General features: G+C 38.5%; 3 protein-coding genes across 11 annotated transcripts; 1 reads left to right on the top strand and 2 right to left on the bottom strand.

Annotated features, from left to right (window-relative positions):
• The first annotated feature begins 11,462 nt into the window (after window positions 1-11,462).
• On the top strand, window positions 11,463-22,199 carry ZNF214 (zinc finger protein 214). Of its 5 annotated transcripts, none has more exons than XM_036028941.1 (5): window positions 11,463-11,583; window positions 12,097-12,155; window positions 12,878-12,966; window positions 18,747-18,909; window positions 19,993-22,199. In XM_036028941.1, the coding sequence occupies exons 4-5, from the start codon at window positions 18,771-18,773 to the stop codon at window positions 21,681-21,683; spliced, it is 1,830 nt and encodes a 609-aa protein (XP_035884834.1). In that variant the 5' UTR covers window positions 11,463-11,583; window positions 12,097-12,155; window positions 12,878-12,966; window positions 18,747-18,770; the 3' UTR covers window positions 21,684-22,199. The 5 variants fall into 5 exon arrangements, with proteins under 5 accessions (XP_035884834.1, XP_035884832.1, XP_035884833.1 ...); XM_036028939.1 differs by having other exon boundaries at window positions 11,463-11,623; XM_036028940.1 differs by having other exon boundaries at window positions 11,463-11,718; window positions 12,883-12,966.
• Window positions 22,200-38,813: 16,614 nt separating this feature from the next.
• Window positions 38,814-58,141, bottom strand: ZNF215 (zinc finger protein 215). 5 transcript variants are annotated; one of them, XM_036028942.1, is made up of 6 exons: window positions 57,986-58,141; window positions 52,394-52,980; window positions 47,291-47,379; window positions 45,548-45,680; window positions 45,145-45,255; window positions 38,814-42,634 (listed from the first exon to the last, which is right to left on the bottom strand). In XM_036028942.1, exons 2-6 carry the CDS (start codon window positions 52,791-52,793, stop codon window positions 41,763-41,765), a joined length of 1,605 nt encoding a protein of 534 aa, XP_035884835.1. In that variant the 5' UTR covers window positions 52,794-52,980; window positions 57,986-58,141; the 3' UTR covers window positions 38,814-41,762. The 5 variants fall into 5 exon arrangements, with proteins under 5 accessions (XP_035884835.1, XP_028371725.1, XP_035884836.1 ...); XM_028515924.2 differs by having other exon boundaries at window positions 45,160-45,255; XM_036028943.1 differs by lacking the exons at window positions 45,548-45,680; window positions 52,394-52,980; window positions 57,986-58,141 and having other exon boundaries at window positions 47,291-48,391.
• Window positions 58,142-63,174: 5,033 nt separating this feature from the next.
• On the bottom strand, window positions 63,175-64,205 carry LOC114500512 (olfactory receptor 2D3). The gene is given in 2 exon segments (XM_028517220.2): window positions 63,175-63,363; window positions 63,366-64,205. Coding segments are annotated over 2 exon segments (942 nt in total). The 5' UTR covers window positions 64,191-64,205; the 3' UTR covers window positions 63,175-63,246.
• Window positions 64,206-72,089: the final 7,884 nt, after the last annotated feature.

The raw sequence follows: 72,089 nt of genomic DNA, 5'->3' as shown, positions 1-72,089 counted from the left end.
ACTTAAAGTCAAGAAAAGGGGCTATTTTCATATTTACGTAGCTGTATTTTTATACTATGTTTGATAACATTTTTTCATTATTCTATGTTGTCACCATATATATTTTTTTCCAAAGTGAAGAATTCAGAACATGGGTCTGAGTAGCAATATTGAATTTATAAGATGAGTAGTTGCAAAAATTCAATGCAAGGTAATACCCAATTAATTCAATATTAGAAGTACTAATATACTCGTTGGCAATGTTTTTTACTTAACATGTAGAAAATTTCTTAAAACAAGACAACTTTTAAAGGCAAAAAAAGTAAAATAGTTTTTACTATACAAAATAGGTTGTGTTAAAATATATCATTTTATTGTCAAAAAACTAATATGCATTTGTAACCTATGGTTTTGGGCTTTATGAACAATTAAAATACAATGTATAAATGAAAAAATAATTGCATAATAAACTGGTATATGGAAAAGAAACCACAGCTAAGAAATATAATAAAATGTCACACTGAGTATATTTTAGCCTTAAGAAACTTAGTATGAGTCCATACTGACATACATAAATGACTAAATAAATAAAGCTGTGTCGGTGGGTGGAGACAGATCTCTTCCAGAAGAATTACAAATACTTTAGGTAGCTCCTTCCTCTTCCAGGAGGTAGATCATACCATACCCTGCCAGTTGTAGACAGTGCTTGATGATCTACGGTGTGGGCAAACTTCATAAACACTGCCTTTGCTTGGTGATCAAGGGTAACACTAGTCAGCAGTCATTGTAGACAGTATGCACTATTGATACAATGTGCTGAGGATGTTGCCACTGTGATACTCCTCTCCAAAACTCACAATCCCAGTCTAACCATAAGGAAAGCATCATAAAATCCCAAAATGAGTACCTGACTAGTACTTCTCAAAGCTATCAAGGCCACCAAAAACAATGAAAGAGAGAGAAATGGCCACAACCCAGACTAAGGACAAGAGATGACTAAATGTATTGTAATGTGTTATCCTAGAAAGGATCTATCTAAGCACAGGCATACCTCAGAGATATTGTGGTTTGGTCCCAGACAACCATGATAAGGTGAGTCATAATTTTTTTGCTGGTGGAATCTTGTCTTCAGTTCTTTTTGTTGTTTTTTTTTAATTGTGAAGCTCAATAAAGCTAGGTATACCTGTATAGAAAATGAACTAGGATAAAACAAGTACAATCTGCATTGTGACTTAATAGTTTTAATTGCCTTAGTTGTTACAAATACACTATACTAACAAGGATGTGAGGGGGTATATGAGAACTCTTCCTGTAAATCTAAAACTATTAAAAAGATATAGTTATTATTTTTGTTAATCTTCACCCAAAGATATGTTTATTGATTTTAGAGGGAGAAAGGGAGAAAGGGGGAGGGAGAGAGAAACATTGATCAGTTGCCCTCTGAAATGGATCAAACCAGCAACCTAGATATGTGCCATGACCAGGACCTGAACCCACAACTTTTTGGTGCATGGGACAACACTCCCACCAACTGAGCACCTGGCCAGGGCAAAAATAAATAGTTATTTTTTTACCTAAAGATCTGCATACCCTATGGCCTAGCAATTACACTCCTAAGAATATACCCAACAGAATTGCATATGCAAGTACACCAAGAGAAATACAAGAAGTCACAGCAGCAGTGTTTGTAATTCCTATGCACTGGAAAAGATGCAAGAATTCACCTACAGCAGAGTCAATAAATAAATAGTGGTAAAGTCATATAATGAAGTCCTAGACAGTATTGAAAATATATATTCTGCAGCTACATGCCACTAGAATGTATCTCAAAAACACCATCAGTAAAAGAAGTCAAGCCCAAAAAGAATATATACCATATATAATTCCATTTATTAAAAAGATCACTAAAAATTCAAGAACTAAACTATACTGCTTATGGATGCAAGCACAGGAGTTAAAGCCATATTTTTAAAATGGCCTAGAGGTAAGGCAGTAACTACCACAAAAGTCAGTTTAATGTTACCTCTGCAGGGAAGGAGGCATTTGTGATCAGGGAGGTGCCCCTGGGGCTTTTGGACTCTGGTAACGTTCTGCTCTAGCCTGGTTTACATGGATGATCATTTGGTAATCATTCTCTAATCTGTACATTTATGCTTAATGAACTCTCCTATATGAATTACAGTTTACACTAAAATATGGTTTTAAAAATATTCATATCACTAGAAAGACATAATATACAACTAGATAAGCAAAGCACTAAAAGTAAATTACTACCAATAACCTACCCATAAAGAAAAAAAGGCAAATGGCTAACAAGTATTTCAGAAAAAGTTCAAACTTGAGCAGATATAAAAACCATTACAAACCAGTTGACCACACTTCACAATAATCAAAATGGTAAAAATAAGCTTTAAAAATACCATATGAGGGTGAGAACGGTATGGGGCAGATATAGCTAGTGTGAATGTTAATTGCTACACCTCTGCAAAGCTGCAAGTCCACAGCTGTGGAGAGCTTTAAAACTCTGCCTGACCTTTCAACCAGTAACCTCTCCTTTACAAAATTATCCAATGGAATGTATCCCAAATACAGAAAAGAAAGTTTTGTGCATTGGGGTGTTTATTTAGAAGAGTAAATAACTCAACAAATTAAAATTCAATTATGATTAATGAAGTACATGCATAAAAATATGGCACCCTTGATTTTTTCCATCTCAACGACCTCTCCACGCAACAATATGCAACACAGGCAGGGTTAAAAGCATATGGTAGGAGTAGAAGGATTATAATTATGGAATTAAAACCAAACTTCTCCATTTAAAAAAAGTACTAAGAAAATATGCCAAAATACTAACCAAGGTTGTGTTTGCAGTTTAGGACAATTAGTGACAACTTTCTTTAATGGCAATACATTCCTTAAATAAGTGGAACAATAAAAAGGCAAAAGGCAGGCAATATTAATTTGTCAAATCCCAAAACCACATAGAAATGAATGCCTGCCACTGCACTCAAATTTGGTGGATGGAGCTTAATTAGTAACTTCTGCAGAGAAAGCAATTTAGGCCACTGCTGGGAGAGACTGAGGGTGGTAAAGCCCCACTTTTATGAATAGAGTGTGACTCCATGCAGGGAACAAGCAAGTGCTCTTTCTAAAACTATAGTAGGAAGGAGAGAAACTGCTGGTGTAGTACACAGGGACTGGAAAGTTTTAGGCTGTTTTAGGAGAGCAGCTTGGAGGATGCACAGTGTGGAAGAATCACGGAGGAGCACAGGTGGAGGGAATTTTCTCGCACTGGATGACCAACACCTGCTTTGGGCAGGGATGAGTGAGGCGTGCCCGAATTCAACAGGACTAGTGAAAGTAGGAATAATCGTAACAACTGAATTCAGGACGAACTAGGTCCCCACCCAAAGTGGGCTCCTTCTGCACGTCCTCAACCCAGTCCTGGGCTCACCGCCTCAACAGTTGACCACGGCCTCGCCCAGGGAAAGTGCCCTCTCCTGCCTGGTCTCTGCCTGCGCCCACACCCACTCGCAAACCACCAGAGTTCTTCACCCCGAGGGGTCCTGTAATCTTTTCCCCTTGCGCCTTAGGCCCCAGGTCTGCATCTCTATCTTTGTCTCTCACACATTATGTGGGCTCTCAAAGACTCTCACGGAATCTAACTTCCGATTTGGAAGCGGGCAAAGCACACCTGGAGAAAAGGAGAGTCATTCCATACCTGGGGTCACAAAGGGCGTTGACAACGAGGGTTAATTTCCAGCACTGAAACCCACGAACCAAAAAGGGAAAGGAAAAAAGTGAAAGAGAGGACTCAACTGGCACCTGCTGATTATGCCAAAGGGGAACTTGGCTCTGGGGTCTTACCGCCGGATCTCCCTACTCCGCCGCGGGTAGAGTAAACGCGCAGAGCAAACGTGTTAAGTTCCTTCCGTGGGCCGCCTGCGCTGTAGACCCTCCAGGCCCGCCCAGAGAAGCTCTCTTCTCATTGGCTGGCCTGGCAAGGGGCTGCTCCCTAGCCCTACATCCGGCCCGCGTAGGGGACTCACTCCACCACCCACAGGTTTTGGAAAAAGATACATTGTTCAATATAGGATCCTATCCGTGCAATACAGCTGGGGGTGCACACCCTTTTTCCTTTCCTGACAACCAGTAACATGTGAGGAAGAAGGGGTCTAGGAGTTGGACCCTAGCTTCTGTTGACCTTTCCCAGACTGGCTGATTCTCAATAAACAGCATTCCTTTATTCATCCATCCGTGTAATTATTGAGCACTTCGTGTTTGGCAGTTTTCTGGGCTCTCTCTAACAGTGAAGAAAACATCCAAAGTTTTGCTTCCTGCCTCCGTCACCCACCTCCCATGGAGCTTACATTGTACTGAATGATAGCAGATAATGAGCAATGAACGTCAGCACACCAGATGGTGATCATTGCTGTGAAGAAAAACAGAGTGGGATTAAGGGACCTACTGCAGGGGCTGTGGGCCAAGAGGTGAACTGTGTTTCTCTTCCGGTGGAAAGGGAACACATTTTATGGGAGTAGCATTAGCAGAAAGCGAGGGCATGAGCCATGCAGTGATCTGGGAGATGGACAATTGCAGGAGGAAATAGCAAGTGCAAAGGCCCTCAGGTAAGAGCCTGCTCAGTATATTTGAGGAACATTTGAGTCAAATTAGGCACCATGGTTGCCATGGCTCTGTGTTGCTATATGGGTAGTGCAATTTTATTCAAATGCCACTTGACTAGAACCGCTCCTATGTGAATTTTCGGATCTCAAAGATGGCTTAGCTCCAGCTGCTGCAGGAGTTAGAATTTTCTCTCAGATAAGAGGACTCTAGATCAAATGTGCAAATGTATGTTCTCCTAAGAAGGCTTTCTTTTTCTCAGGGTTATCCATCCCAAAGACTTTTTCCAATTGACATAGCTCCAAGATTTGGGAGATTCTGGAGTTGTCCATAACCTTGTTCAAAGTAGCATTTCTCCAGCTGGAATCTTCATAGAGAGCTTTAAGCCTTATTGGAGAAGTAGGAGCCAGTATTCATTGGCATTAAACAACTAAATCCTTTAGACAACTGATACTAAGGGCTCAGGCATGCTAATTAGCAAGATGGGTCTAGTAATCGCAATCACAGTTGGAAATCAGAACCCTAGATTACCATATTTTTCAGACTATAAAATGCACCCACTCCCAAATTAGGGAGGAATAATGGTTTTAATGCTGCTGTTGAGTTCTGTTTATATTTACATGGATGAAATATTATTTATGTTATTAAATATTTTACCACATTTTTTGCTTCAAATTTTTTTTCCTATTTTCCTCTAAAACCTAGGTGCATCTTATGGTCTGAAAAATATGGGTATAAGATTCATGTAAAAACTAACTCAAAAGAATAACCAATAGCATAGAAGTAAGAGAAAAACAAAGTAAACTCTCTTGGTTTGGGCTCCGGACAACTATTTTAATTGCTTATATAATAGCCATTGAAGTAATGTATTGAATATTATATTCACATTACATACATCTTTGAAAGCTATTAATGTTACAGGTTTGGGTTCTAAAATCATTTCTAACATGCTTATGAAACCATAAATTGGAACATATTTATTTAATAAAAATAAAAACTGAAACTTAATTTTAGAAGCTGAATCCCAAACTGTACCTTAAAAAAGGAATTAAACAGTTTTCATTTTCATTTACATATATTTGACCATATTTAATTTTACATAAACACTTAAATTTTACAATATCATATATTTGAGTGCATTTTTTGGCTTCTTTTCCCTTTTGATTTAGCTCTTCCATGGAAAGCAGCCCTTGTGGGGAGTATCACTTGCTCCTAATTGCATTATTCTTACAGAAAATTCTGTTTTGTCTCTCCTCTATTACTTTTGCTAAAAGTCATTTTTTAGACCTTCTTTTTCTAAAAATGCTAAATAATAAAATGAAAAATGCAAATCTTTTAAATTAACAGTTACTAGCAAAAAGCATCTCAGAAAAATCTTAAATATGTCTCCTCATAAAACTATACTAATATGGTAAAAGCTAATAAGAGCAATTACAAGCACATTCATAAGCTGAGAATGAGGATGACAAAGCCTATAATTAGTTTTTGTTAATTTTCTAGGGATATAAAAATGTGTTCTTTATTCTCAGGATACATGTTTCTATATACCTCTTAAGTCAAGATTTTTAATTATACTCTTTGACTTCTGTATAGCTTTATTTAGTTTTTTTTGTCTCCTAGATGTAATTCTGACACAAATGTATTAAATTTTCTTACAGAACTGTATTTTTAAATCAAGTTCTCAAAGTTATACAATTTTGCCTTGTGCATTTAGCAGGTTTAATACTATTATACTTCATAAATTATATATTTTATCAATGTATAAAGTTTATCTCTCTCTTGGTTCTTGAATTAACTTTCAATTTGTTTCTCAATACTGACATTTCTGCTCTTTTTGTTTTCCTGGTAGCTCTTTGACTAACTGCATAGGTGGTTCTTATAAACAGCATATGGCTGGATTTTGTGCTTGAGCCCACCTCTGCCTTTAGATAAGAAAACTTAATCTAGTCACCTTCAGTGCAATGACTGATACTTTATTGCATTCCTTATATATTACCTTATATGTCTTATTTATTTTGCATCATGACTTCCTCTGTTTCCTTTCTCATGATTTTTCTGAGTTATTTCTGTTTTTAGCTTATTTGCTATTTGTTTAGTCCTTTCTTGTATTGATTCTTTAGATGGGGGAGACCTAAATGATGTAGACTGAATTCTTACAAATCCTCAAATATTTGTTTCACCAGGACAGGTGCCTATATTTTGGCTGATAGATTGCCATCCCTGTATTTTACTAGTCTACAGTTATTATTTAATGATTTTCTAGCTTCCAACATTACAAATGAGAAGTCTATTGTCATTTTTCTTTTTAGCTTTCTTGTGCTTTCTGCCTGAAAGTCAGTTTTCTTTTCATCCTTACTTTGTAGGAATTATATCTGTATATGCCTAGTGTGAATCTCTACTTGATATGGACTTCAGACCATGGGGTCCATGTGTTGTGGTTGCAACAAATTCACACAGACTACAGAAGTCTGTGGAGAAAAATGGACTGCACGGCCACTCTCTCGGTGACAGAGAGGGCCCCAACCCCTGCCTGGACAAGCTTTTATTGCCTTTCTGGGTACTTTACATGGAAGATGGTCCTCATTTACTCTGCACAGGTTCACTGTAGGTGATTATCTTTTATAGATAACAAAGAAAAGAATGTTGCTAATTACTTCAAAGAGAAGGACGTTGCAGATCAAGGGGAGAAGTGGTTGAACCTGTTACACTCCATACTTGAGAAGTTTAGCACAGATTTTAGGAAGTTACTTTAAAGATATGCAGTAAACATTTGCTACCTCAATTCAGGGTGAGGGAGTTTTAGCAAAAGCAAGCCTCAAAGCAATCTAGGTATAATGCAGGCCTGGTTTCCCACGGGAAAGCCAATCTGTGGGTTTGGCTTCCTGTGTGCCAACTCACACCTGTCCATTTTCCGATAGAGCTGGGCGGCATTTGCCACACCAATCAGATTGGTTCCCTATATCTACTCATTAATCTAGACTGAAATATCATGAGTTCTTTAGATCTTCAGATTAAGACCTTTAAAAAAATTTTCCAACTTAGAGAAAGTTCTATTATTTTGTTTTTCATTTATTTCTTCACTTCTACTTTTTTTTTTTTTTTTTTTTTTTTGCCTTCTGGAACTTTTGTGTTTGTATGCATATTAGGTCTCAAAGATCTATCTTTAAATCTGTTATCTTTTTTTCTTCAAGATTTGCATCTGTGTTTTTTTTTTCCTGTGTGCTTTGAGGTATTTCTTTAAATGATCCAGTATTGGGTTGGCCAAAAGTTTTGTTTGTTTTTTTACATACAATGGCTCTAGTAGTGCTTAGTTGCCTTTAACTTCATTCAAAACAATTTTGTTGGATTGTATTGTGGCAGCCATCATATCACTGTGCACTTTTTAAAAAATTATCAAAATTGGTTAATTTTTGCCCAGCTATTTTAATATTGAAGCTGGCAGAAGATACACAACATTTTGGGTATATTATACTTTATTATTTCAAGAAAGGTAGAAACACAACTCAATGCAAAAAAAATGATTTGTGCAGTGTATGGTGAAGGTACTGTGACTGATCGAATGTGTCAAAAGTCATTTGGGAAGTTTCTTGGTACTATTGACATTTTGGCCAAATAATTCTTGCTGTGGGGCTGTCTTATGCATTGGAAGAGGTGTAGCAGCACCCCTGGCCTCTGCCCACTAGAAGTCAATAGTGGGAGAAAACTGACATACTCAAAATATCCAAATCAATAAAGTTACTGGTGAAAATGAAAAATGTGTCTTTTATTTTACCGAAGAAATCATAAAGACATTTTGGGCAACCCAATATTTGGGTCTCAAAGGTGACCATTTCCAATCAATTGCTAAATTGCTTAACTAGAAGATATATATAGATATAAATATAGATATCTTCTAAATTTTAAATTTATTTTTAAAACTATATCTATATATTTAAATTCCAAAAAGTCTTCATGCTATAATGATGCTCTTCTTTGTTATTAATACCTAATCTACTATTCTAGCTGTTATATTCCCTAAATACACATTCTGTTTGTTTCTACTCATCATTCTCCATCTGGTAACTGGATTCCTTAGTTGTTTTGTCTTTGTAAGTTCATTGAGGTTCAGGTCTGCTTAATGGAATATTTTCAGTGGCAGTAGTCCCACAGTTTGGGGAAGACAAAGAGGCAAGAGGGCTTTACCTATGCTGGCTATTGAATAGAAGCATGAAGACTGCCACTTTCCAAATGAGGCACCTAGATAAACCATCTTGCTCCCTGGTCACCTTATAATATCTCAAACCCAGCACAGGGAATAGTCAGCCTACATGTTCATCATCTTCTTGGCCTCTTGAGAGTCAAAGAACCCCAGTAAATTTATATGAGTCTCCTAAGGCAGTAGTCCCCAATCTTTTTGGCACCAGGGACTGGTTTTGTGGAAGGAAATTTTTTCATGGACTGTGGTGGGGAGCAATGATTTCAGGATAATTCAAGAGCATTATGTTCAAGCTCACCTCCTGCCATGCGGCCCTGTTCCTGACAGGCCTGGAACTGTACCCGTCTGCAGCCTGGAGGTTGGGGACCACTGTCCTAAGGGATCCAAAGACCTGAGATCCAGCCTCTTTTCAAGAAAGCATTTCCTGAAGTGACGACTGTCAAGTTCTCACACCTAGGCTCTGATGCTGTTCTCCACGTTTTTATCTAGCCCATAACTATGGATGTGGAGAGGGATGTCCAACATCAAGTCTCTAAACCAGTGCTCCAAGCTCAAGTTTTCCCTCTATAATCCCCAGCTCTATGTTTAGGAGAAGTAGACAACTAGAACAGGAAGTAAAAGGCTCGTTAGGAAGCCCTTTTTGAGAACCTCCACCATGATCCACCAGAGAGCTACTGCCCTATTCAATGAATGATTTTATGAAATGAGAGACCCATTCACTTTCTTTTACATGAAAAGCCCCATGTTCCCCCAGTATATCCCAACCTTGGCATGAAGACATTATTAGTGTGTCTGGGGTGAAAGATCTTAAGGATTAGTGTTTTTAATTAATTAGCAAACAATCAGTTGTTTGCAACAAAACCCTAAGTTCCACAATCAAATTGAAATAAGTTCAGAAAACTCGAAGTCCAGGGGACTCAATTACACCTCTGAGATCCTCTGATACACAATAGTTTAGTCTCAAAGCACACTTTAAAAATGAGACTATAAGATAAGCCCTGGCTGGGGGCTCAGTTGGTTGCATTGTCTTCCTGTAGACCAAAAGGATGCAGGTTTGATCGCCATCAGGACACATACCTTAGGTTGCCAGTTCCATCCCCACTCAGGGCACATACAGGAGGCAGCCAATCAATCTCTCTCTCTCTCTCTCTCTCTTTCTGTCTCTGTCAAGTCAATAACTATATCCTCAGGTGAGGATTAAGAAAATAAATGAAAATGAGACTATAAGGTAAATAATGACATCAACAGCTAACATTTAATGTTTTCATGTGCCAGGAATGCTGATAAAGCAAATTACATAGATTATTTCCCTTATTCTTTAACAATCAGGACTGATATCCTACTGGTTGGAAGCAGCCTGGCAGAGGAGTCCACCTTATTGGTTAATGTCTGTGTATTCAGGATTTTCTCAACTATAACTATTTACAAACATTAAAATCTTCATTTTACAGATGAGAAAACTGAGGGGAAAAGATTAATAATGGATAACAATAATGGGTTTTAAAGTGAGTTTTATTTGACAGCAAAGCCCAAGCTCTTAAATGCTATGCTATATTACCTTGGAATGTTAAAGCCAGGGACTGGTCCGAGCACAATGATTTTCAAATTATACTCTTTATAAGAAATTCAGGGGCTCATTTTGAAGTTGGGACGAGAGGGGTAGGCCCAGGATCACCGACTCCTGCTAAACATTGGACAGTTTTTACATAGTTAACATTTATGGAATGTTTCCTATGTGTGGAAGACTAAAGCATTTGGACTATACTAACTCAGTTCATTCTAACAGCAAGCTTATGAAATGGTTACTGTTATTATTCCTCTTTAATGGTGGGTGGGGACGCTGACACCAAAAGGTCAAGTCATTCAACCAAGGTTACATAGGTCACATCACCAGTAAGTGGTGTAGTCAGATTAGAATCCAAGGAGTCCCTGGCTGTAAAAGACTCCCCTGATAAAGATTCCTTATCTACTAAATCGTTGAATACTATGGATACAGCCCAAATTTCAGGGGCAGTGCTTAAGGAAATGAAAACATTTTCCTAGGATAACACACAACTAGATAACAAGAGCAGATGCTTGGATCTCTGCTGTTCTCAGGTCACGGTGAAAAGACTCCTTCCCACGCATCCACCTGGGTCCCACCTTAGCTTTTTCTGTGTCTGCCTGGAATCACCAGAGGAATCCGGAAGAGGGGAGGCAGGAAACCGTGATCCGACCCCGGAGGGAAGCTGGTCGCCGGCAACCAGAAAGTGGAACCTGGAAAGTCTTTCTCGCGGTTGCGTGACTCTAACCTCGACTCGACTTTAGGGATAGTGCTGTGGCCAGAGCTAATGCGGGGTGCGGGGGGGGGGGGGGGGGGTCCATTACGCAGAAGGTGTGAGACGACGGGAGTTACTACGCTTGGTTCCCAAAGGCAACCTGACAACAAGGGATTCCCCAGGTTCCTGATGGGGGTCCGCACTAGCAGGTTGTGAGGGTCCCACAATTCTCCGTGGCCGGCTGCTCAGTCTCAGAACTTCCAGCCCTGCCCCAGTTCCCAGGGGCCTTAAAAGCACCTAGAAGAGTGCTATTTCTTCAGAATCTGAGGTTGGCTGGGCTGCGCCTCGATTGTTCTGGCCAATCAGGAGCCACGTACTCCTGCGCTCGCCTTCCTGGCCCGCCCCTCCCATCTCCACGGAAACGATCTGGCTGTCTGCTCCAAGGCCTGCGGCTTCGGTGCTGTCTAGCTGGGCTGTGTCCATTGTTTGTAGTTCGGAGTGATTTGGTCGGGCCCCCTGAGAGGCTTCGTAAGTGACTCTCGGGAGCACCGAGCCAGAAGCTGACAGGGTCGGGGAGAGGTGTGACTGAAGAACGAGTAGCAGAAAAGGGAGAGTCAGGCTGAGAGGCGAGTCAGGCTTAGACATCCTGGAGACTGTGTGTAGGTGAGTTCTTTACTGCCGCCCCCGCTCCCACCCCGCAATTGTTGAAACTGAATAAGGGGAAGGAGAGACAAGGCCAAAGCCAGCTTGGGCTCTGCACCCAGGATGTCAGAATGAGGGGTGTTGGGGTGCAGCTCGGGTCAAGGGACTGGACGCGGAACGGAGACTGCGCTGGTCTTGGCTGCAAGAGCAGTGGCCGCACAGATCTTGGCCCTGAGACCCGCAGATCCTGCTCCTTAAGAATCATTTGTCCGTCTGCATCCAGACACTTGGGCAGCCCTTGGCACATTGGGGTGTCCACACTTGTCCCGCTCTTGGGACACCCATGAGAGGTTTTTCTCGAGAAAAAAAGAGAACTCTTAACTTTATCATTTTCCCCAGGGACCTGTGATCAGCAAGGCAGGACTGGGGTGGCGAAGGCTCATGCCTCCATTTTACAGGTGAGGAAAGTGAGGCCTTGGGAGGTCTACAAGTTTGTTCCTTCCCAAAGTTCCACAAGTGGTTGTTGACAAGAGCTGAGACTATGATCAGGATCTGGGATCCTTTTCAAAGACTCTGGGTGCTCTGGTAGTAAATACAGTATTGCTGTTGTAACAAGTAGGGGAGAGTAATGGACTTTTTAACTGATGAACAAAATAGGAAAAACAAACAATAGAAACAATTCAACTACCCTGCTATTATTTCTATTAGCAAGCAATTAGAATGATTTTTATCGTTCTTGTTAATAATAAAAGATGAAAGCCTTGAGGCTCAAGAAGTTAAATTATATAGAGCACCTGCCTCTGTGGAGGGACTAAACCAGCGGTTCCCAAACTTTTTGGCACCGGGGACAGGTTTCGTGGAAGAGGGGTGGAGCTCAGGCAAGCTTTGCTCTCCCGCCTGTTCATGTTGGTAACCCCTGGATTAAACTAGGAGATCAAACTGTGTTTTCATACTCAAACTAGCATTGTACCTTTGACGTTTCTAGAGGGTCAGAAATAAGGTACTCTTGGGTGCCATCCTCATAGCTCTCTTGGTCCTTGAAAGGGAACAGAAATATTCTTGGGCTCTTTCTGATCTCTTTGTAGGGCGTCTAGGGTTATATCCCATTAGTATGTGGGGATTGTAGTGGGTTTGGGAATTTCAAGTCATGCCTAGCCTTTCATTCCTCCTTTCTTCTCAGCTCAGCATCCTCAACACTCCACCCTTACCCAAAAGAAGAGCACAAAGTAGGAAGGAATGTTCACTACTTATCTCATTGTCTGATCCCAGGTGAGTGGGATTGTCTTTTCTTATTTTTAAATGCCTCTGAATTCTCCATGGAGAGTGGGAGTAATGGAAGTGGTCAGGGAATGGATGGACCAGATAAAATAAAATACTGTACATTCCTCTCTTGCCTCCGAAGTCTCCTATGAATCAAGCCCCTGCCTCCCACCCAGTATCTTTTCCCAACATTTACTCACTCATTCAAGTCTTTTATATAATTCCTATTGTTGGTGCTCTGAGATAAATATAAGAATGTGTCTTTCCTTAACATTGGGGAAATAAACCATATGAAATTAATAGTAATTTCTAAAGTTATTGCACATTAAACAGTGCTAGAATGAGTGGCACTTAAAAGACAGGAACAGCAACTCAGATTTGGATAATAATTATGTATAGGAAGATATCTTTCCAGACAGGAAAACCACCATTTAATCTCAGGCAGAATTTGAGGGGACAAATAATGGAAACTGGGCTAGTGGCAGTAGAGAGTAAGTATGAATGCGTAAGGTGAGGCCATATTGTTGGGGGCTGTTAATATTTAATTGGGCCCATGCTGGTGAGGCTCAGTAGGTTAGAATGTCCTCCCTACACCAAAAGGTTGGAGGTTTGATTCTTGGTCAGGGAACATACCTAGATTGTGGGTTGGATCCCTGTCAGGGTGCCAACGGGAGGCAACCAATCAATATTTGTCTCTCACATTGATGTTTCATGCTCTCTTTCTCTCTCTACCTCTCTTTAAAATCAATAAACATTTAAAAAATTTTTTTAAATATTTTATTGGTTTCACTTATTCTTGTGCACCACTCAGAGTCCCCTCCACATCAGCCAGAGGCAGCCATAATTGACTTATAGTCTTTATATAATACTTAATATGCAAACATACTTAATAATCTGTACAAACACTGATATATATGCATACATATACAGACCTGTACAAATATACACATATAGGTTTATCTAAGATACATATATAAAGAGAAATTGGTATATATAAAAAATTTTGAAATTTTAAAAATTTGCACAAAGTGAAATCTTCTTTTTATTCATATAGGTTTGCTTTGAAAGTTCATCTTCATCCCCAAATCTAATATATATAATCATTTTCATTTTTCAGTTTCTTTATAGTTTCTTTTAAAAGTTTAACTCTGAAACTTAAGCATTCTTTTTTCTTCCCACTTGAAATTTTTCTCATAACATTTCTCCATTGTGGATCTACCTTTTCATATTCAAATTACTGAATTCTTTATATACACCCACACATTTGTAACACAGATCACTTTTGCTCCTGACCTGTTTCATGGACCCATTTCTCAATTCTTATACTGGTATCAGAATGTAATTAATCTTGTTCCTGTACATGTGGTATATTTAATGGGTAATGAAGAGGAATTTAGCTTTTGTTTTTCACTCAGTCAGTGAGGATAAGGAAAAGGAAGAAAGACAGCTTACATATTGGGAATATTCCATAGAATAACATGGTGATTTCTATTTTGGGGAAAAAGAAGTAAAACTTAGTAACTCTTAGATATTGAATATATTAACCTTTCAGTGTGCTTTATTAGTGTAGTATATTAGATAAAATATAGGCACTAAACTCACTACCTAAGCTTGTTTCACGCCTCTACAACTTCTTGGTTATACAAACTAGATTCAGTTACTTAAACAGCCTCATCTGAACTGGGAAAATAGAACCTGCTGTATAGAATCTTTAAGAAGGTAAAATAAGATCAAATGTGTAAAAAATGTAGTACAAGCCCTGATTAGTGTGGCTCAGTGTTGGCCTGTGTGCAAACCAAAAGGTTGCTGGTTCGATTCCCAGTCAGGGCACATGCCTGGATTATAGGCAAGGTCCCCAGTGCAGTGGGGGGCATGTGAAAGGCAACCACACATTGATGTTTCTCTCCCTCTCTTTCTCCTTCCCTTCTCCTCTCTCTAAAAATAAATAAATGAAATATTTTTTCTTTTTAAATATATTTTATTGATTATGCTATTACAGTTGTCCCATTTCCCCCCTTCACTCCCCTCCACCCTGTATACCCTCTCCCACCCACTTCCCCCCCTTTAGTTCATGTCCATGTGTCATACTTATAAGTTCTTCATCTTCTACATTTCTCATACTATTCTTACCCTCCCCCTGTCTATTTCCTACCTACAATCTATGCTACTTATTCTCTGTACCTTTTCCCCCTCTCTCCTGCTCCCACTCTCCTGCTGCTAACCCTCCCTGTGATCCCCATTTCTGTGGTTCTGTTCCTGTTCTAGTTGTTTGCTTGGTTTCTTTTGGTTTTGTTTTAGGTGTGGTTGTTAATAATTGTGAGTTTGCTGACCTTTTACTATACATGTTTTTTTTTATCTTCTTTTCTTAGATAAGTCCCTTTAACATTTCATAAAAAAGGGCTTGGTGATGATGAACTCCTTTAACTTGACCTTGTCTGAGAAGCACTTTATCTGCCCTTCCATTCTAAATGAAAGCTTTGCTGGAGAGAGTAATCTGGGATATAGGTCCTTGTCTTTCATGGCTTGGAATACTTCTTTCCAGCCCCCTCTTGCCTGTAAGGTCTCTTTTGAGAAATCAGCTGACAGTCTGATGGGAACTCCTTTGTACGTGACTGTCCCCTTATCTCTTGCTGCTTCTAGGATTCTCTCCTTCATTTTTACCTTGGCTAATGTAATTATGATGTGCCTTGGTGTGTTTCTTCTTGGGTCCAACTTCTTTGGGACTCTCTGAGCTTCCTGGACTTCCTGGAAGTCTATTTCCTTTGCCAGAATGGGGAAGTTCTCCTTTATTATTTGTTCAAATATGTTTCCAATCTGTTGCTCTACCTCTTTCTCTTCTGGTACCCCTATAATTCGGATGTTGGAATGTTTAAAGATGTCCTGGAGGTTCCTAAGCTTCTCCTCATTTTTTTGAATTCTTATTTCTCCATTCTTTCCTGTTTGGTTGTTTCTTTCTTCCTTCTGTTCCACTCTATTGTTTTGAGTCCCAGTTTCCTTCCCATCACTGTTGGCTCCCTGTGCATTTTTCCTCATTTCTTTTATGGTAACCTGCATTTTCCATCTAATTTGCAACCAAAATCAACCAATCCTGTGAGCTTCTTGATTACTAGTGTTTTGAAGTGTGCATCTGATAGGTTAGCTATCTCTTAGTCGCTTAAAAGGATGAGTTCTGGGGCACTGATTTGTGCTTCTGTTTGAGCCATATCTCTCTCTCTTTCTCTCTCTTTTTTTTGGGGGGGGGCCTGGTCGCTCCTGTTATGGTGAAGGGCGGAGCCTTAGGTGTTCACCAGGGCTGGGCACCATAGTCACTAGATTGTGATGTTGTATGTGAGGGCAGGGTCGAGAGGGAACAATGGTGGCAGCTCCGTTCTCTGTGGGACCTCAGTCCCTTCCCTGGGATCCTGGGTTGCGTGCTCAGCCCTGGTCCTCAATTGCCGCCTCACTGGGTCTGCCGGCTGCCACTTGCATACTCAGGGTCCACCCACTGCAATCTTGCGTGCCCCAGATGCCTTACGTGTTCCCGGTTGCCTTATGCGCCCAATTCTCCCTGTTCTCCATGCCGCGACCCTGCGCCCAGCTGCTTGTCTCTGCCCCTCCTACTGGTCTGGATAAACGGGTCTATTTCAACTTCTTGGCTGTCCGACTTGCATTCAGATAAATTTTCTATCAGTTCTGGGTGTTATTCTGCCTCTAAATTGTTGTTCCAATCTTGGTTGTGCATGGAGGTATGGTGCGTCCACCTATGCCTCCATCTTGGTGGAAGTCTCAATAAATGAAATATTAAAAAAACCAACAAACAGCATAGTTCTTGACAAATAGAAATAACAATTAGTTGCTGTTATTATTTAAAATATGCATAGCTGATATAACTTTGTAGTCACTAAGACATAAGAACTAAGGCAGGTAATCTAGCTTAATTTTTTTTTTTTTTGCCAGATGCTATCATTATTTAAATAAGCCATCTTTCCCTCAAGAATTTGATATCACCTTTATCACTATTTAGAATTCATTGCTATATTTGAATCCATTTCCAGGTTTTTAGTGTTTTTCACTGATTTTCTTTTCTATTCCTATGTCAACCCTGTGATATAATTACAGAAGTCTTATTAAAGTTTTAATATACCATTGGATTAGTCTCTCCTCATTATTTCTTTTTCACAATTTTTCTTTTTCTCATGGCAGCACTTCAGATTAGTTTGTTACATACACCCTTCCTCCCAAATATTTAATACTGTATCTTAGTTGGGAACCCATTAAAAATATAGATAGGTTTTATGAGAACAAAATTATATTTATTTCTCTAAGATGATGGAGTATTTCTAAAGTCTGAAGCTATCTTTATATAGGTTTTAAGTGTTTTTGTTGTTTTAAAACTTTATATTTTTAAATTACTGTTGTAAATGTTATTTTTAAAGTAATTATTTATTTATTTAATCTTTATTGTATTTTCCCATTTCCATTTAGTCCCCTTACACCCGCTCCCCCAGCAGTCACCACACTGTTGTCCATGTCTGCGAGTCCTTTTTCCTTTTTCTCAATCCCTCCACCCCCAACCTACCCCCCATGATTATTATTTATATGTCCAAACTCTTTTTCTAAATTATGTAATTGGATTTTGTATATTGATTAATTTGAAATTTTACTGTGATGTGTTACACAATGCAAAAGACTATATTAAAACATATGTATACTTTAAAATACAATAACATGGACACCCACCATCTAGACCAGCAAATACTTTTCAAAGTTCCCTGATGATCATAGTTTCATTCCCTCTCTCTCCTAGAAAGAGGCAACTGCTATCTTAAATCTTGTGTTTATTATTCCTTAGCTTTTTAAAATAGTGTTAACTGCCTACATCTGCATCTCTAAGCAAAATTGTTTAGTTTGCCTATTTTTTTAAAGATTTAATTAATTTATTTTTAGAAAGAGGGGAAGGAAGGAAGAAAGAGAGGGAGAGAAACATCAATGTGTGGTTGCCTCTCACATGGCCCCCACTGGGGACCTGGCTGGGCCCACAACCCAGGCATGTGCCCTGACTGGAAGTTGAACCAGTGACCTTTTAGCTCTCAGCCCACACTAAATCCACTGAGCTACACCAGCCAGGGCTAGTTTGCCTATTTTTGAACATTTTAAAAATGGAATTACTGTATATATTCTCCTGTCAATGGCTTCTTTAGCATAATGTTGGATTTTTATTTTTCTGTGCTTTTTACAAAATGAGGGATTAGTAAGTTCACTTATTTTCCATACTGACACCAGTTCTCAGTCCTGGAGTCTGGGTTTCTGAGTGTTCCAATTTTTAAATTCTATTTATACATTCATTTATGTTAAAGTAGACTTATCTTTAAAACTTTTAACCTGTATTTAATAAACATAAAAATAAAAGAGCACTGAAATTTCTCACTTTTGAGTTATTTGTGATTAATGTTTCATTGTGTAGGTATGGATCTTGAGAATTTACTTAATTTTTAACAACCATTGTTTACTAATTTGTAAAATGGAGTAATGGTTTCTACAAGATTGGACTGCTGTGAGGATCACTTGAAATATATGTGAAGCACTTACTTGAAATATATGCAAAGTTATCAGACAAAGCTATATAAATGTTTCTTATGATGGTGATAGCGTTCAATGACTAGAAATGTTATTTAGCCATTTGACTACCATTATTATGTCTCCTCTTACCTTTCTTGTTTTTCTTCATTATTGAAATTCTTTATTTTTCTATTTGATTTGCCACTTGTAACCTGATGAATGTCTTTTTCTTTGTCTATTTTCTCACTTAGATTTTTTTCATCCTGGAAAGCCTCATGTTTGACCAGATGGCAGTAACATTTGAAGATGTGACTGTTATTTTTACTTGGGAGGAGTGGAAATTTCTGGACTTTTCTCAAAAAAAGCTCTACAGAGAAGTCATGTATGAGAACTACACAAATGTCATGTCATTAGGTAAATTTATCCCAGCTCTTAGGGAATAGTTTCTTCTGGGATCAGTTTTGTTGAATATTTTGGCTATTTATCTAGGTATTATACTGAGCTAGAAGAAATAGTCTTTAAAATGGGTCTTAAATCAGATGACAAATAGAAGATAGTCAAAGCAAGACATCCTTTTAAAGCATAGGTCTCCACAAACTATTATCACTTTTGTGTGGTTCTAAATTTGTTCTCACTTCATACTATTTGAATAACTTAGCTTTTGCTCTATACCAAACTATCTCAAACTTAGTGACTTAATAAATTGTTCTTTTTTATGATTCTAATTGGTTAGATGGAATGACTCGTAGAGTGACTTGGTTGAGGATGGATGGTCTAAGATTAAGTTAGATAGCATGACTCACGTCTGGCAGTAGGTCAGCATCAGTGGGAATAATGGGTATGAATGGAATACATGTCCCTCTTCAAGCAGGTTAGCCTGGGCTCATTTCCATGCTGGTGGCCACAGTATTTTCAAAACCAGCAAGACAGAGCACAGACAGCAATGCACAAGCGCTTTTAAACTTTTCAAGTTTCTGCTTATATCACTTTTGCTATTGTCCCACTGACTGAAACTAATTGTACTGCCAAGCCTGAAGTCAGTGTGGAAGGGGGACACCGAAAGATGTAGATAATATAGAGAGTTAATGCTGCCATTGTTTTTAGACAATCTGTGACATCATCTGAGAACAGAAAAATAGAAACAATATTTTATTTCTTAAAATAATGCTCCAAATAGAGTAATCTAATTAAATCTCCCCTTAAAGACTAGTTCCATGAAGCAGTTGGCCTTACTGTTTTATTTCTACCAGTACCTGGTAAGTAGTAGATGCTCAAGATATGTTTGTGGAATGAATTAGTGAGTGAACGAATACATCTATGCATGAACAAAACAATGAATTTCAAACCCAAATATGGAGTGGCTTAACTCATAACCCTTCTTTCCCACTCCCACCCACACATGTATTCCTATAACTCTGAAGGTCATTGATTGAAGTACTTAGAAATATTTAAACACAGCCTTCATATCACCTCTGGGTTATCTGTATATTCTCCTAGGAAACTGGAAGGAGAGCTACAAGCCCCCAAAAGAAAGACTCAGATATTTAGAACATGAAAATCTTTTTCGCTGGCAAGGTTGGAGAAATGTTAGCCCTCAGTCATATGAGAACCAGCACTATGTGGGAACCATTCAAGGGATAGATTTGAAAGACCTAAAGCAGCAAGACCTTTTCCACTATCAACAATGGTTAGTGTTCTCCACACAAGTACCAGGTTATGGGGACTATGAACTGACTTTGGAAGGCAAAAGTCCCAGGAACTTAAAACATACAAAGTTTATACCTTGGCAATCCTTTGACACAAAACACACTCAAAACAGTGGTAGAGAAATCTATATGAGTGATCCACATGGTTTTCAAGGAAGCAGATACTGTATTGGCATATCCAGGAAAAATCTCTCCATTGAAAAAGAACAGGAGCTCATAGTTCAGCATTCTTATATCCCAAAAGAGGAAGGTCTTCCAGAGTACATTGAGGACATATGCCGAAATGACCTACTGAAAGATTCTGTGGAAGAGAAATACTGTGGATGTAATAAATGTAAGGAGATTTGTTATTGGAACTCACAATGTGTTTTCCACAAGAGAAATCAACTTGGAGAAAAGTTTTACCAGTGCTCTGTTAGCACAGCATGTTTCTCTCAGGGATCAGACCTATACAGACATGGGAGGATCCACATAGGTAAGAAGCTGTGCAGATGTGGTGAAGCTGACAGTAACTTTAGTCAGAGCACAGGTGTTCATCTGCATCAGAGAGTCCACACAGGGAAGATTCCTTATGTATGTAGTGTGTGTGGTAAGGGCTTCAGTCAGACCTCTAGTCTTTACAGTCATCAAAGAGTCCACACAGAAGAGAAACTCTATAAACTTGAGTGTGGTAAGGACTTCAGTAGAAATTCATTGCTTCACATTCATCAGAGACTTCATATAGGAGAGAAGCCTTTTAAGTGCAATCAGTGTGGCAAGAGTTTTAGTCGGAGTTCAGTACTTCATGTTCATCAGAGAGTCCACACAGGAGAGAAACCATATAAATGTGATGAGTGTGGTAAGGGCTTCAGTCAGATCTCAAATCTTCAAATTCATCAGTTGGTCCACACAGGAGAGAAGTCCTATAAATGTGATGACTGTGGTAAGGGCTTTACCCAGCGTTCAAATCTTCAGATTCATCAGAGAGTGCATACAGGAGAGAAACCTTACAAATGTGACGACTGTGGGAAGAACTTTAGTCACAGCTCAGATCTTCGCATTCATCAGAGGGTCCATACAGGGGAGAAACCCTATACTTGTCATGAATGTGGGAAGGGCTTTAGCAAGAGTTCAAAGCTTCACACTCATCAAAGAGTACATACTGGAGAGAAGCCCTATAAATGTGAACAGTGTGGTAAGGGGTTTAGTCAGCGGTCACATCTTCTCATTCATCAGAGAGTCCATACAGGAGAAAAACCCTATAAGTGTGATGACTGTGGAAAGGGCTTTAGTCACAGCTCTAATCTTCGTATTCATCAGAGAGTCCACACAGGAGAGAAGCCTTATCAATGCGCTAAGTGTGGTAAGGGTTTCAGTCATAGCTCAGCTCTTCGAATTCATCAAAAAGTCCACACAGGAGAGAAATCCCATAAATGCCATGAGTATCACAGGAGGTTTCATCAGAATTTACATCTTTACAGTAATCACAGAAAAAACTTATAATTCTGTTCATTTAGTTTACAGCTTCAATCACAGCTTAACCTTAAGCCCAATAAATGCTGCTGGGAAGAAATTCTATAAATAACCCAAGTAATCCCACACAACATTTACAGTTTCCCCTAACAACCCCTAAAAATCATTTGCTTCAAGAGGATATCCTTAAGAGGATTCCTATGTATTTAAAATTAAAGTGTATTTTTCTTTTTCTACTATAAATACTATACGTACTATGAAATATATAAAAGACTTAAGGTGAAAATCGTCCTGTTTCATTCTTGTGTTTTTTTTTTTCCTGTTCATTTTTATGTGCATGAAATCATACTGTGTGATCAACACTTCAAAACATTTACTTGTATTTTGGTTTAACTGAAATTGGCTATCTATGAAATAGCATCTTGACTCTCCTGTAAAGTCCCTAGGCAGCCACAGAAAAAATGAAAACACACAAAACTTGAAACTCAAACTGGTAGCCTGTTGCTCAAATGTGGAAGAATTAATATAGGCTAAGTAAAATTTAATTACTTAAATTTTTAATTTTTAAATTTTAATTACTTATGACAATAGATATGAAAAGACTGTATCACCCCTTTATCTTAGATAGGATATCTAGATGTTAAACCTGTCAACCAGAAAACTCAGGAATCACCCTTTTGGTGCAGGCATGCTGCTCTTTGGGGTTACCACAATGCACTCTCACCCATTCCTTTTCCCAGTTTTCCACATTCATAGGTTCAGATACCAAGTAACAAGAAGTAACAAGATTTAGTTCTCCAAGTAAGATGTGGACAAAAGCTGATAGAAGTGAATGTTAGAAACTAATGATACTATCATTGGTTGAGAATTAAGAGATTCAAGCCATAGAATTTGATTTAATCTCAGTAGAATAGAGTGGTAATAGAAAAATATCTGCTAGAAGCAGAACTGATCTCAGAGCTATGTGTAAATATTAACTCAAGCTAATTATGTAAGAAGAGAGAATTCACCATTATAAAAATGGAATAGACTCAATAGGAATACACAATAGTTAATACATATACACAAGACCTAGCTGTATATACACACACACTATATATATGTATCTGTGTATATATATGTATCTGTATACATATATGTATATATACACTATATATACAGAAGACATATTTATTTATTTTTGATATCACTTCCCAAGAAAACAAGTAGACCTGCTTAGGGAAATAAGAGGAAATTGTAGTACCAAAGAAAGGAGTATAATTGTAAAGACTTAGAACATCATTGCCCTAAAAATGAACTATTTTGGTCTCCTAAAGAAATTTTTAAAAATTGGTGTCCTCAATAGGATGACAGAAAACTTGAAATCAATAAAACTAGAGTAGAAATCCGTAGTATAGAAAAACTTCTAAGATAAGAAAAATGTAAAATTGAAGGACTACAGGGAAATTTAAAACACCACATCAAAGTAAAAAGCAATAAGGACCAGAATTGACACTGCAGAATATCAAGCACTGTAATGAATAAATGAGATGATTTTAAATGTATAAATAAATGATAATGAATTGGAAACAATGAGAGAAAAGATATGAAGCACAGAGAATAGAGATTCTGATGGAAGAATTAAAGGTGTTTCTAAGGAAGATAAAAGAACACTTGGAATAGAATCAATGGGCAAAGAAGTTATTCCTGAGTTAAAAGCATTTGCTCACTAGATTTCTGGGAAAAACAAGTATTGCAGAAAGAAAAATTCTACAAAATTAAAAAGGGAGGATTGATAAAGACCTCAGCAATACTAAATGTCAAAAGACAATGGAACAACACCTTTGGAATTGTGAGATTAAAAAATATCATCTACAGTTTTTTTTAATTAACTACATTGTCTTTTATATGTGCAGGTAACAAATTAGATAGAAAACAGAAAACATACATGTTCCTTTTTTTTAAAGAGCTCAAGAATGTGGCCATGATACTAAAGGACTGGTGATCAGCCCTAATATTAGCTAAATATGCCATTAAGTCTGAATAATTTGTTTACAAAACTTAAGAAATTTTAAATAGTTGTGCATGAAAATATTTAATATACAGCCCTGGCTGCGTGGCCCAGTGGATTGAGTGCTGGCCTATAAACCAAAGGATCACCAGTTCGATTATCAGTCTAGGGTACATGCCTGGGTTGCAGGCAGGGTTCCCGGTGTGGGGGTGAGCACGAGAGGCAACCACACATTGATGTTTCTCTCCATCTCCTTCTCCCTCCCTTCCCCTCTTTCTAAAAATAAATAACATCTTAAAAAGTATTTAACATACAAATGCTAAGTATAAAAGCAGGTTATATATAAAGTTTGGGTGGGAGAGTAGTTATCAAATGAAAAAACAGTTATGTTTGAATTTCAGATATACATGAATAATCTTAGTGTAAGTATGTTCCAAATACTGCATGGGACTTAGACTAAGAAATTGTTCATTTATATGAAATTCAATTTTACCTAGGCATTCTGTGTTTTTACTTGCTAAATCCAGCAACCTTACGGGGAAAGGACAACAAAAGGAAGTGTGCTATGTATCTGATCTTAAGTAGCAGGACTCGCTACATTTGCTTCTTGACTTTAACAATTCAAGAAATAAATGTCTAATGGATATATATTTTACGATGTTAGAAACTGCAACTAATAAAACTAAAATATACCTTCAAAACAGGAGGCAGTAAAAATCAAAGAATATTCAGTCCATATAAGAATAGGACCTTTTTCAAAAGAAAAAAAAATTGCAAAAACAAGATACCCCTCCCCCCAAAAAAAGAAAAGTAGAGAACACAGATCAAGAGAGAAATCTGAATTTATCAAAATAGATTAAATCCTCCATTTAAAAGTTTTAAAACCCCTGATTGTGTTAAAAAAATTACTTATGTGCTATTAAAAAGGAAAAGGTTAAAGCAAAATGATAAATTGATTAACTGTTCAAGATTGATTTTTTTAATAAAAAAAGAACAGTCTAAGGTTTACTAGGCAGACAAAGGAATGTGTACAATATGTCTTAATTAAGTTAAAATGAACTAATTCAACCTATTAAGGTGGGTAAAAAATACAAAAATCAATAGTTTCTTAATCTCTTGCAATAATCAGAAAATATAATGGGTAGAAAAATATGGTTTATAAAAACACTAAACTGCCTTTACAAGGAACAAATAAAAACATAGAATGAGCCCTGGCTGGCGTAGCTCAGTGGATTGATCTCGGCTGCGAACCAAAGTGTCGCAGGTTTGATTCCCAGTCAGGGTACATGCCTGGGTTGCAGGCCATGACCCCCAGCAACCGAACATTGATGTTTCTCTCTCTCTTTCTCCCTCCCTTCCCTCTCTAAAAATAAATAAATAAAAAATCTTAAAAAAAAACATAGAATGAAAATAATGAAAATAATTGTTCAAAACACAATTGAAATTAAAAGAGAACTTGATAAAGGTCTTATATTTTTTTAGAGGGAACATTCCTAAGTAAATTTATTGATTTATTTCAAATCTCATCAAAACCTCAATGACATTTGAAATAAAGAGATTCCAAAATCTTCTCATGGAGAACAGCAGAAATGATTACAGGAAACATTAACATGATTGTCTTAACATACAATAATGTATTGAAGTTAAAAAATGGAGAACTTGAATGTACATTTGAAAAAATGTTCAGAAAACTAAACAGTTTAGAAATAGATCAATGTATGGATTATATAACATATTTACTACATATGCTTACATACTTTACATATAATAAAGTTCAATGACTGGGAAAAGGATTATTCAGTAAACAGTACTTGGAAAATTATTTCTTTTGTAAAAAATAAAATTAGCTTCTCATTTCATGGCTTACAACATATATACATACACACACATATACATACATACACATGCACAAGTTTTTAAGTTATGTTCCAAGAACCTCTGTGTGGTTTCATGAAGGCTGGTGTTTCAGAAACAAGAACCAAAACTTTAATTCCATATTTATATTATTTGTATATAAGATAAGCACAAGATTTCACTTTTTTTAAAAAAGGAGGTTCTACCACTTTAGACAAACTGGAAGGCAAAAAATACACAGGGGGAGGTTAAGAATAGTAGAGGAAATAGAGAAGCCAAAGAATTTATATGTACAACCCATGCACATGAACTGGGGGAGGAGGGGAATGCTGGAGGGCATGGGGGGTGCAGGGTGGAGGGTAGACAAAGGGGAGAAAAAAATTGGGACAACTGTTACAGCATAATCAACAAAATATACTTAAAAAAAAGAAAAGATAAAATAAATAAAATAAAATCTAAAAGAGTCCCAACTCACTAAAGTGGGTTTTTTAATAGCCGGAAACACACACACACATGCATTTTTCGAGTTAGGTAAAATGGAGAAACCCAGAGACAATACCTAGAAATTTGACCACATAAAGTTCTTTAAGCTGTAGATTAAGAACACATGGAAGTCAGGCAACAATAGGAAAAATATTTGTCATGATTGTGACAGTTATGAACTTTTATAAATTTAATAGATGGACATCTAGTAAAAAATGGCAAAGGATATCAACAGATTAAAGCAGTGAAATACCACCTTTATTAAAAATTATAATAGCTATTTTCAGTAAGAGTACCAAGTAAGATATATTTATATACTACTTATGTTGAGGAAAAATTGAGACAAACTTTTTAAAAAAGCTATTTGGCAAATCATGAGCCTTAAAATTGTTGCTACTCTTTCCTAAAGTGGGTTCACATCTACCCATATATCCTATGGAAATAGAGCTACACACTATTAGTGATCTTGTATTCGCAAAGAACAGAGATCCACTTAAGTTATCTCATTATAAAATTGAGTTATATAACATTATGCTTTAAAATATCATTTTTTAAAAATCCAAGGACAGAAGCTTCAATAGGGGAACTTGCTCTACAAAGCCAGACAATGAGGTTCTATTTCAAGAATTTATTTCTCTTTAGGTACCTTCCTTTCTCTCTACAGACTGACCTCCTCCTGTTTACTCATTCTATGTATGTTTATAATGGCCATCACATGCCTTGTGGGGGGGCTCAGCCCACAGAGGCTCACCCCCCACTCCCTGCATCTGCCACAGATGAGAATAAGTCTACCAAGACATGATCTGCTTGGGGAGGAAAGATGGCTGATCTCTCAAAGGAGAAGGGCCAGGAGCCTTTTCCTCAATGGGTTTTTACTGGGTTCAGTTTGCACATGAATACAGGTAAAGCTCATCAGTCATTGTCAGGCAGTAAAGATCAAACAATAGATAGCATTCAAAGAACAATGAGGGCTTATTCTGAGTCAGGGTTGGTCAGTTGGCTAAAGGGCTATAAAACTTTGGGAAACAAACTCATTTTGTGCCTGGACCCTTATCAGAAAATCGAGGGCATTCTTAGCAAAACAGGTTTCACAGGATTTTATATATTCTTTCTTAGGCTTGATTACCCCTGGGGCCCTTTCTAGTAGGGCCAAACCCAACTCCCTCATCGTTTCAGGATTAAGTCAGGCAGGGAAAGTAAGGCAGCCAAGAGATTAGGAGACTTCCTGCAGACAGAATGAGGACTCAGGCTATGTCAAAGAGGGGTGAGAGTTCATCACCACCTTTTTCTATAGCCCCCTAAGTCCTTCCCTGAGCACCCCTTCATGACCATGCCTGTTTTAGGTCACCCCTCCGTTGAGGAATCTTACCCATCATTGGCTAACCAGTCATCTGCCCTGGGCCAAGCAGGGTTAAGTAAAAGGGGGCAGAGGCGGTGCCCCTGCCAGGGAGATAAGCTTTGTCTCTTTAGTGGCTTAAGGTCCCAAGGTCTCTTTACTCAGCCTTAGCCATGGGGGTGGGTTACAGCTTCTCAAACCAGGCAAGGCAGTTCCCAACAATGCCTGAAAATATTTTTTTCAATTCTGTTACCCACTACTAACTTGTAACTTCTGTATTGCTATTCAGATTTCTGAATGGGGAAAGATGATTGATTCAAGTTATATTTTTACCTCTAGACAAGCCTTTGAGGCCAGGCTAAAGCACAGGCTACTGGTAAGCCTTTGGACTGGCTATCTTGGTATCAGATTTTCATTCTGGTCCCTTAAGATATGATCAGGGTGGTGATAAGGTATATAACATGGTTGTTAAGGACTGATGTTCAAATAGGTTTCCCCAGAAAGTGGTGGGTTTGGGTCAAGCACTCTAAATCACATAAGAACACACACAAGGAGAAGTGAACGTTCAAGACATTTATTGCAGTACATTTTGTTGCCCTCTCCCCCAAATAGAAGGTCAAATAAATTATGATGCATTTATATGATGTTATTGTTGGGAATAAGGAAATTAAGAACTAAATTTCCTCTAATAGACAAGAACCACATTGTAGCTAAAAGGAAATGATAAGGGAGACACAGGGCAATTAAGCAAACATCCTGTGTCTAGCAGACACTCTCCTCTGAGTAGGCTAGATAAGCAGTGCTTTGTAGTTTTTAATGAGAAAATAGAAAACTAGCTAGCTAGAGCCAGGAGATTACTAGGTTAATGAACAAACAGCCTGCCTTCCCGCCTTAAGCAAAAATGCTTGGTTTGAAATTCCCTCGCGCGGTCTCTGTAAGTGAATTGCTAACTGCCACATCTGCTTCTGTATAACACTTGCTTGCCCGCCCCTATATAAGAAAGTAGTTGTACGCGCTCGCGGCAGCTCTCGTTTGCAGCTCCTTGTGGGCACTGTGTCGCTGGACACTTTGAGAGTTTGCCCCTGCGCAGGTTAAACTTGGCCAATAAAATAACATCTTTGAACCCCTGAAAGTCTCTGATATTGGTTCTCGAGTGTGCTGGATGCTACATATGGAGGCCCCAGCGAGATATCTCCCTTATTGGTGGAGTTTTGGTTCGGAGACCAGACGGGCAGCTCGAGCTGAGGAAGTATTCGCTGAGGATCCTCTTTTGGTTTCTGGTTTCTGGGCTCTGGAGCAAATAATCCTGAGGTAGTAGGTGGGACGCCACTGATAACCTACCCAGGAACTTCCAGAGGCAGGACGCCGCCCCTGGAATTTGGTTTTGGAAATTAAATAGTGACTGGTCACGTTAGATTCCCTTCCCTTTTGCGCCGCGCTGCGATTGAAATATTTGAGTGTGTGAGTGAACGAGCTCATGAGTGACTGTGTTTGTAGCCCCATGGGGAAACCTATGGGGCATGAGAGGGCCCTAACCTGCAGATCCTGTGTCAGATCGTACAGCATAACAGTTGGCAGTCTAACCCGGACTCTGATTGGGCAACCTTAGCCAAGATCGACATCACCTTGTGAGAAGGTAGGCCAGGCGGGCAAGCGACTGTGTTCTGTGTCTTGTTTTGTCTGCACGTTGTGTCACAAGTTGAATTCTGAATTACATGCCTAATTCGTGTGTGAGGGATATTGCCTTGTCTGTCACCTTGTTGGTTTGTATTATTTGTCTCTTCTGCTATCTCCCAGACCTCATCAGAATGGGCCAACAGGGGTCGGTGTCAGGATCCCCACTTGATTGTCTGTTAAGGAATTTTTCTGATTTCCAGCGGCGAGCACAGGGGTATGGAAGACCCCCACCGGATCCGGAATTTTTAAGAACCTTAAGCCAGCTCGAGTGGCCCACTTTTGATGTTGGATGACCCTTGGAGGGGACCTTTGACTTGCCCACCCTCTTTGCTGTTCTACCACCCTCTGTGGCTGTTCGAGCCACAGTATACAGGGTTCCCCATCCAGATCAGTTCCTCTATATAGATGTCTGGGTTGACATTGCCACCTAGTGGCCCCGATACATCAAGAAGTGTCAGGGTGGAAATCAGAGAGGGAGGCGGGCGGTGTGCCTAGCATCAGCGGGGAATAAGGCGAAAGGGAGGGGAACTGAGACCCCGGTCACCGCATTAGGCGGGCCCCTGGGACGGTGGAGGCTGTACCCTGTCTTACCAGGGCTGCTGGAGGACCATTTAGATACTGTGAATGCACCCCCGCCTTATCCCCGCAAGGAGGAGCCTGATTCTTCCTTGGCAGAGATAGGTGGAGTTTCCAGGCCGCCAATATACGAGGGGGAACTCGCTATGGAATGAGCGCGGGAGGCGCCGCCATCTTGCCTCCTCCGGGAAGCGCCCCCGGCACCGGATGCCCCGCCGTGGGCACCCCCACGGTTAATCTATGTTCCCTTTTCCACTAGTGATTTGTATAATTGGAAGCATTAGAATCCCCCATTTTCTGAGAAACCCCAGGGAATGATTTCCCTCCTGAAACTATTTTCGGGACTCACCAGCCAACCTGGGACGATTGTCAGCAGATTCTGCAGACTCTCTTTACATCAGAGGAAAGAGACCGTATTATAAGAGAGGCAGCAAAATCTGTACTTGGAAAGGAGGGGTTGTTACAGGGTGAAGCCAAGAGGGGGGACCCCAAATAGGCATTTGAAATGGGGTCCAGAACTCAAGGTGTCCAGGAGATTTTAAGGTGTCTTCACCCCTTCCCCCACAGGTGTGAGTTGGGGGAAGGGGCACACAGAGCAAGAACATGCAGGGCAGCTTTGCAATTAATCCATGGCATGGTCATTTAACATACCTATAGCCTTTGGCTGGTCACTTAGATATGCTAAATAGCTATGGCCATGCTCAAGGCCAGGGGGATGGAAAGGGACCCCCCCCCCCCCAGATGGGACCTGGGAGGCAGGTCCCCTGAGTTACAGCGCCTGCGTGGGAGCTGGGAGAAGATTGGCTCCAGGACATGGGGTGACACCTGCCCAGATCCATGATGGCGACCAGAAAAGCTGGAGAAGACAACAGATTGAGGGCAGGTGTGGCTGAGTGTAGGAGGAGTCAGAAATGGGGCTGCAGAAGAAGATTGGCGTGGGGGATTTAAACCCAGACACAGCAGCCCTGAGAGAGGGAGATCCACGCAGCCTTGACAGAGTGGAGACTCCTGCAGCCCTGAGAGGAAGAACCAGAGGACTACCTGAGCCATGGACTTCTATTTCCTTTCCTGAGATATGGTACTCTGGACTGGGCAAAGGGGGAAGGAAGGAAGGACTGTGTGTTTGTGGGTGTTTTTAGGGACTTTAGGATTTTTTTGATAAAGACATTAGATCACTACTTTAAGTTAGTATAGCATTAAATAAACATTTTCTTTCCTTTTCACGAATCTCTGGCATTGAGAGACGTCTTTCCTAGGGCAGCGGACATAACGGACCGTGGCCTTCTTTGAATAATAGTATATCGTCCCAGGCCCCCCTTGTTTGTTCTGTAACAGTTTTTGGCATCTCTGCCGGGACGATAATTGTCCGTGGCAGACCGACCCCCTCAGGTGCGAGAGAGTGAGACTTTGGAGTTTTCCCCGTCTCGAGAATTCCTCTGCACTCCTCCTGAGGGCATCGACTGCCTATCATGCCTGGAAAGGTGGAAAGGAAATGAAACGGGGAGGGAGTAGAAACGTGAAAGTGTTTTGGTTGAAAACTGGTTTCTGAATACCATTTTGGAATAATGGAGCTGTCGATAATAGTTTGGTTAGTATCCTGCTCCCAGGTTGCCCCTGTCTGCTCACTTACAGTTTTGGGGAGCCCAGGTGGCAGTAAGGGAACCTGTGCTCAGGTTTGGGGAGGAAGCAAACCCCTAGGCTCTGTAAGCCGAGCCTGCACATGTGGTGGGGATCAGACAGCAAACCATGTGGGTATGGCGCCATTTTGGGTAAAATGGAGGATGAGCCACGTGAGTGCCCCACCATGGAGGGTGGGTTGTGCATGGGTGCCGCCATCTTGGATGACCTGGCATGCATGGGTGCCGCCATCTTGGAACTGAACAAGGTGGTGGGCTAAGGGATCTCTCCAGATTATGGCTATATGCTGCTGCTGTGTTGCCATTGCATCAGTCAGGTTCTCTGTGTAACCGGTTCTGATAGGAATGGCTCTGGTTCTGAAGGTCATGAACTGAGGTCCAAAGGTGACCATCTGATTTATAGAATGTTTGCAAGATCTAAGCTTCAGAAAGCTGCAGGATGTCCCTGCGAATCTAGGGACTTTTAGTGGAAGGTACCTGTAGTGTTAGGGACTTTTAGCTGCCACATACTGAGTTTGAGTACTGAGTTTAAGTATAGTCCTTCCCAGTGTGGGAAAGGAACCAGGATTAAGAGATTGATGGTTAAATCTGGATGTGTAAAAATTATGTGTAAAGGATGTGAAAGTTTTAAACCTGGAGTAAAGGAAACATGAATTGTTTTCTGGTTTTGTAGGAAACAAGCAAGATTTCTAACATTGGTGTTGTTTCTGATCAGAAACCTTCTGTACTTTAAGACCTAGGAAAGGTTACCTGTAACTGGTTGGGTAGAATACTTTTGCCACTCGGGACCCAGACAGGGTCATTTGGGGCTGATAAGTGCTTCAGCCATGGGCAAAGCAGCATGTCTCTGCCAAAAGACCGGGCCTGAAGAAGCATGTCTCTGTGCAAGAGAATGCCCCTACCTGTGTACTGTTCTGGAAATTCTGTGTTTCGGATTTCACTCTGTATCTGCTCTAAAAAGGAAATTGAGAATTCCAGGGAAAGTTGAAACTTCACACTCTGTAGGAAAGTTTTAGAAAGGAATTATGTGGTGTTAGTTAATAAAAGAAGGTATAAGGCATAAAAATGCAATCTTGATGGATATCAGAAGCTGTATAAAATAGAGGGTTTGTGAATGTTGCAGAAAGTCTGTGGAAGTAAAGGTTTTAAGAAGCCTGGTGGATATCAGAAGGGAAAAGATTTTCCTTCAGGCTTTGTGTTTTTCTCCCTACCTGATCCCTCCAGAATTTGGCATTCTGAAGAAGTGAGTGATAATATAAGGTTTCTTTGCATAAAACCAATAAGACCAGTCATTAATAGTGGTTTTGTTAACCATGACTTTGACTGGAATGTCACGCCTGAAGGAGGCATGTATGGGTTCTGGTCGTCACCAGAAAGCCCTGAGGAACTGGGATTGACTTGTGAAGCTAGCATAAGCCCTCGAAAAAGCCTGGTACTCTGGTTGGTTGTGTGGTTCATGGCAGTCTTTCCAGGGAAGGAATGAAGGTTGCTTTCCTGAAAGATGGCCAAAAGAAACCTGTAAGCACAATGGAAGCCTCAAGGTTTTGAGTGAAACAACTGGTACAGGTGAAGCCAGATGTGTTGGCTCTGCTTCTGTGCTCCAAGGGGGGCGGACTGAGAAGTCAATCTAAAGGCTCCCTGTGTGAGTTCCAGCAAGGTAGACTCAAGGATCATAAGTGATCCAGGCTGCTCTTGGTGTGTTTATGCAAGCGAACAGTCAAAATTAAAAGTAGGACTCAAAGTAGTCCCTGTAATAACGGTGAGGGTGATCTTAAGGAGAAAAATTGTGGTTCAAGGAAAATCACAATGCTTAGTATTGGACATCAGAATGGTGCAGCTGTCTTGAAAGTTTGTTTTCATTTGAAAGTTGAAACTGAGTTTGTAATATCACCAAAAATGTACAATTTACAGGTATGGAGGACCTGTGAAATTGCTATTACTAAATGTTATTGCAGGAAGAACCTTGCAATTGAATGTCTTCCCAAAAGACAGTCTCACAGGCACAGAGACTGGTTTGGGGATTGTTGTGTGAATTAACCTGTGTATTCTTCTGTTTTCATAGGGCACATGCCTATGACTTCATTACCTGAGTAATTGGTTAAATGAATGAATGAATATAAACCTCGCTTAAGGAGCCCATTTTCATCATCACCCCCGAGACTCAACGGTTTGGCTAAACTAAGTGGTTGGGTTAGTAAGCAGTTTGGGCAATCTGTGGGCTTCACTTTAAAACTGATTTTCCCTTTTCTGTCTTAATAGCTTGAACAGGAAAAGTTTAGATATCTGAAAGGAGGGAAATCATAATATATTCCCTCAGCCTGAGTAAAGTATAATGGACTACAGAAGCTTTGGATAGGTGTAGCATGCCTTGTACACCTTCCTCCAGATAAGCCATACCTAAGCCCCTGCCTTTGTCATTTACTAATTATGATTTAATTGTGCCTTCCAATTCTTTCCAAATCTGTCACCTCCAGAATATAACCAGGACGCCAACAGTCCAGTAATGCCAGCCTTTGGACACCGAGCCTGCGACTTCCTGGTGACAGCCAACTGACCAGGATTCTGTAAGGTCCTTCCCCTTACAGGAAGGACTCCCTCCATGCTGCACACACCCCCACCCCCCCCCCCCCGCTTTCAGGGCACCCCTGACCCATGGGTGGGTAAAACAACGTCCGTTTCCAGCCGGAAGCAGTTACAAGAAGATGAGACCTTCGTCCATTGTCCTTTAAAAGAATTTAAAGTGGGTATATCTAAAAGGAGGGTGCAGCCAAAGGGTCCCCAAATAGAGATTTGGAGGACAAAATCCCCAGAAAATCAATTAGAAGAAAAGTAGACTAGACCTTAAGATATACTCCTGCTAGCAATCACTATAGGGCCCTACATTTTAAATAGGGTCATAGCCTTTATTAAAGAAAGAATAGAAGTAGTAAAGCTAATAGTTCTATCTCAACCCTATACTATGATTCCTAATGATGAAGAGTCAAGGGTTTGACAAACCCCCAAGAGAAAACGGGGGAATGTTGGGAATAAGGAAATTAAGAACTAAATTTCCTCTAATAGACAAGAACCACATTGTAGCTAAAAGGAAATGATAAGGGAGACACAGGGCAGTTAAGCAAACATCCTGTGTCTAGCAGACGCTCTCCCCTGAGTAGGCTAGATAGGCAGTGCTTTGTAGTTTTTAATGAGAAAATAGAAAACTAGCTAGCTAGAGCCAGGAGATTACTAGGTTAATGAACAAACAGCCTGCCTTCCCGCCTTATGCAAAAATGCTTGGTTTGAAATTCCCACTCGGTCTCTGTTTCTGTATAATGCTTGCTTGCCCGCCCCTATATAAGAAAGTAGTTGTACGCGCTCACGGCGGCTCTCGTTTGCAGCTCCTTGTGGGTACTGTGTCGCTGGACACTTTGAGAGTTCGCCCCTGCGCAGGTTAAACTTGGCCAATAAAATAACATCTTTGAACCCCTGAAAGCCTCTGATATTGGTCCTCGAGTGTGCTGGATGCTACATTATATGGTCATTAAACATGTTTTCCAAGAATATTTTAATGATAAGAGTAAGCTTATGGTACTAAAAGTATAAAATATAGAACTGCATATGGAGTAAGATTCTATTTATATATTTATATGGATATTTCCTTAGGGAAAGTATTGGGTATATTAAAAACTGTTATTAGTATGTCTCTTTGATATGGTGAATTGTGGTTATCTTTATTTTCTTCAAGCTTTTCAGTATTTTTATATTTTTATTGGTATCTTATTTTCATAAAAAAAATAAAAATCACCTTTTTGCATATAACATTTAAAACGCAGCATGGCATTCCATTGTGAGGCCTTACTATAATTACCTCTATTATCAGGGGTTTAGACTTTTCATTTTATACCATGAGATGAAAAGCCATATATGTCATTATGTGTGAAGTTTCCTACTAGGTAATTTTAGTGGTAGTTTTCTATATTCAATTACTAGGTTAAAAGATAGGAGGCAGAGGGTGTGACTTGTGCAAAGAAACGGGATAATGAGATTACGTGATGTATATAGCTAGCTACAAGTACATTGGCACTGTGGAGGTACAAAGTGGAAAAGCAGGAGAGGTTAGAGGGCAGATCATGAAGGACTTCCTGTATCAAGCTAAAATTTTCTATTGGTCATGGGAAAACATGAATGGAGCTTAAATGAAGGAGCAACACTATCATTTGAAAAAGATAACTTTAACAACACCGTGGAGGCTGGATATGTTGGAGAACTGGGGAAGAGAATGAGCAAGAATGGAGATCGCCAGACCATTCAGTAGACAATTAAGGTGGTATCAATGAGTTTTGATAGTAGGAGGCAGTGTCCTTTTTAATTTTTTTTTTTCTTATTAGTGTGCTCACCAGAGTAAGTTTGGAAAATATATTCATTAAAAACCTAAGTTAAATATAGTATGAAAAACCATTGGTGGGTTTTAAGTGACATGATCTAAGTTTAAATTTTAAAAGGCTCAATCTGAGTGCTGTGTTAAGAATTGACTGAAGGTAGTATTCTAATGAGGTACTGCAGTAAACCCTAAGAGAGATAAAGTATTTACATAGTTTTAACAGTGGAGATAAAAGAAATCATCAAATTTTTATGTATTTTGAGTATGCTGAATATATCAGAAGGTAATTTTAAAACTAGATTTTTAATAGTATTTTAGTAGATAGATAGAAGGCCAGAATACTTTATACAGAAGAGAAATTGGTTGTGGTTGACAAGAGGGAAAACTTGTATAGTAGAACACAGGCAGTGAAGTCAATCTGTCCAGGTTCATGATTTCATGTTGGGGTTGAGCTACTCGTAAAGAGCTTTTTCACCTGGATAATATAAAGCTGAGATTGTGGGCTGACCTGGGACAGGTCAAGCCCAACCTTTGAGAGAAGTCAGGGGAGACGCTTCAGAGGAGTAGTTCTAATTTTAGTCCAGGATAAACTGAGATAAGTGTGTGTGTGTGCATGGGTGTGTGCACACATGGGTGTGTGTGTGAAGATGGGTAAATGTGTTTCAAAGCAGAGTGAGTAAAATATGCAGTCTTAAGAATAAGTACGGCCTAGTGGTTAAAAGCAAGGCTACCTGAGCTCAGATCAGTTTTTATGAAGACAGAGTATACCTCTACCTAATGCCAACAAACTGATAATCATTGGATCAATAAAAACTGGGAGTGATGCAGACTGTCATCAGCAGGCCTGGTAGGCCAAGTAGTAGTCAGGCAGATCCTGTCAGATATGCCTGCCAAATTAATTGATTAAATCTTAATATATAGTGATTATTGTACACAAGACTCTGCAGAGGCTGAAAATTATACAATCTGTCTAAAAGGTAATGTAAAGGTGTATTTTTGTTCATCTTCTCAGGCCCTAGAATTCAGAATACATACAGACTGCCGTGAGTCATGCATGCAGGTGTCTTTCACCAAACATTAAAATTACTCGACAAATTAATTAGAATTGGCCTTTTATCTTCTATTGATGGTATTAAGTTAGGATAATCATTTGACCCCTCTGAGCTCAAATTAAGTATTCTTAGATGTAAATTAAAGGGGTTGAAAAAATGGGATTCCTCAGGTCCCTTTATCTTTTATCTCTAAAAAAGTGTCTACCGTATAATAAAATATTAATTTTCACAACACACCTACTCTAGGAAGTCTTCTCAAAAGTTTGATGTCATTCTAATTTCACCCTTGTTTCAAGAAAGGTCCTCTAAACTTACTCTACATCCAGAGAAAGTCTGGCTTGAAAGGTTCACAATTAGCCCCAAGACACCAAGCTGAGAGGTCCAGCAGGGAACCTCACCACATCTTCAGGCACCAAGTGGCAAGCGTTTTTCATGGTGCTGAGGACTACAGGTTACCGCACACTACTAGTATCAATTGAAGAGGAGCCCAAAAGACATAAAGGTTACCCCGTTTCCCTGGGAGAAAGTTGTGTATTTCAGTTCCGCAGAGCACACCGAAAGTCAAAATCCAAGAAGCTACCTTGCAAGCGGAACCCCACTGTGCTTGCTCAGGAGGACGGTGGGTGCCCAAATCTACCACACAGACTCCGCCTGCGTGAGTACATTTCCGGTCCCCAGGCCTGCCCCTCCCCACGGGGGAGGTGCTGGCGGGCCAGGTTGAGCATCTGTGGGAACCTGATGTAGGAGTTCACTAAGGATGGACTTGACTATTTGCGCAATGGAAGATTTTTGAAACTTTCTGCCTGCCCTGCCATCTCAAATTGACTGGGCCGTTGTGGGCGAGCGGAGGGGTTAGACTTGATTTGTTTTTTTTTTTTTTTATTAATAAGCCAGAGCTATGCATTTGTAGATGCACATCCCGAAGATGGATGATTTCTTAAGATGAGGGAAGGGATTGCCCCTAGATTCCTTCCTTTTTTCGCCGTCCTAGTGGTCTGCCCTTCCCTAGGAGGGTGCATGGGAAAGGAGTGAAGGACGGGGAGCTCCTCACAGCCAGGGCTTAGGTTAATAGTCGTTTTTCTCCATCCCGAAATGCAGTTTCAGTCATCTCAGATATCTTGCCCCCACGCTGGAGACTTAAACTTTGGCAAATCTGGTCTCTGGAATCCTGAGCCTACACATCATCTGTCTAGTACCTGCCACTTTGTGTGAGGTTGAGATATTAATTCCTGCAGTGTCTCTAGATTCCAGTCCTGTGTTGACATACTGTAAATGTTTAAGGGTGGATGTTGTTGAAGACAGCTTTGCCGTAATTTCACACATCTTCAAATGATTCCAAATACAGTGAGACTTTTTTTTTTTTTTTTTTTTCAGAATTTGGGTGTTTAGGAGCAAAGAGTCCATTTAAATTTTTACATGTATCCCATTCAGAAATATTTTCAGTTGCTTTTATATGAAAACAGATTCATGGGAAGGGAAAACTGACCAAAAAATTCTCTTCTTCTTTAAACTGTAGCACTCTATTTTAATAGTTTCTATATTCAAAATGAAGCTGACAATTTTAAAACAGCATCAAGCAAGTCACGTACATTGGGTAGTCCTCATGTCAGTGTTCTCTCTCCATGTATGTATTATCTAGTCAATAGTGAACACAAATTATCTTGGAATCAAACAGCCAAGTAAATAGTAGCTGATGCATAACATTTATAGATTTTCATAGATTCCAAGTATGTATATATGTATATATATATACATACACACACATACATGTTTTCATTCAGAAGTCAAACCAGTGAGATGTTACCACTGATGTGGTAGCATGGATGGAGATGTCCATCCATCAAGATGTAAAGAAAATTCTTATTCTTGGGAGCTTAAACTTCTGATAGTCTCTTCCCTTTCTTCCCTCAACCACTCTCCTTTTCCTATGACTTGGTTGCTTCTGTGATCTGCACATATTAGTATCAAAGTAGATCTTTGGTTTTACCTCTTAGTGGGCAAAATCCCCCCCATGGCTCTCCTGTTGTCTCCAGGTAGGGCACATGACAATCAGTACTCACCTTGAGATGGTCAGGCAGCTGGTGAGCAAACCCCAAGTGTTAGTTTTTGCTAGGTTGTGTTGTTTATGATTGCTTCAGTCTGGTATCTGCTATACTCAGTAAGAGTACATTCATGTGCATAAACACAAACATCCAGATTTTTTAGAGTATTTATTACCACAGCATTTTTCAATCGATTTTCCCATAGTTTATTTTTGAATAGGTTTCCAAGAATCGTTGCCTTTCTTTTCTAGTTCAAGAATAGGAAAGGTAAAGGCAAGACTCTTTTGGAAAAAATGTAAAACAATTTCACAGTTGAAAATATATTAACCTAAATGATGGTAGGCAGGGTAGGATCTATCCCTGTTTAAAAGTGTTCACTGTATTTATGATGAATTCTGTTGCTGAAATTTCTTTCATAAAATCATGTTTGACTCTCAGAAAACCTGAGCATGCAGTTGGGGAATTCTTCATCCCTAAAGCTAGAATTTACTGCATTTGATACATTTGGATTGTTAGTTGCTGAGTTAGCCTTCTCCTTTGGTACATTATAATAATTGATGGCTATGATTTTTTAACATTTACTATGAGCCAAACACTCTGTTAAATCATTAAGCTCTAATAATATTAAAACCATACATTTGCATTTAATTTGCAATTCCTGTACTTAAGAAATAAGTACTATATTACCTCATTTGAGCTGTATAATAATAAAAATGTAGGCCAGGTATCCCTATTCTCAGATGAGATATTAGAGTCCCAAGTTAAATAATTAGTTAAAGGACAAATTACTGGCAAATCCAGGATTAAAATACAGAAGTTTTATTTGTTATACATCTTAAGACTCTTTTAGTAGATCTTTTATAAGAAGCATTTTCATAAAAAAATCAAAATATCTTTCTCAGATGCTTTTCTCTAGCTACCAAATTCATTGTCTTCTATAGAAATATCTCTTAGTTCTCCTCACCAAAGTGGTACCTACAAAATAAACTTTATAATTATTTGTGAAATAGTCTTCTCAATGAAATATTTTTTATAGTTTAATGTGAGAAGATTCAACATCTCAAGTCTTCTCATCCAGAAACATCTTTCCATTTATTAAAAATATTTTTTGAAGCTAGTGGGGTATATATAACTGAATTTACTTATTATATCTAAGTTTTTAATTGATTTTTTTAGGTTATCCTGCTTGGTCTACCACATCATCAGCAAATGCTTAACTTTTGCAATTTCCATTTATTTTCACCTGTTATTTCAATTAGCACTTTAAGAGGGCTAAATAACTGTGTAGATAAGAATTTTTTTCTTTGTCATTATTTTTCGGATCAAGTCCAAATTTCTAAGATGGCTTACAAGGCCTTTCATGATCTGGTCTTTGAGTCTTTATTTTCACCCCTATATATTCCTGTTCCACTATTTTCCAGTGCCATATTCCAGCATGTGAACTTCTCTGTTTTCTGATGCCATGCCCTAGTCCCTTGGTAATTTTGTACTCCTATTTTTCCTTTATCATCTCTCCTAACATTCCCACCCTCCACCACATACAATCTAGTTAATTTCTACTGTTTTATGTTTCAACTCAGGTATCTGTCTTGAATGCATACAGTAAAATTAAAATATATATTAAATAAATAGGCTTATGGGAAAAGATTGAGAGGTGTTAATTGGCTGTAAATGTGCAAAAAATAAATTTTAAATGCACTCTAAAGAGGCATTCTTTGAAGTGATGTATATTTAACCTAGTAAATAACAATAAACAGATCTTTTATTTTTTAGAAAGCTGGGAGATTTAGGAGAAAAAATGTAAGCATTTTCCTTAGACCCAAAGACCTAGTTGTTGAGAGAAAAGATAAAAATAGTACTTTTATGTTTCAACCACCCAAAAGAAAACCACAGCATATAAGAAAAAAAGATTCAGAACACCTACAATGAGAATGTCAGAATCCATTATACTCAACATGTAATTGCTTTGATGAATGAACTATATATCTCAAAGAATTTCTTACATTCAGTGGTTTTCTCTTGTTAGGATCCTTTAACAAATTGCATTGTATTTATATGAATTTCCATATTAATCACTTGCATATAGTTTTGTCTTAATACAACTCATGTTGTGATATAAAGGATGAACAAATGAGCACAGGATAATTTTCCACACTTATTAACTCATCACAGGAGTCCACTTCAGTATGATTTTCTGTTTTTGAACAAGGTATAAGCTCATAAAAAGTCACCATCATCATTCACTGGGAATGTCTCCAGTATGAATACTTTTGGGCAGATTAAAATAAACTTCTCAGCTCAAGAACTCTTTGGGATCCTGAAGCAGTTTATGGAACAAAGTACTGGTGCACAGAGAATTAGGATACTTTATTGACCTTTTAATGTTTAGGATAAATGACAGACCTAGGGCTATGGATATCTCTCCAGCCTAGTTCCAAAGAGTACTTTTAAAAAATTTGGATCTTAACGAATACATGTAGATTAACAACACATCCACCTCCCATTGCAGATGATAACCCTTTTCCAATTGTAGTTCCCACTGAGCACCAGGGCAGCCTCGGACATTAATAAGGGTAGAGTAATTGACTGTCACTGTAGTCTTTGCCATTAATTCAGAGGATTTAGTCCTTAGAAATGTCCTCCTATATTCTAGTGAGCTCATGGTTTCTTGTAATCCTCTTATAAGAACTGAAAGTTTGAGTTTTATTAAATATCAACTTCAAATGTATTGCTTGGCTCTCCCAAATATGGACTTCCTAAAAAGATCAGGTAAAGAGGTCCTTTTTATGAACTAGATGATGGTAATGAACATCAGAATGATGACTGACAAACACTTGTATGGTGATATGTTTAACTCCAAAGTCTGTGGCTTTATCTGGAAGCCTGGAACATCTCCCTGAGATTTCTATCCAGTGAGAGATTTCCCTCCAATATTAATTCCATCATTTTCAATGAAAGCATAATCTCTGACAAATAGGGTTTTTTTTTTTTTCCATTTAGCATTTTCATAGGATTCTTTCCAGCATAAATTCATGGATGTTGAATAAGTTCTGCACTGTGACTGAAGATAATACCACATTTACTCTCGTTATAGGACTTCTCTCAAGTATGAAGTTTTTGGTGTTTAATAAGGTTTGAATTCCTGTTGAAGGTTTTTTCACATTTGTTACATTTAAATGGTTTCTCTCCTGTATGAATCATTTGATGTCGAATAAGTGAGGAGCTCCGGCTGAAGGATTTACCACAGTTAACACATTGATAGGCATTATCTCTAGGTTGGAGACTTGGATTTTTATTACTGTTTTCACTCTTACTGAAGGCAGTTCCCCATTTATTTCCTCTGTAGGCTGTTACTTCAAGATGAATTTTTTGATGCTTACTAAGGTTTGTTCGTCGGTTGAAGAATCTCTCACACTTACTGCATTTATAGGGTTTCTCTCCTGTGTGAATGATCTGATGTCGAACAAGGGATGAGCTCCGGCTGAAGGCTTTCCCACACTGAAAACATTCATAGCGATTCATCACGGTATGACTTTCTGGGTGTCGAATATCTGTATTCAGGCTTGAGGCATTCCTATATTCATTATATTCTGAATGTTGCTTACCTACTGAGTCTAAATTAAATTTGAAGTTAGTTTTAAACTTATCGCACTCTGGGGACCCCTTCCTCATAGGAACTTCCTGTTGTGTATCAAAAACTAAGTTAACTGACTTAACATCGAAGCTTTTCTTACTTTCATGACATCCCAAGTCTCCCTCCTCAGTATAAATTGTCTTATGAACAAAAGTTCCTTGTGGTGAATATATGTCCCGGTGTTCGTGTTTCCTATGTAAGCAAACATCCCTTTTCCAGGCATCTAAAGGAGGAAGCCCACTTTGGGTCAGTTTTGCCATTATCATTCTATGGGATGATTCTTCTCCAGAAATTTTCTGCTTTGAAACCGAATCCTGATTTTCTGAAATTGTCTGTCTATCTAAAAAACAAATAAAAATTCCACATATTAGAAGGGAAATTGCTTAATTAAGGAAAGAGAGGCTAAACTATGTAAACTGATACACATATTTTATGGCTCTTAAATACAGAATGAAAATGAGAGATGAGGCTAGAAAAGGAGAATTACAGAACAAATAAATGGGATAAAAACATTAAAAAGAAGGTTTGGAAATCAACAAGGTAAAGAATAGGAGAAAGAGCATTTTATTGAAATGGGATCCAAAAGATAACTAAGGGAGAGGAATTAATTACCTTAGAAAGGAAGAAACTGAGTAATTTGTCTATCAAATTAATAAAGATTTCATGTAAAAAATACCTAGTGTTTACTAGGGTGATAATAATAAAGAGATATATTAGAGAGATAATAATACTCTCACTATTAGTGACAGACTGAATTGGTATAACCTATATGTAGACAATGTAGCAGACTTTAACAGGAAAATTAAGTATATTTATTCCCTTTGTAAAGAAAATATAGAATATATATATAGCATGGAATATTACTTAGCCATAAAAAATAAAATTTTACCATTTGCTACAACATGGGTAAACCTCGAGGGTATTATTCTAAGTGAAGTCAGTCAAAGAAAGACAACTACCATGTGATTTCACTTATATATAAAATCTAACGAACAAAATAAATGAACAAACAAAACAGACTAACAGTCAGAGAAACACTTATGGCTGCTGGTGCCAGAGGGGAGGGAGTTGGGGAGCTGGGTGAAAAAGGTGGAGGGATTAAGAAGTACAACAGGTAGTTACAAAATAGTCACAAGGATATAAAATACAGCTTACGGGATATAGTCAATAATATTGTAATTATGTATGGTATCAGGTAAGCACTAGACTTCTCTGGGTATCACTTCTTAAATATCTAATCAATATGCTGTCTACCTGAAACTAATATAAAATAATATTAAATGTTAACTGTAATTGCAAAAAATTATTAAGTGAATAAAATACATCTTTGGACATCTCCCTAAAATAAATATATATACACATATACATATATATATATATATATATATTTATTTATATGTACATCTATACACAAACACACACCACATACACCTTTTTTGATGCTGAAGTTCCTCTTCTAATAAGGTATCTTAAGGAAGTCATCAGGTATGCCTGAATAATTGGCAATAACCTAAATGTCCAATAGTAGGGGGTTGGGGGAAGGAATAGTTGAATACACTGGTATATGTATGTGATGGAATTTATATGTGAATTAGAAACCAACCTTCCTTCCTTCCTTCCTTCCTTCCTTCCTTCCTCCCTTCCTTTCCTTTCCTTTCCTTCCTTCCTTCCCTTCCTTCCCTTCCCTTCCCTCCCTCCCTCTCCTCCCTCCCTTCTTTCCTTTCTTTTCTCTTTCTTTTTTTTTCTTTTCTTTTCTTTTCTTTTCTCTTTTCCTTTTCTTTCTTTCTCTTTCTTTCTTTCTCTCTCTCTCTCTCTCTCTCTCTCTCTCTCTCTCTCTTTCTTTCTTATTTATTTTTAGAGATGGGAAGGGAGGGAGAAAAAGAGAGAGAGAAACATCAATGTGTGGTTGCCTCTCGAGTGGCCCCCACTGGGGACTTGGCCTGCAACCCAGGCATGTGCCCTGACTGGGATCAAACCTGCAACCCTTTGGTTTGCAGCCCATACTCAACCCACTGAGCTATGCCAGCCAGGGCAGAAACCACATTTTCATAGACTATTCAGTGAAATACTGTAGGCAATTGTGCATGGTATCATATTAGGTGAGAAGAGCAGAATATATGTATATAATGATATATTCCTGATAACTCAAGTTTTAGAAAAAAAGAGATTGTTAAGAGCCACAGAAATACATCATTACAAAGAAAACAGCTTAAGAAAACAAACCAAATATTAATAGTGAGGTAATGGGGTGAGTTATATTACTATTCACAATTTTCTACACTTACTAAAATATATATTAAGCCACAGTAATTTATAATCTCTAACAAACAGAATGTTAATAAGAATAGAGATTTTGATGAGGGCAGGGGTTTAAGGCTTAAGTTAAGGAGTTTTATAGTTAAGAAGAGAAAAAATGGGAGAATGCTAAAGCTGTTTTAGGATAAAGCCGAGTTTTCTGTTTTCTTTAAAAGGAAGAATATAATTTAATGTTCTGTTGGCTAACATTTGTTTCTACAGCACTTACCAGGTATCAGGCACTGCTCTAAGTATGCTATACATATCACATTGAATCCTCACAGTAAAGTGGAGGTAGACACTATTATTCACTCTGTTACAAATTAGGACACTGGCTGATAGGCCACATAGCTTTAAGTTAAATGTCTGTATTTACAACCCATAACACTATCTTTTGTGTGTCTGCAAAAGAAAGAGCCTGTGAATAAAAACCAATGAAGACTTTTTTCCTTCAAAGTTTAGGTGGTTTTGTCATCACCTCCCCAACGATCATCTCAAAGGCTGGCTTGTACATTGTAGTTTAACAAACAGAAGCTGTTCACTAATGCCTCTTACCTGCCTGCTTCTTACCAAAAACCATTGTTCTTGGGATTTCTTGTTCCATCATCCATCTTTTTGTCTTAATCTCCAATTTGGGAACCTCAATTGGTTTGGAAAATTGAAGCTCTGTTCATGGGGCAAATGAAAACAAACATACATGACACTTCAGACATTTTTATAGGGAAAAGAATTCCATCCCAACAGAATCTAAGAGCTGTTGAAAGATAAGGCCAGAATCACCAGAGACCTGTGTACTTCAAACTAGACTGCCAACCAGTTACAGCAAGAAAGTCTGCTATTGTGCCCAAAGGATACTAGGAAACCTGAACCTAGACCCAAATGTCCTTAATCACTTCAGCAGTCCTATATTTTTTAACAGCAGATGAAGAGTTTACTAATGGGCAGATTAGGTAGCCACCTTTCCGCAATGAATTGCAGTTCCTATAGTTTTCCAGCATCACATCCCTGTAGAGGTTCCTTACAGCAAGGTCCAATTGCCCCCATTCTTCAGTGCTGAATTCCACAACAACATCTTTGAGTGTCACTGGTTCCTAAAACATTAAGTTCCTTTTTAATTAAAGGTCACTCTGGAAATATTACTAGACAAGAAATGAATTTGGAAAGAATACAGTAGGTGGCCAGAATATATAAGAGATTGAGAGGAGAATGTTTGAAGTTCTAAGTGATGAAAATCAACTTTTTATGGGTCTACCAACTTGGAACTCTTTTTTGAACTCTTTTTAATCTAATTAATTTTAAATTTTTAATTACATTTGCTGGAGGAGAAAGACAGTTGGAATAACTGTGGAATATGTAATTTATGTTACAGAGTATAAACAACGTACATAAAAGGAGTTTGGAGCAAAAATGGTTTAAGGCCGATCTGAGGGAAATTTAATGAAGATGTAGGTTGTGCTTGCTAGCATAAGAGGTAGGGCATTTTCTCTAATTGAGAAACGCAGCATGCTAACTCAGGTCTCACAGCCCAATGTCACCTTGTTAGACAGGCCTTTCCTGACTACCCAAAGTAGCCATTCTCCTAATCAGTCTCTACTGCATTATATATATTTTCTTTTTAATAATTTTGTCCACAATTATCTTACTTGCTTGTTTGTCTGTCTGCTTCTACTAGAATATAATCTCCACAAAGGCAGGGGTTTTGTTTCATTTACTGTCACATCCCCAGCCCTTAGAAAAAGTGTCTGGCACCTTGGGCACCACATAAACACTTGTTATAAGGGCCTTCGGACCATCAGTTATTACACTCCTCTTCAGTGTTCTCAACTTTGTCATCGTTGGGTTCTTCAATCACACTGAAATAATACAACTCCCTTCCCTTCCCCTACTTCTGGGCCTATATTGTGAATAAGTTGTCTACATTTGTTTTGCCTATTTTTTTCCCCTTCTCTTTTTCCCTCAACCCTCTGCAACCTGGCTTCTCTTCCTATGCATGTTTGTATGTCCATGATGATAAGTGAACAGATATTACTCAGGCTGGATTTTTCTGAACTTTAAAGGCTTTCTCCTTGAAATATTCTCATGCTTTACTTTCTGTGACATTATATTTTCCCGGTTTTCCTCTACCACTTTGGTCTTTTCATTTCAATATCCTTTTATGTTTCTTCTCCTGTTGGTTAAATAATGCTCAGGATTCTGTTCTTGGTTGCCTTCACTTTTAATGCTAAACATTCTCTGGGTAGGCTCTGTTTTCTTTCCCTTTTACCTTAAAAATAATAAAAAAAAAGATTTTATTTATTTATTTTTAGAGAGATGGGAAGGGAGGGAGAAAGAAAGGGAGAGAAACATCAGTCTGCCTCTCACAGGCCCCCAACCAGGTACCTGGCCCACAACCCAGGCATGTCTCCTGACCAAGATTCGAACAGGCGACCCTTTGATTTGCGGACCAACACTCAACCCACTGAGCCACACCAGTGAGGGCTAGGCTCTGCTTTCATAGATTCAATTATTGTTTACAATTTTGAAGAAATAGATGCACAGAGATTATACAAAGATTATATTTTCCAAAAAATGTATCACCAACTAAAATGGTCCAATGGAAGAACAATCTCATATCCTTAGATAGAAATGTCTTTGTCAAAAGCTCAAAGGCCGAAAAAAGAAAAAGCAGCTCATTTCAGTAAGGAGTGGAATCCAAATTCACCTGGGATTTGACTGTTAGTGAGTCAGCTTCCATTTTCTCCTTCTTCATGCTCCCCTTCTGGAGAAGGATAGAATCTTCACACGGTATATCTGAAGAAGATGAAGGAAAACATTAGGGAGACAGGCTTTGCCCTGGAGAAACACTTAATGGTTATAGCAGTGATTTTACCATGCTATTCATAGGAATCAGCTTTAAAGAACTTTGAAAAAATAATAATGCCAGGTTGTACCAACTACTGGAATCTCCAAGGGTGGGGCCCAGATCTTATATTTTTAAAAAGTTCTAAAAGTAATTCTGATATTCTACCAAGGAATGAGAGCTACTGGATCAGAGTCAAGAGGGCCAAAATAATATTTTGAGGTCTCATCTGTGGTTCTAAAAATAACTTTAATCCTATCAAAGCTAAAGCCTACCTAAGGCTTAGCCACCACAGGCTGTAATGTAATTCTACCAGGAGCTAAGAATACAGGGTGGGACTAAAATAGGATTACAGTTCTGAGAAGACCAAACAGACTTTATTCTTGTATTTTTATTAATTAATGCCTTATTTTCCATATGAAAAACTATCAGCCTGCTTTTGTCCAACCCTGTATTTTATCCAACCAATCTTTTCCTCAAACACATTGGGGAGAATTCTACTCAGGGATTCTTTCCCTCTAGGTTAATCTATGTATACTAATCACAGACTTAGGTGGTCTGGTCACTGTGAACTACTGACTCTTTCATGTATATAAAAATCTCTGTGGCTACCAATTCCGTTTTCCAGCCTGTTGGTGAGAAGTATGCCCAAAGGCCACTGTACTCAAGTTTTTCCATGATTCATTAGTTACACCAATGATCCTCAAATGCCAGACTATAAGCCAATACTGGTCTGTGAAGTTGTTTTCATTGATTCAGGGTGAAATAAGAAAAGAAACAATGCACAACATATTTTGGGACCCTTTTGTAAGTAAAGGCAGAATCTGGGGCAAAAAAAACCCAAATGTCTCAGCAACATACTATTTGAATGCTGCCCAAAGATTATTCTGTTAACTCTACTCAGGCCTACAATGCCTTGTGATACTTCAGTCAGCTCAGTCTCTAGGACACAGGTGGCAAACACAAGGTCCAAGGGCTGAATCTAGCCCTCTACCTTGTTTTATCCAGCCTGGCACCTTGTTTCTACCCAGTGGCAGCGCCAAGCTCCTTGACCCTAGTTAAGGGGTAGTTACATTTATACAGTCCTAAAATTACATTTGGCCTTTCAAAAGCAACTGTGAGGCTGATGTAGCCCCTGGTGAAAATGAGTTTGACACCCTTGCCCCAGGACAGTCAACACAACACTGTTTACTTCTGTCTTTCTTAGTAATGCACAAGATACCTTGAAGAGGTACAAAAACCTCCAATCAGCTACTCCCTTATTGCTCTCAATTATTGTTTCCTTCCTTTAATTCTCCTTCCCTGCTGACCTCCTTCTTGAACTTTTACAAGTGTATTCACAGAAACTCTCATTCTATTCAAAGAAAAATTCATATGCATTCTCAAGCTCTTTATAGAATTTTTTTCCCCCGTCTAATGTAAAGCAGATCTTGGCTATCAACACCTCTTTTCATCTTCCAGTATTATGGTCTTAGAAGTTTTAATATACTCATACCTCCATATTCCCACTTCCTCATAAAGATTTTTCTACTCTTATACAAAATTTTTTGTTAACAGCAATTCATGAACTTACTGTTTTATTGATGTAATATACCAAGAATTGCTCACTCATTCATTCAACATTTACTTGCTGAGTTCTATGTGTGAAGCACACAAATGCCTGGCCTCAGAGAGCCTACAGTCTATTGTGAATGAAAGACATTAAGTAATTGTGCTAGGTCAATAAAAACTGATTATTTAGCTCACTGTTGCTTTCCACCCTGAACCCTGCCAATATTATGATGTTACTTCAACAGTGGCATAGACAACCCAACCTGAAGACCCTTGACACCTTTGTTTCTCATAACCATCAGCAAGCAAGCTATTTCTTTTTTTTTATACTTGGGTCCTTATTACTTAGAATTGTTCTACCATGAGAACAAATTTGAATCCATCAATCCCTAACTATATTTTCCTATCCTTTTGACTTGCATGTTCTTGCTCTTAGTATATTCTCTAACTTTTATCAAGGTCCCACCACAGTACATTGATTCTTTAATTTTCTCCAAGTCTACTACCTCTTTGGAAGTTATTTTCTTTCCCATGCTTTCATTCCATGGTAAATCACTTTCAGCACCCTGTCAGAGTTTTCAAATTCCTTGTATGCTTGTCCTTTACAACACCTGATCTTAATTTGATCCAATAATCTCTTCTATCTACCCTTTTTAAAAATTGAGGTAAACTGACAAATGAAATTCACCATATTAAGCATTTTTAAAATATACAATTGACTTTTAGTATGATCACAGTGTTATGCAACCATCACCGCATCTAAATTCAGAATTTTCATTTCTCCCCGAATTCCATACTCATTAAGGAATCACTCCCATTCCCCCTCCCTCCCATACTGTTTCTATGGAGTTGCCTATTCTAGGCATTCCATATAAATTCAGTCATATGGTATGTGACCTTCTGTGTCTGACTTCTTTAAATTAGCATGTTTTGGAGGCTCATCCATGTTGGACCATGTATCAATTCTTCATTCCTTTTAATGGCTGAATAGTATTCCATTGTATGGATATAGTATAATTTCCTTACCCATTCATCATTTGATAGACATTGGACTTGCTTCCACTTTCTGGCTATTTTGAATACTGCTGCTTGAATATTCATGTACAAATTTTTGTGTAAACATGTTTTCTATTCTCATGAGTATACAGTAATTCTATGGGAAACTTTTTGAGGAACTACCAAACTATTTTTCACAGTGGCTGTACCATTTTATATTCCCAAAAGCAATGTATGAGGGTTCAAATTGCTCCATATTTTTACCAACACATTGTTGTAATCTTTTCCTTTTATTAGTATAACCATCCTAGTGGATGTCATGCAGTATCTCACTGCAGGTTTGATATTCAATTCCCTAATGGCACTGAAAAATTACTCCTATGCTTGTTGGCCATTTGTATATCTTCTTCAGAGGAACATCTATTTGAGTCCTCTGCTCGTTTAAAAACTTGTGTTTATCTTTCTGTTGTTGAGTTGTAAGAGTTCTTTTTCCAACATTTTCCCAGTACTGGGCCTTATCAGATATAGGTTTCAAATATTTTCTCTCATTCTGTAGGTTTCCTTTTCACTTTCTTGATTGTTTCCTTTGATGCACAAAAGTTTTTAATTTTGATGAAGTCTAATTTTTATTTTGTTGTATTTTTGGTGTCATATCTAAATATCAATTACTAAAGTCAAAGTGATGAAGAGTTACTATGTTTCCTTCTAAGAATTTTATAGCTTTAGCTCTTATATTTGGGTTTGTTGATCCATTTTGAGTTGATTTTTGCATAAGGTATGAAGTCCTACTTCAATCTTTTGCCTGTGGATATCAAGTTGTCCCAGTACAATTTGTTAAAAACTTTTCTCAGTTGATAGTCTTAGTATCCTTGTTGAAAATCAACAGAACCAAGAAGTATGAGTTTATTTCTGAACTTTCAGTTCTATTCCACTGATCTATGTCTATCCAATTCCAATACCATGTGGCTTTGATTATTTTAGTTTTATAGTAAGTTTTGATATTAGGAAGTATGCATCCTCAAAGTCTGTTTTTCATCAAGTTTGTTTTGGCTATTTGGGTTTTATTTTGTTTTGTTTTTGTAATTCCATATAAATGTTAGGATCAGCTTGTCCATTCCTGTAAAAAGGTGGCTGGAATTTTGATATAAATTGCACCTGAATCTCTAGATTGATTTGGCAGGCATTATCATTGTGACAATACTAATCCATTAACACTGGATGTCTTTTCATGTATTTAGGTCTTTTAAAATTCTGTCAACAATGTTTTGTAGTTTTCAGTGGACAAAGCTTACACTTCATTATTTAAATTTGTAGTTAAATATTTCATTTTTATGCTATTATAAATTAAATTGATTTCTCAATTTCATTTTAGTATTCATCATTGCTAGCATATAAAATGTAAGTGGCTTTTGTATGTTAGTCTTGTATCTTGAAACTTTGCTCAGGTAAACAATAAACCCTTCAGGTTCAAATTTTTCTGTGTTTCCAATGCTCCCTTCATTCTGTAATTAACACCCAATCTAGTCTTTTAATTGCTTTTCCTATTTTCAGAGCTCTCAGGTCTATCCTTTACACAAGAAGTTAGTACACTTTTTCTCTAAAGATCCAGATAGTAATATTTTAGGTTTGCTGGCAACACAGTCTCTGCTATAACTAACATCTGGCCATGGCATGAAAGCAAATGCAGATAAAATATAAATGAATAGGTGTGGCTGTGTTCCAATAATACTTTATTTCCAAATATATTTTGCCTGTGGGACACAGTTTGTCAACTTCCATTCTACACTGATATCAACATATTTTTCAAACGCACATCAAATTGTCGTATTCTTCCACCCATCCTGTGAGATCTCATTCTATATCTATCGCCTACAGAATAAAATCCATGTTTGGTGATATAGTAAAGTCCTTCATGATCTGGCCCTTGACACCCCCTAACTTCAAAAGAGATAATTTCTCTTCATATGGGAAGGGTAAACTATTTTTAAAGGTTTTTCTTTATTTTTCATTGAGGCACAATTGACATATAACATTATATTAGTTGCAGGTATACAACATAATGGTTCAATATTTGTATCATTGTGAAATGATCACCATAGTAAGTTACCATCTGTCACTATACAAGTTACAAAGTTTTTATCTTGTGATGAGAACTTTTAAGATCTATTTTAACAACTTTCAAATATGCAATATAGTATTGTTAACTATGTCACCATGCTGTACATTACATCCTCATGACTTATTTTATAACCAGAAGTTTGTACCCTTTGACCCCCTTCACCCATTTTGCCTACTCCTTACTCCCCACTGTTGGGAACCACCAATCTATTCTCTGAATCTGAGCTCAGTATTTTTGTTTTTGTTTTTAGATTCCACATAATGGTCAACTATTCTACAACCAGCTTTCTATATTCTCACCTTTATCTTTAAGCATTTCAATCACATCTTCTATGAGAGTCACCACTTCTTTGCTGTTCTTTGGATGTTGTAAATTCACCCAAGTCCTGACCTCTTCAGGGAGAATTATCAGGAATTGTTCTAGCACCAACAGTTCTAGGATCTGCTTCTTTGTATGAACCTCTGGTCTGAGCCACTGAAGACAGAGCTCCCAGAGCTGCCTCAGGGCTTCATGAGGCCCAGACACTTCCACATACTGGAAATGTCTGAACTTTTGACGAGAGGCCTCAGAGTCACAGGTCTCCCTGACTGGGATGGTTTCCTGCAGCCAAGACACATCTGCTCTCAGAACTTCACTCTGTTCTTGTAGAGTCAGGTTTTGAGGTTTTAAGACATCCATCAACTTATTCAGGGTCTGCATCTTCCTAGATACAACTCTCACTGTTTGATTTTCTTATCTGATGAATCCAGTAATTTTTAGGCTTGTGCTAAGCATCTGTATACTATATATAAGGCGGTGTGATTTGAGACAACTTATATATCAAAATAAAATTTCCGGAAGTTCCAGGAGTTTCAAATACAAAGAAGACATTCAGGTACCTAAGAAACTGAAAAAAGACACAAATATGACTTATAGATAATGAACATGTAATAACATAGTGTTAAAAAATAAAAGAGTAGAAATACTATTTTTAAAATTACTTAATAATCCATATAATGGATTCTCCTTTTAATTCTTGTCTTCCATCTTTGGAACAGGAAAATATGCTGTCCCTTCCCCCTAACCACCCCCAACATACAGAGAAAGAAACACAGATAGACATCACACAAAAAAGTGATTAGACATCTCACAAAAAAGTGATAAATTAAATATTCCTTTGGTTAAAACAAACTTCATAATTTAACTGAAATTAGATTTCTCCTGTACCAGGTAACAATTCATTTTTGCTTTACAACTAAGTAAAACAAATTTTCAGGCAGGATAGTCAGGCTATTAAGGTTTCCTATTAGAGATGCCTAAAAAAACCTCTTCTTAAGTTCCCAATAATATACCAATAAAGTTATACAAAATGAGAAAAATTGGCATAGCCCTAGAATTTAAGGTAAGAAACTATCATTTAAAAAACACATGAATAAACACAGGAATAATACAAGACTAAATAAGAATGAAATGAGTGATTTCATTGTTAGGGATTAAATCAAAAAGTATATTCCCAAATTACAATAATTAAAAATTTTCATTTGTTAGGACTCACAAGGGGCCAGTCTACAATGTCCACAAGGGAAGTCTTAGGCCCAACTAAACAGATTCACAGGACTACCATGGGTCACATTTGGTCCATGTTTATTCATAAGGCTATCGGGCAAACAGCTTGTTGGCAGAGTGAGTAACTGGCATTTTTCTTCAGTGGGAGTCCTCACAGAGTATAGCTCAAGTCAAGAGACCCGCATAGGTTGTGTGAAAGCATCTTGATTGAAAAGCCTTCCCCCAGGAGCCAGTATCTCTTCTAACAACTCTGAGCACAGCACTCAGGGTTCCCTAAAGAGCTTTTCTAACTTTAACAGTTATTATGTTCAGGGAACCAATTTCCAACACTCCCAGTCTGTGTATAATTTACCATTCAAAGGTCTTTTTTATTGTATGCCTCAAGGCCAGTGGTTTTCAGGGGTGATTTTGCTACCAGGGCAATGTCTGGAGACATTTTGGTTGTCACAACGGGGAGTTATTACTGGCACCTAGTGGGAGGGGACCAGGAATGCTGCTAACCCCCTATAATATACAGCACTCTATAACAAAAAACTATCTAACCCAAAATATCAATAATTACAAGATTAAGAAACCCTGATATAGGCAATATATAGTGCCTAAGAGCACATACTTTGGATTCATCCTGACGTGGAGTTAAATCTCAGCTGAAGTTAGAGTATATATGAAATCGAACAAGTTATTTAACCAAAGCTTGAGTTTTCTCAACTATAACATGGATATAACAATACTTATCTAATTAAATTATAAGGATTAAAAGAACACTCATCTCACTCCTTGGCAGACAGTAAGCATTCAATACATGCTTTGTTGTGAGTTTTTACCATAAGAGGATGTTGAATTTTGTCAAATTCTTTTTCTGCATATATTGAGATCATCATATGATTTTTATCTTTCATTTAATTAATGTGATGTATCTCAGTGACTGATCTGTGAATATATTTGCAAATCATATATCTGATAATGGGTTAATATCCAAAATACACAGAAAACTCATACAACTCAATAACAAAACAAACAAATGAATAATCCAATTTAAAAAATGGACAGAAGAGCCGTTTTTCCAAAGAAGACATACAGATGGACAAGAGGTAAATGAAATGATACTCAACATTATTAATCATCAGGGAAATGCAAATCTAAACCACAATGAAATATCATCCCACACCTGTGAAAATGGTTATTACCAAAAAGACAAGAGATAACAAGTGTTGGTGAAGAAATGAGACCCTGGGGTCTAAACTGATGCAGCCATATGAAAAAGAGTATGGAGTTTCCTCAAAAAATTAAAAACAGAGCTACCATATGATTTAGCAATTCCACTTCTGGATATTTATCTAAGAACCAGAAAACACTAACTGAGAAAGATATATACATCCCTATGTTCACTGCAGCACTATTTATAAGAGCCAAGATATGAATACGACCTAAGTGTCCATCAATAAGTGAACAGATAAAGAAACTGTAGTATATGCAAAATGGAATATTATTCAGCCATAAAAAAGAATGAAATCTTTCCGCTTGCAACAACATGGATAAACCTTGAGGGCATTATGCTAAGTGAGGTCAGGCAGAGAAAGATAAATACTGTATGATCTCTCTTATATTTGGAATCTAAAAACAAAAACCAAACCAATACAAAAGCCAGTAAAACCAAGCTCATAGATTCAGAGCACAGAGTGGTGTTTACTAGAGAGAGTAGGTTGGGAATAGGGGAAATGAGGTTTATTTATTTATTTTTTTAAAGAGCTAGAAGCAAATGAGCAGAATATAATTTCTCAAGGTTTTCCGCTGTGTCTTGTTGTAATCATACATCCATTCTAAAAAGCACTCAACAGATGATCATATAATATATACAATATTTATGTTTGCCTATTAATAGATCTTAAGGATTGGTGAAAACCTTTATGCACAAAAGTTATTTCCTGACTCCTGACATCCAACACAAACCTCCAAAGCTTAAGAAAAGTCCAGGTTCATTAAAAAAAATAAAGCTTCAAGTAGCCCACCTTTGTTTATAGTATAAAAAATTAAAAATAAATAAAATTTCAAAGTGACAAAGAGGTATCACTGAGTCCCAATGAAACAATGAACTGTTGGCCCAGATACTTTAAAAATTAACACAAAGAGAGAAAAGGGGGAAAAGCTCACAGGCAATATGTTGAAAACAAGACAAAAAAACAAGGAAGCACGAAAATTAAAAAATTAAAAACAGAAATAATAAAAACATTTATTGTAACAATAAATGTACTGGGTAAAAGTTTAAACTCAACCAGATAAACACTCAAGAGACATCCAAAACAAAAGAACTCCAAAGTTGAAAATAAAAGGATGCTTAAAAATATAACAAGCAAATGTAAGCAATAAAATATATGCATGAATATATTGAATTAAATATATATTAAAAGCACAAATGCGTTAAAATAGACAAAGAGGAAACTTTAAATGATTGAAGGTACAACTGATAATGAAGTATAACTATTATTAAATGTACCAAAAAAATGTAATTGAAATATATTTATACCAAAACCCTCTGAAAAGATGAAATTAACAATGACAATAGAAATTGGACAAGACTACAACAACTTTCTCAGTCCTTAAAGAAAAAAAACTAAAATTACTTACTAAGATAGTGCATGTAAGTAATACTTAGTCTGATATGTAAACCAAATAGAATGTAGTTTATATTCAGGCACTGATGAGAATGCTTACAAAAAAGCTACTTATTAGGCTACAAAAGAAAAATACCCTCCTCAATAAATAAAAATAATATAAAGTGATACAGATCACATATTCTACCAAAATGAAAAACAAAATTTATCCAGAGAAATTACTTTCAATTACTTTGAAATTTAAATGTTTCTTCTAAAAAACAAATCAAATTAAAAACATTGCTCATCATAATCTATAGACAAGCTCAATCTCTACTGTGAAGCAATGTCAAAGCCTTACATATATAATTAAACAAAAATATATACAAACATAATTAAACAAGAATGAGATGAATTAAACATACAATTCTGTGGGGAAAAACAAAATATACTAGAGACTGATAGGTTACAAATATGTTAATAATTTACTCAGTATATATAATTATAGAGCTCGGAGGACAAGTAAGGATGATATACTTGCACTCAAGATACAGGACAGGTAAAAGTCAGGAATTTTCAATCTTTTTATTTCATGGCACACATCAACTATTAAAATTCTGTGGCACACTAAAGATATATTTTTTGCCAATCTGACAAAAAAATAGGTATAATTTTGATTCATTCACATCAGATGGCTATTGTATTGGTTGTTGTCATTTTCAATTTGACAATCTAAGGCAAATGAGGTCAGTGTCCCAGACTAAAGAGTCAAATATTGCATGTTTTAATCATTCTTGTGACACACCGGTTGAAAATTGCTGGTTTAGGTGATGGAAGGGCCAAGGTTTGACTATGACAGCCAGGAGCTTAAATGGTCTATACTCAGTGAATACCGAAATAAACAAAGTCAAGAATTGTTTAAATTTAAATTGAATAGCCGCCTTTGAGGAGGACGGTGGGACTCCGCCTGAAGAGTTAAGACGGTGAGCCAAACGCCCTGGGGAAGGGTAGAGTAAAGCGCAGGTGACAGGGATCTGGAGAGTTGCATTAAATAACCAGGCGACACAAATTCAAATAATTTTACAGTTTCAAGGAATTTGAACAGGCGTTTAGTATGCAGATAATGTTGTTTTTAATCCAATGGATTTTAGGCAGGCAGTAGCCTGAGGTAAGGAGAGCCTTTCAGACTAGCTCAAAAAAGAGAAGTAGAAAACAGTTTGGAAATGAATGTCAAATAAGAAAGTTGCCTGGAGGCTTTAATGTTTGGGGGGTTGTGGTTAGGAATAATTGGGAAAGCAAGGCAAGCTGGAATGAACTTTTCTCCATTTTCTTTCCCAGTTGGCTGATCCAGTCACACTTGGTATTTCCGCGAGGAGTCAATACCAGCCATTCTAAAACCAGCTAAGATATATTCCCCAGGTTGAGCCCCCGGAGTCTGCCCCATCACGGAATGGAAGAGACAGCAGTGAGATGAAATTCCTGGTTTAGAAGAACCAGATCTAGAGCCCAGCTGTCCTGCTCCACTCCTTAAACCCTCTCAGCGCTGCTCTCTCACACACTAACTTCCCCGCACAGCCCTCGCCTCCATCCCAGTCAGCTCGCGCCCCGCCCACCCAGCTTCTCCCGCAGACACCGCGGAGCAGAGCGTAGTATTGGAATCCCGGTCACTGCGAACTAGCCGAGGAGACGCGTGCGTTCCGCGTAGACGCCCCCTAGTGGCACTCCCAATTCCATACAGCCGCGTCCGGCAGATACCTGCGAGCATGCCTTCCAGGCCTGGCTCTGCTCAGGCACTCCCGAGCCTCAGTTCCGAGAAAAGCCAAGGAAGTCACCGTCTTGGCTGCCGAGGGAGCTGGAGTTGTCAATTACACCACAAACAGGAAACCCTGGCCCTTAAACGCCAACGCAACGCGCACCAGCGTGGAAGGAGCACCCAGACGGCCCAGCACGTCTATAAAGTAGGCCGTGGTGGGCGGTTCCTAGTCTCGTCCAATTCCGTAGGCCACGCCTGCTTCGTAGTTTACTTCCTGCCATCCGGCCTAGAACAGAGGGATGGAATCCAGGTTTCTGAAGAGGGGTGTCTGAAATTTATATTGCTAGCCCAATCCTGGCCAGGAAAATTGGCCAAAATCTTTCTTACCTTCTACCTGCCCGACCCCACCTCCTAATTTGCTTGAAACCAAAAAAACAATGCCATAATTTCGACATAATACTGTCTTGCATGTAACATGGTTTTCACTGATTAATTGATTCACTGATTCATTCATTTAGTTTTGTATCAAGGTAAAAGATTTTGCAGAAGATGGTAAGCTCAGGTTTAGCTTATTGCATATGAGATACATTGTGACATCCAAGAAGCCTTGTCTAATAGACAAATGGCTGGCATCTGGATCATAGAGGTGTTGGGGGCTAAACATGTAAAATTTGTATCATTTCTGGGTAGAAGGTAATTGATGCCATGAGTAGGGGTGAGATAACATACAGACAGAAAGAGATAGAGAAAATAGTAAAAGAGGAGGGAATTGAGCCTCAGAGGAAGAACTCAAAGTAGTCAATCAGGGAAAGGCTCTCAGGGAGGGAGTTATAAATCTAGATTAAGAGCTGACCAAGATGGGGAGCTAGAAATTAATTTTGTTGCAAACTCCTCTGTACCCATTACCATCATAAGTGAATTATAAGTATCATCTCAATCATAACCACACTACTACAAGGTATAGGTTGTCATCCCCCAAGTTATTGAAACTAAAAGATGGCACAGGTAAGGTTCAAGCTCAGATCACTTCATACTTCTCCCACAGCTGCTCTCTCAATGCTACAAGATTCAGAGGTAAGAGATGACAGAATAGTGGAATGATGTTTTCTAAGATTGAGGGTATGATGTGTGCCATGCATTGTTTGTGATGGGACTGGCCTTTATAAAAGTCATATTTAACTAGCTAGGCAAAATAAAAATTTAACTTGAAAGCATTGCCAATAAACATCCTCAGACCTTGTCTTGAGTCAATTAAGAGTGCAGGGACATGGAAAATGCACTAAGTAGGAGGGAGAATGATCAGCCTTCCTTTCATACCTCTTGTAGACTTGAAGTTTCTGACCAGGTATCTTCAAAGATGCCCTGAATCCTAGACAGTGGTCTGTCATGGAACAAGGGTCTTTTTCAGGTTGTAGTCACCTCACAGGAGGTGTAGCTATTGTGATGGCACAACTTTATAAGGTATCTCTCTGCCCCTCCACTCAATAGAGTTTACTATGGTTTAAATGTTGGTGACTTTTTCTCATCAGAAATCATAGAGCCCAGAAGACAGTGAAAAATCATCTTTAATATGCTAAAGGAAATAAACTCTTCCACTCAGAATCAGTGTTACAGTAACTGTAGGGTAAAAAACTTAAAGCTGATTATTGTAATCCCTAGAGAAGCACTAAAAAAACACGACTCTTACCAAATAGATAAATGTCTCTGAAGCCACCTGGAACCAGATCCTTAAGATGCATAGAATTGTTTTTTACAAACTCCATTCCCTTTCATCACCATGAAACTCAGGTCTTCTGATTTATTGGTTCACTTCTCATTCACTAATCTCTCTGCATTTTAAAAAACACACAGAGAAACTGGACCTGACGTAAGCCAACACTTTTCCTATACTCATTCAGCAAATTTGTATTGTGAATCGAATGTGGCAGATACTGTCCTAACAGTTGGGAGTATACTAGTAAATACAATTAAATGAGAGCTGTCTCAATGTTGAACAGAAGATTCCCTATGCTAAACTATTGTATCTCTTCACTTAAAGCTCTGTGTTACACACAACCTGAGAATATTGTGTTGTGTAAATTGTGAATTGCACTGGTCCGTCTGGAATTTTGAAGTAGTTAAGACATTAGTGGGGATAATTTGCTTTCATGGGCTATATGGAATGGACATTTGTCAATGTTTGGCTTCTGATCATTGAATACCCTTTCTATGTTTATAGTTTTCTGTGAATGTGGGGGGATTGTAGAGTGTGCCTCTCTCCATAGAACTTGAATATTACCTGAAATCCAATTCCTTTTGCTTCATTGCAGCTAGGGCATAGCATGTAACTCGAACTCAATTAGATAGGCCCAGTCTAGACTTTAAATTAGGAGGTAGTAATATGAAAAAGCAAAGATGGCAAACAGTTTCTTGTACTTTTTAAAAATAGACATTTTAAAGCAGTTTCAGATTTATAGAAAAATTGAGAAGATATTGTACAGCACACTCCCATATATGTCCTCACTTTTCCCTATTATTTTTCTAGCTTTATTTTTCTTGTTGACACTATTCCAGATGCCCCTATTTCTTCCCCCTTTGCCCACGTCCACCCAGTCCCTATCCCTCCTTCCCACTGGCCATCACCACACTCTTTCTGTGTCTATGAGTCATGTATATATGTTCTTTGGCTACTCTGTTCACCTTCTCTCATCCAGTCCTCTCTCCCTGCTCCCCTCTGAAAGCTGTCAGTCTGTTCCATGTACCCATGCCTCTGGTTCTATTTTGTTCACCAGTTTATCTTACATTATTATGGCACATTTGTTATAATTTAAAAAATAACATTGATACCTTATTATTAACTAAAGTTCATACTATTCAGATTTTTAAGGGCTTTTTGTATTATTATTAATTTTTTTAAATGATCCTTTTCTGATCCAACCAGATAGTGTGTTACATTTAGTTGTCGTGTCTCCTTACATTCCTCTGGGCTGTGGCAAATTCTCAGACTTGTTTTTGATGACCTTTATAGTTTTGAGGAGTACTCGTAATGTATTTTGTGAGAAGCTCATCTATTGGAATTTTCCTGATGTTTTTCTCATGATTAGGTTGAGGTTATGAGTGTGGAGAAGGCAGATCACAGAGAAAGTGCTCTTTCCATCATATCAGCTCAAGGAGACATACTATCAACACGACTTATCACTGTTGATGTTAGTCTTGATCATATGACTAAGGTAGTGTTTTTCATCAGACAATTTCTTTTTCTTTTTTTTTCTTTTTATGTCAGTAGCAGAAGTAGCAGCAACATCCCAATTTCCAGGTTCAGCAAATGAGCAGCTCTGGAAACAGGGTATTTGCGCCATCTAGTGTTGAAAAGTAGTTCTTTGAGATGGTTTGGTCTGTGGTTCTGGCTATAGAATCAGAATTAACCATTTTTCCAATATTTGTCCTTTTAGCTTTAATCATGCATACTCAGTTTCTCTTACTTGCAACTAACAGCCCTGACTGACACATGATATTTATTGTGTTTTGGGGGTATGTATACCAAATATTTTTTCTTTAGAAGCTTTCTGGCACTTTATTCCCCCCTCTCTCCATGGAGTGAGAGGCAGTAGTTTCAAGCAGACTGCTTTTCTTTGGTCATGTGAAAAAGGCCCAGGAGTATCTATTCTGATGGAATAATTAGGAGCATGATTCTCCCAGCATTGCAGTTATCCATCGCTGCATCAGAAACCCTGTCAAAATGTAGTGCCTTAAAATGTTAATTAGTTTATTTTGCTCAGGATTCTGTGGGTTCAGAATTTGGACAGTAGGGATAGAAATGATGTTAGACACAGGAATTTTAAAGGAAAAAGGGAATGGTTGTGTGAGAATTCATTTGGGGAAAATATGGGCACTGACTTCAATGAGTTGTGGTCTAGAAGGATAATAAAAAATTGCTCTAGGAATAAACTAGAAAAAGTGAGTTCAAGATACATGAGAATTGGTTCTGATCTACCAGGAGGAACACATTTGTAATAGAAAAACTATGTATGGAAAAAAACAACCAGAGAGAGTAAGGAGATATATCATTCTTTTTTTTTTTAAAGATTTTATTTATTTATTTTTAGAGGGGGGGGGAGAAAGGGAGGCAGAGAGAGAGAGAGAGAGAGAGAGAGAGAGAGAGAGAGAGAGAGAGAACATCAATGTGTGGTTGCTGGGGGTTATGGCCTGCAACCCAGGAATGTACCCTGGCTGGGAATCGAACCTGGGACACTTTGGTTCCCAGCCCGCGCTCAATCCACTGAGTTACGCCAGCCAGGGAGATATATCATTCTTGTTTTAAGCAAATGCTAGACCCTTATTCAATAAAAAATATTAAGGAGTAGTTTAAGCCCCAGATATATAGTTGGATTAGAAGACTATTGAATTGATTTACTACTCTGATACTCCATAATTATATGAAATTTGTATGATACTACAAAAATATTTTTCTGGAGGTTTCAGGAGAGAACATTATGAATGATCAAATATTATTACCTCTAGTACTTTTTACAAAGTGAAACATTATGGTACATGACCCCAGTATTAAAAACTCTTCCAGATTTGTTGATTGTTTTAGTCAGAGCCTGTCCCTAGGTTTGTATGAGTGGGACATCCAAACTTGAAGCATCTTTGATATTAGAATCACGCATGCGCTCATATTTCAAGATAGTCCAGTTTAAACCTCCTAGATTCCATTGTAATCATGATTAAAACATGTCCAAATTTGATGAATTAACCACAAACTCCTTCAAGATAACATGACAGTTTTCATGTTCAGGATGCAATCTACCTTTTCATCCTTTTATCCCTCCACCCCCGCCTGTGTTCTACCTTAGAGTACAGTATTCACACTTTCTAGAACACGTTCTTCACTTTCATGCTTTTTTAAAAAGTTTTTTTTTAAAAAATATTTCATTTATTTATTTTTAGACAGAGGGAAAAGGAGGAAGACAGGGGGAGACACATCAATGTGTGGTTGCCTCTTGTACACCCTTCACTGTGGGGACCTAGCTCAAAACCCAGGCATGTGCCATGACTGGTAATCAAAACAGCAACACTTTTGTTTGCATGTGTCATGACTGGGAATCAAAACAGCAACCCTTTTGTTTGCATTAAACCCCTGGGGCTTAATCCACTGACCCACACCAGACAGGGCATCACGCTTTTTTTGTTGTTGTTGAAATGACCTAATTCACAACTGTTTATCGAAGTTCTGCTCCACTTCTAAGGATCATACCATTGCTTGAAAAGTGACACCCAGAGGTCATTGCCTGTGAGAAAAAGTCTTTCTTCTAGTTAGTTTCCTGAGAGCCCCTTTGACATCCTTGTTTCTCGGGCTATAAATTATGGGGTTCAACATTGGCATCACCACCGTATAAAAAAAACAGATATTATCTTATCCTGCTCTTTAGTGGTCTTGGAGTTCGGCCCAATGTAGGTGAATATTCCTGACCCATAGAAAAGGACGATAAAGAGGTGGGAGCCACAGGTAGAGAAAGCCTTGAGCCTGCCCTCCCCAGATTGCATGTGGATCACAGTGGAGATAATATGTCAGTAGGAGACAAGGATCAGAGAGACAGGAGCTAGGAGGATGACCACACCCATTGCAAAGATGGCCATTTCTGTGCTGTAGGTGTCTGCTGAAGCCAGCTTCAGGATTGCAGGAGGTTCACAAAAGTAATGATTTATGATGTTCTGCCCTCGATAGGGAAGTTGGAAGGTAAAGGTGGTGTCCAGTGGAGACACTACTGTCCCACTGGCCCAGGATGCTACAGCCAGCTGGAGACACACCTGTTGTGTCATGATGGTGGAGTAGTGCAGAGGCTTGCAGACAGCCACATACCAGTCATAGGACATCACTGCCAGTAGTGCGCACTCTGTGCACCCAACCAGAAGGAAGACAATGATCTGTGCCATACACCCTCTGAAAGAAATAGTTTTCCTATTTACCAGGAAGTGGACCAGCATTTGAGGGACAATGCTAGTAGAGAAGCAAAGATCTGCAAAAGAGAGGTTTCTAAGAAGAAAATACATGGGTGTGTGGAGCTGAGAATCCACAAAGATGAGAACGATAATAAGCAGGTTTCCAAGCACAGTCAGCAAATAAATGATGAGAAAAAGAATAAACAGCAGGATCTGGGTCTTCAAGTCCTGGGAAAGGTTGAGGAAGATGAACTCAGCCACAAAGGTTTGGTTTTCTTCTCCCATTGAGAGTTATGCCTATTTACCTGTTTGGCACCGCCAACAAGGAAAACTTTGGGTTTCTGATGTCAAGTCCAGTGAAGAGGCTCATTGAAAACTGACACCTTGCAAGGAAGATTGCATTGGGGTAGGAGGGAGCAGATTCCGTTTCCCCCTACCCATGGGAGAAAATCCTGGCTGATCTACGGAGTAAAAGAGCAAGCAACCAACATACCTCAACATATATGAAAATAAGGGACCAATAATTGTGGTGGAACCGAAAAACCAGAAAGTGAGAGGAGTGCTGCAAGACGGTAGGGTCCCAGGGACCAGCGCAGGGTCTGGGGGGCTGCAGCCCCAGGCCCAACTTCTGCTGCCAGGTTTGCAACAGAGTCCTTGGGAGAGAGCCAGGGCAACTGCTTCCTCCCCAGCCAAACAAGGTCTGAGCAGCACTGGGAAGAACCCAGTTGCTAGCAAACACACAAGGGTTGTGAGCACCCTTGGAGTCTGTGGACACCAGCGGGTTGCGCAATAAGCCCTGACCACCAGGGTCACTGGTCTGGCTGGAGAGTTGGGCTGAGGGAGAGGCTGGGCCATTGTATGGAGCAGCAGGATTGAGTAGGAGGAATTTCTCAAGAAGAAGGAGTGAAAAGATAGACACTGTTTGGGGAATTCTACAGCAATCACTCCGGTCTCCCTGCCACCCAGCCGGTCAGCGATCCCGAGGTTATGTGGAAGGTTGTGCTTGTGCGGAGGACCCTGCGCACTCCTGTAGCACTGGGAAGGGTGAGGCGGTCTAGCTAAGGGTGCATGTGCGGGAGCGCACCCCCACACCCCAGCCCACAGCGGTAACCCTGGGGAAAGGCCTGGTTCCCACACCCAGGGCACAGGGGAGAGGTGCCAGGATAGCTCCCCAGACAGTGACTGAGTGCAGATCAGGAAGGAAAAAAAGCCATACCAATCACCCCTCAGCCTGCCTCAGCCAGCAAGACCAGAAAAACCAGTTTGGCCACTTTGAAACCAAGAGGCTTTTTAATTTTATTCTATTTTTTAAACAATTCTTACTTTTTAAATTTTTATTATTTTTATTCTTTCAATTTCTTTTTCCTCTCTTTCCTGCTTCTTGTTTTATTCCTTCCTCCTTTCTTTCCTCCAATTTTGTCTCTTCTTCCTTCCTTTGTCTGCCTTTTTTTAAATACCTACAAGTGAGACAAAGACCTGGAACTGTGAAAAGACCAGAGTTTAACCCAAAGAAGGGGCATCACAACAGCTGTGACAGTGACACAAATTTCACTCTGCTATTACAGAGGACATGCATGTTATTGCATATTTGTATTATTATTATTTTTCCATTATTCTTATGTCTTTTTAAAATAGTGTTTTTGTATTCTTCTTCTTTCTGTATAGTCTGCTTTGCTAGGCTGGTTATGTTGTATCACTTGACAGGTTTCCCCTGATATCTCTTTCATAGTGTATTGCTAATTTACTGTCCTTCACCTTACCTGTGTCCTATTAGCACACTACTCAAGGTTCTATTCTCCCTATTCCTGTTATCTAGATCTCATAGATTCTGTCATATGATTGTTGCTCTAATATTACTGTAAATAAGTGCTGTTCCATGCAATTGTAAATATTTCACAACACCCCTCCCAGATCTTAGCCCACTTCACAGTTTCCTGAACTCTATTACTGTGGTGGTTAACTCTATTCTCTCACACACTACACCTGTTTACTATCCTTTACTTTCACCTTACCTCAGAATCTGACCTCCCACAACCTCACTGCTTTCTAGTTCCAACTCACAATCCTTCCTTCCACAACAAGAGTCTTATTTTCTTTCTATCCTTTCTAAAAATCAACTAGCTTGGGGAAAGATCATGGTTAACACTATACATAGCCAAAGGATCTTCCATCTCTTCTCTACTGGCTGCTACTGTAAATATCATAGAGTACTCTCTTGCTGCCTTAAAACATTTTCCCTTCCCCCTCCAACTGATCACAAAAAAAAAAAAAAAAAAAAAGAGTAGGTGGAAGCAATGAACAGCAGGATACCCACTGGAAGAGGAAACCCAACAACAAAGGAACCACTAACAGATAAACTATAGAAGAAGGTGAAGGAGGGAGTGGAAACCACACAAACCTCAATCCAGGACATATCTGGAAATACAACTAAATAGTAGAGACACTACCCAGTACAAACAACTGAACAAAAGCAAGAGAGAATCCTCAAAACCTTATACACATGAACCAGCTTCAACACATCCTGCCCTCACCAGCACAACAAAATACAAGAGGTGGTAGACAGTGACCCTCATTTAACCAGCTGTTGGGAAGGAACCACCAAAGAAAGACCCAACAACAATGAAAACCCAAAGACAAACACAGAGCCAACTTAAATGACAGTCCAAGACCAGTGAGCTCGGAAGATCAAGAAAACTGCACCACTGAAACTCACTGGTATTCTACCACAGAAGTTCACACCATAAACCCAGGGAGCCAGAACAGATCAATTTAAGAAGCTGAGGCTAACAAGAAGAGTCTCACAAACAATGGGAAGATAAAGAAACAATCCCCAAATGAAAGGAAAGGAGGAAGCCTCAGAAAGAATGCTAAATGAAATAGAAGCAACTCAACTATCAGATATTGAGTTCAAAGCAATGATTGTCAGGAAGCTCAATGAGCCCACAATGAGCTACCAGAAACTACAAGGAAGCTACAATGAACTCACTGAAAACTATGTCAACATGAAAAAGGAAATAGAAACTATCAACAAGGGCCAAGAAGAAATGAAGAATACAATTTCGGAACTGGAGAACACAGTAGAAGGAATGAAAAGCAGGATTGATGAAGCAGAAGATCGGATCAGGGAGCTAGAGGACAAAGTAGAAGAAAACGCCCAGAAAGAGCAAGTAAAGGAAAAGAGGCTCAGAAAGAATAAAGAGGGATTAAGAGAAATGCAAGACAATACGAAACATAATAATATTTGTATAATAGGAATGCTAGAAGGAGAAGAAGAAAAGCAAAGGATAGAAAACCTATTTGAAAAAGTAATGATGGAAAACTTCCCTAATTTGATGAGAGAAAAAGTCACACAAATCCAGGAAACACAGAGAGTCCCAATCAAGAGGAACCTAAAGAGGCCCACCTCAGGACATATCATAATTAAAATGGCAAAATATTCAAGACAAAGAGAGAATCTTAAAGACAGCAAGGGAGAAACAGGAAGTAACATACAAGGGAGCCCCAATAAGGTTGGCAGCTGACTTCTCAATGGAAACACTTCAAGCCAGAAGAGAATGGCAAGAAATATTCCAGGTAATGAGAACCAGAGGTCTGCAACCAAGGGTACTTTACCCAGCAAGGCTCTCAATCAAGATAGAAGGCCAAATAAGAAGCTTCCCAGACAAAAGAAGTCTAAAAGAATACACCTCCACCAAACCAGTTCTTCAAGAGATGATGAAGGGCCTGCTTTAAGGAAAGGAAGGAAAAAGAGAGAGAGAGATGGGGGAGGAAGGAACACAGGTATGAAAAAGGCACTGAATAAGCATCTATCAGTAATAACCTTAAATGTAAATGGGTTAAATGCTCCAATCAAAAGACATAGAATAGCTGAATAGATAAGAAAGCATGACCCACATATATGTTGCCTACAAGCGACCCACCTCAGGACAAAAGATCTACACAGACTAAAAGTGAAGGGCTGGAAGGAAATTTTCCAAGCAAATGGACAGGAAAAAAAAGCCAGTGTAGCAATACTCATATCAGACAAAATAGACTTCAAAAAAAGGGCCATAAAAAGAGACCCAGAAGATCACTTCATAATACTCAAGGGAAGAATCCACCAAGAAGACATAAAGATTGGAAATATATATGCACCCAATAAATATATAGGAGCACCCAAATACATAAGGAAAATCTTAGAGGATGTCAAGAAAGATATTGACAGCAACACAATTATAGTAGGGGATTTTAACACCCCACTGTCAAAAATGGACCTATCTTCCAAACAAAATATCAACAAAGATATTGTGGCATTGAACAATGCCCTAGAGGAAATGGATTTAACTGATTTATATAGAGCCCTTCATCCCAAAGAAGCAAAATACACATTCTTTTCAAACGTACATGGAACAATTTCAAGGATAGACCACATGATAGGACACAAAGCAAGCCTCAAGAAATTCAAGAAAATTGAAATTATACTAAGCATTTTCTCTGACCACAAGGGACTGGAACTAGAAACCAACCCCGAGGGAAGAAATCTGAAACACTCGAAATCATGAAGATTGAATAGCATGCTATTAAATAATGAATGGGTCAAGAATGAAATAAGGGAAGAAATCAAAACATTTATGGAAACAAACAAAAATGAACTCACAACAACCCAAAACTTATGGGACACAGCCAAGGCAGTCCTGAGAGGGAAGGTCATAGCAATACAGGCCTACCTAAAAAAGATAGAAACATTTCAAACAAACAACCTAACCCTACATCTACAAGAACTTGAGGAACAACAACAAAGACAGCCCAGAGCAGGTAGAAGGAAGGAAATAACTAAGATCAGAACAGAATTAAATGATATAGAGACTAAAAGCACAATTCTAAGGATCAATGAATCCAGGAGCTGGTTCTTTGAAAAGGTAAACAAAACCGACAAGCCTTTAGGCAGGCTCATCAAGAAAAAAAGAGGACCCAAATAAACACAATCAGAAATGAAAGAGGAGGGATTATAACTGACACCACAGAAATACAAAGGATTGTAAGAAATTACTATGAAGAATCACATGCCAAGATATTTGAAAACCTAGGTGAAATGGACAAATTGCTAGAAAAATGTAATCTTCCAAAACTCAATGAAGAAGAAGCAGAAAGCCTAACAGCCAATGAAATTGAAGCAGTAATCAAAAAACTCCCAACACACAAAAGCCCTGGACCAGATGGATTCACAGGAGAATTCTACAAAGCATTTAAGGAAGAGCTAACCCCTATCCTTCACAGACTATTCTAAAAAATCCAGAATGATGGAAGACTCCCAAACTCTTTTTATGAAGCCAGCATCATCCTAATTCAAAATCCAGATAAACACACAACAAAGAAAGAAAACTGCAGGCCCGTATCACTGATGAACATAGACACTAAAACCCTCAATAAAATATTAGCAAACCGCATCCAATAATACATTAAAAAGATCATACATCATGACCAAGTGGGATTCATCCCAAGGATGCAAGGATGGTTCAATATTCACAAATCAGTAAATGTAATACATCACATAAACAAAAGCAAAGACAAAAACCACATGATCATATCAATAGATGCAGAAAAAGCATTTTTCTGCTTTTTCTGATAAGGTACAGCACCCATTATGATAAAAACACTCAGCAAAGTGGGAGTAGAGGGAGCATTCCTCAACATAATAAAGGCCATATATGAGAGACCTACAGCCAACACCATACTCAATGGGCAAAACTTAAAATCTTTTCCACTAAGATCAGGAACAAGACAAGGTTGTCCACTTTCACAACTTCTATTCAATATAGTATTGGAAGTTTTAGCCATAGCGATCAGACAAGAAAAGGAAATAAAAGGCATCCAAATTGGAAAGGAAGAAACAAAATTGTCATTGTTTGCAGATTACATTATAGGGTACATAGAAAATCCTATAGGCTCTGCCAAAAAACTGATTGATCTAATAAATGAATTTGGCAAAACAGCGGGATACAAAGTCAATATCCAGAAATCAAAGGCATTTTTGTATACCAACAATGAAATAGCAGAAGCAGAAATGAAGAAAAAAAAATCCCATTCAATATAGCAAAAAGAAAAACAAAATACCTAGGAATAAATCTAACCAAGGAGGCAAAAGACCTGTATAAAGAAAACTATACAACACTGAAGAAAGAAATCAAGGAGGACACAAACATATGGAAACATATACCGTGTTCATGGATTGGAAGAATTAACATCATCAAAATGTCCATACTAACCAAAGCAATTTACAGATTCCATGCAATATGCATTAAAGTACCAATGGCATATTTTACAGACATAGAACAAATATTTCAAAAATTTATGTGGAACCATAAATGACTCTGAATAGCTGGTGCAATTTTGAGAAAGAAAAGCAAAGTAGGAGAGATCACAATACCTGATACCATACTGTATTACAAGGCCACTGTAATCAAAACAGCCTGGTACTGGCATAAAAACAGGCACATAGACCAATGGAAGAGAACAGAGAGCCCAGAAATTAACCTACATCTCTATGGTCAATTAATATTTGACAAAGGGGGCAGAAACATAAAATGGAGTAAAAACAGTCTCTTCAACAAACAGTGTTGGGAAAACTGGACAGCTACATGCAAAAAAATGAAACTCAAGCACCAACTTACACCATACACAAAAATAAATTCGAAGTGGATAAAAGACTTAAATATAAGCCATGTCACTATTAAAGTCCTAGAGGAGAACATAGGCAGGAAAATCTCAGATATTTCACGCAGCAACATTTTTACTGATACGTCCCCCAGAGCAAGGGACATAAAGGAAAGAATAAACAAATGGGATCTCATCAAAATAAAAAGCTTCTGCACAGCTAAAGAAAAAAGTATTAAAATAAAAAGAGAACCAACTGTATGGGAAAACATATTTGCCAATGATACCTCAGACAAGGGTTTAATCTCCAAAATATATAAAGAATTTACAGGTCTCCAGTCTAAGAAGACAAGCAACCCAATTAAAAAATGGGCAAAGGACTTGAACAGTTTTCCAAGGAGGACATAGAGAAGATCCAGAGACACATGAAAAAAATGCTCAATATCTCTAGCTATCAGAGAGATGCAAATTAAAACCACAATGAGATACCACTTCACACCAGTCAGAATGGCCATCATAAACAAAGCAACAGACAAAAGGTGTTGGAGAGGTTGTGGAGAAAAGGGGACCCTAGTGCACTGTTGGTGGGATTGCAGACTGGTACAACAACTATGGAAATCAGTATGGAACTTCCTCTCAGAAAACTAAAAATGGATCTGCCTTTCGACCCAGAAATTTCACTGCTAGGATTATATCTAAGAACCCTGAAATACCAATCCAAAAGAATCTATGTACCCCAATAATCATAGCAGCACAATTTACAATAGCCAAGTGTTGGAAGCAACCTAGATGCCCATCAGTAAATGAATGGATCAAAAAACTATGGTAAATTTACACAATGAAATTCTATGCAGCAGAAAGAAAGAAGGAGCTCCTACCCTTTGCAAAAGAATGCATGCAAATGGAAAGCATTATGCTAAGTGAAATAAGCCAGGCAGTGAAAGACAAATACCATATGATCTCACCTTTAACAGGAACCTAAATAACAAAACAAAGAAACAAGCAAAATATAACCAAAGACCCTGAAATAGAGAACAGACTGACAGTGTTCAGAGGGAAGAGGAGTGGGAATTTCAGGGAATTTCAGCGGACAAGGGGAAGGGTTTATAGGATCAAGTATGAAGGACACATGGATAAAAAAACTAGGGGCAGGTGGAAATCAGAAGGAGTAGGGTAGGGCTGGGTGGGTGGGCTGGGATGGTAGTAAAAGATAGAAAAGTGTGGGGCAGTGACTCAGATGGTCCACTGCAGAGGCACGTTTTCTGCAAGGGTAGTGCACCAAGCAGAGGGAACGGGTTTTGACAGACAAGCTGAATTGACATTCAAGAACAAGGCCCCTGGCTTCAATTTCAAGATGGCAGAGTAGGAAGATCCTGAGCTCACCTCCTCTCATTGACACTAAAACTGCAACTACATATAGAATGACTATCTCTGAGACCACCTGAAGACTCGCAGAAAGGTTTTCTACAACTACAGACAAAGTAAAAGCCATATTTAAAAGGGTAGGAGGAGTAGAGACTAAGCCTAGTCAGCACCTAGCCTACTCCTTAC

Source organism: Phyllostomus discolor, chromosome 6 (genome assembly GCF_004126475.2).
Source record: "Phyllostomus discolor isolate MPI-MPIP mPhyDis1 chromosome 6, mPhyDis1.pri.v3, whole genome shotgun sequence".
Classification (NCBI taxonomy): Eukaryota; Metazoa; Chordata; class Mammalia; order Chiroptera; family Phyllostomidae; genus Phyllostomus; species Phyllostomus discolor.
The sequence above is the reverse complement of the archived record's forward strand: the minus strand, read 5'-3'. Positions and strand labels throughout refer to the sequence as shown.

Bases quoted from the DNA above. Each gene is read 5' to 3' on its own strand.
- ZNF214 (XM_036028941.1), top strand. From the start codon at position 18,771: ATGTTTGACCAGATGGCAGTAACATTTGAAGATGTGACTGTTATTTTT. The intron at 18,910-19,992 runs GTAAATTTATCC...ATATTCTCCTAG, and splicing joins CACAAATGTCATGTCATTAG to GAAACTGGAAGGAGAGCTAC.
- ZNF215 (XM_036028942.1), bottom strand. From the start codon at position 52,793: ATGCAGACCCTGAATAAGTTGATGGATGTCTTAAAACCTCAAAACCTG. The intron at 47,380-52,393 runs GTGAGAATATAG...CATCTTCTTCAG, and splicing joins TGAAATGCTTAAAGATAAAG to ATATACCGTGTGAAGATTCT. The intron at 42,635-45,144 runs GTAAGAGGCATT...TTTGTTTTTTAG, and splicing joins TTTTGGTAAGAAGCAGGCAG to ATAGACAGACAATTTCAGAA.